General features: G+C 48.2%; 6 protein-coding genes and 1 pseudogene across 6 annotated transcripts in view; 6 read left to right on the top strand and 1 right to left on the bottom strand.

The window, feature by feature from the left end:
• Nucleotides 1–2809: 2809 nt before the first annotated feature.
• LOC127028379 (keratin, type II cytoskeletal 75-like) lies at nt 2810–7297 on the top strand. Its single transcript, XM_050914087.1, has 9 exons — nt 2810–3313; nt 4344–4558; nt 5105–5165; nt 5362–5457; nt 5702–5866; nt 6085–6210; nt 6458–6678; nt 6961–6992; nt 7101–7297. The coding sequence occupies exons 1-9, from the start codon at nt 2810–2812 to the stop codon at nt 7295–7297; spliced, it is 1617 nt and encodes a 538-aa protein (XP_050770044.1).
• A 3945-nt stretch (nt 7298–11242) lies between these two features.
• On the top strand, nt 11243–15039 carry LOC127028381 (keratin, type II cytoskeletal 5-like). Its single transcript, XM_050914089.1, has 9 exons — nt 11243–11740; nt 12169–12383; nt 12703–12763; nt 12884–12979; nt 13252–13416; nt 13673–13798; nt 14197–14417; nt 14688–14722; nt 14828–15039. The coding sequence occupies exons 1-9, from the start codon at nt 11246–11248 to the stop codon at nt 15037–15039; spliced, it is 1626 nt and encodes a 541-aa protein (XP_050770046.1). The 5' UTR covers nt 11243–11245.
• A 2069-nt stretch (nt 15040–17108) lies between these two features.
• Nucleotides 17109–26194, top strand: LOC127028364 (keratin, type II cytoskeletal cochleal-like). Its single transcript, XM_050914069.1, is given in 11 exon segments — nt 17109–17256; nt 17326–17465; nt 17859–18067; nt 20756–20816; nt 21232–21327; nt 21519–21683; nt 22061–22112; nt 22115–22173; nt 22288–22508; nt 22767–22801; nt 26094–26194. Coding segments are annotated over 11 exon segments (1287 nt in total).
• Nucleotides 26195–27047: 853 nt separating this feature from the next.
• LOC127028366 (keratin, type II cytoskeletal cochleal-like) lies at nt 27048–31198 on the top strand (annotated as a pseudogene).
• A 3088-nt stretch (nt 31199–34286) lies between these two features.
• Nucleotides 34287–38235, top strand: LOC127028367 (keratin, type II cuticular Hb4-like). Its single transcript, XM_050914070.1, has 9 exons — nt 34287–34616; nt 35114–35322; nt 35830–35890; nt 36157–36252; nt 36525–36689; nt 36846–36971; nt 37363–37583; nt 37889–37923; nt 38000–38235. Exons 1-9 carry the CDS (start codon nt 34287–34289, stop codon nt 38233–38235), a joined length of 1479 nt encoding a protein of 492 aa, XP_050770027.1.
• A 5091-nt stretch (nt 38236–43326) lies between these two features.
• Nucleotides 43327–53508, bottom strand: LOC127028378 (keratin, type II cytoskeletal cochleal). Its single transcript, XM_050914086.1, has 9 exons — nt 52891–53508; nt 51910–52118; nt 49286–49346; nt 48676–48771; nt 47721–47885; nt 47454–47579; nt 46010–46230; nt 45443–45477; nt 43327–44632 (listed from the first exon to the last, which is right to left on the bottom strand). The coding sequence occupies exons 1-9, from the start codon at nt 53287–53289 to the stop codon at nt 44445–44447; spliced, it is 1500 nt and encodes a 499-aa protein (XP_050770043.1). The 5' UTR covers nt 53290–53508; the 3' UTR covers nt 43327–44444.
• A 13879-nt stretch (nt 53509–67387) lies between these two features.
• Nucleotides 67388–69040, top strand: part of LOC127028380 (keratin, type II cytoskeletal 80-like) — a 15630-nt gene continuing 13977 nt past the window's right edge. Inside the window, exon 1 of the mRNA XM_050914088.1 lies at nt 67388–67714. Coding sequence (XP_050770045.1) covers nt 67388–67714 — 327 coding nt within the window. The remainder of the gene's footprint in view (nt 67715–69040) is intronic.

The following is a 69040-nucleotide window of genomic DNA, read 5'->3' on the forward strand; positions in this document are numbered from 1 at the left end:
GGAGCCTGCTCAACCTCGCAGACGGCCTCTGCCACGTCAGGGGGGCTCTCACCCGGCGGGACCTGCCCAAACACAGCTCCCTTTGTTTGATTAGGAGGAAAAACTACAGAGCAGCTTGAGTAAGCACAAGCATTATCCTCTGGTGGAGGAGAAAAAGTCCGTATCAGAGCAAGCTATCTGCATCAGAGCAGCAAATTCATTACGTGCCTGGAGCTGCAGGGTGCACGGGAGACACTCCCCCAGGAGCTACCTGGAAACCCTGTGTTTCATCAACAGAGCAGGGTGGGGGCCCCCCTTGCCATCACCCCATACCCCAAACCTGTAGCTACAGCTCCTTGTGCTCACAGTTCTGCCTTTTGTAATTACCTCTCAAATTCCTTCCAGATGAGTGACAACCGCATCACCTCCACCCTAGTGCAAATGTGAAATGGAAAGAAATTAATTTCTTTTTACTTGGTTGGAGGAGCTGTATTATTACTATTATTAACAATGGACTCCAACGCAGTTGGCGTATTCTTTAGCCAAAAAAGACAAGTTTCATATGTAAAAGGAGCCTGAGGGGAAAAAGGAAAGTACTGACGCATCACGCTGTTAGTAACCAAGGGTGGGTTTCAGCCTGGCTAACCCTGCACACTCTGAGTCAGCCATCTGGTCTACCCATGTAGTGTTGGTGAAGGTGGAAAGCCATCTTCAGGGGCCTCTCCATCCATCTGCCTTAGGACGGGAGAGTCTGCCATTTGGCGGTGATCCCCACTGAACACACAAGAATACAGAACAGCTTTCAGACAGTCAGAGTTATGTGAGATGGATAGCACCCGAGAGAGCAATTCCCAAAGGAGCCATAGGCATTTAAGAAGGCTGGCAACTTGCATCTGCCTTTGAATATCTCGCTCTCTGGGACTTGCATCTAAATAACCCAAGCACGCTGTGTGTGGGGGAAATCAATCTCATGCATTCACGTCATGACATCTGTCAAATGGTGGGCAAAACCCTAAGGCTGATCAATAATCCACTGCCTTTCAGATGCAGACTTGTTCGTTTAAATCCATTTACTTCCAGTTCCCATGGGTGCAAACGTGCAGACAGTCAGACCAATGAGACAGCCCCGCTGGGCAAAAATTGCAGGATTAAGCCCTTCCTTGCAATAAAAGCTCAGTCTTGTAATAGACACCAAAATAAACTGACAACTGCTATTTATTCCCCCCTTCATTTAAAAACTCAATTACAAACGCAATCCATCTGAAAGAAAGCAGCTGGGGAAACAACGGGGACACAAAGTATTTCTGGGAGTTTCCTTTACCGAGCTACCTTGCAAGACAGGGGCAGATCGAAGCACAACACCCCTCCACCGTGGTGATTCCTCAATATGACGTTATTCCTGTACTGCAGCCAGCAGCTGCTCAGACTCGCAGACGACACGAGGGGAAGCTGTTCGGGGGGGATGCGTTTGCAAGTTCACCCTCTTGTATAAATAAATTATGTATGAATCATCTTTTCCTGAACAACCCGAAACGCAATGAGGGCCAGAAACACTTGCCGTCTCTCAAGATGAATTATTTTTCACATTTTTCTATTCGACTTGTTACTCAAACTGCCTGCCATGCTAAATGCAAAGCAAAGGGCTGCGTTGGTACCTGTGGCTGAGAAAGGAAAGATCTGGGATGTCTTACTGTGTCCAGATTGCTGTGGATCTGGGCAGAGGGAATCCTGTAGAGCACTTTCCTAGTGGATTCAAGCAGGCAGGATCACACTTTCAGATATGCAGTGCTGAAAGAGCTGATTAAATCTTTGGGAAACTACGTCGTGTTTATAAACTGTGAGTTGGGAACAGCCCCAGAGCACTCCATTTCCATAGAGCCAGTGGATTCAAAGCAGCTCCCATTCCCACAATCTTTCCTCCTCTTTTTTTTTTTTTGGTTTGTTTGTTTGCTTCCATCCTGCTAACATACCGAAGTCCAAATCTTCAAAGCCGAGGTACTAGCACAACTATTTGTGACAGAGCTCAATGGCAGCTGTCAAAATCCACACATGAACAAAAGACTGTGTCAAAACGTTTCATTTTCATTCCTGTATTTTTTTTAGTGACAGAAGAGCAAGTCTGCAGAAGCAGGATTTTCAGAAGAGATCAGCTCAGGGAGCTGAGCCTTTATAGGGATGGAAGCAAAACTATTTCTGCAGATATATTGTGGTGGCATAGAGGGGACCACGCGGTACATATCACAAAAACCCAGGACAGAACAATTTACTGCAGGGCTTGCTGTAAAACACTGCTCTGCCCGACACAGATCCCTTTCCTAAAACAGAAATGACTGTAACTTTTCAAAGCCCTGCTTGTGAATAGAAAAGGGGTGAAAGCAATCCCGAGGGATGAAGTTTTCAAATGAGAGAGGTGTTGAGTGACAAGCATTTTGAACGGTGTTTTCCTCCCTGTGCCCAACGTGACTCACTGCAACTTTCAAACGCTTTGATATGGCAAAGAGTCTGGCCGTCTACAAAGACGGCAGAAGGCGACAGTTATTCCCAAACAATACCACTGTTGCTCAGAACCTGGCTATATTATTTCAGAAGGGCGTGTGTGCGGAGTGAGTTCACTCTCCAGAATGCTGTTGGACATGCCAAGCCTAATTAATCAGAAAGATGATCCACCTCATCAAACCCATCCCAGTCTCATACATGCATAAAAGGGCTCTCCTGAGCCCGTGGAGAGCACAGGTTCATCTTTCTCCTTTCCCTCCTACTCCTTGCTCCAGGCCAGCACCTTTGCTCCTTTATTCTTGCTGTAGCATCCATCCCAATCCAAAAGCCAGCAATGTCTCGCCAGTCCACCGTGAGGATTCAGAGGGGAAGAAGTGGCTTCAGCGCTGCTTCGGCCATCGTCCCAAACACCTGCCGCACCAGCTTCAGTTCATGCTCCGTCACCCGGGTCGGAAACTGCAATGCTGGCAGTGGGTTTGCTAGGGTTGGTGGTGGCTTTGGAAGCAAAAGCCTCTACAATGTTGGTGGATGCAAGAGGATCTCTGTGGCTGGAAGGGGTGGTAGCTTCTATGGATCTGCAGGTTTTGGTGGTGGCGCTGGTAGCGTGTACGGTGGTGGCTTTGGCATGCCAGCTAACCTTGGCTATGGATATGGTGCATTTGGTGGTGGCATGGGTGGCCCTGGATTCCCAGCTGGGGGCATCCACGAAGTCTCCATCAACCAGAGCCTTCTGAAACCTCTCAACTTGGAGATTGACCCCAGCATCCAAAGGATCCGAAAGGAGGAGAAGGAACAAATCAAAACCCTCAACAACAAATTTGCCTCCTTCATTGACAAGGTGAGACATGAGCTTCCCTAAATATCTTGTCCTGATTTTTTTTGATGGGGACTCTTTTCTTAGCTGTTTTATGAGCACATAAGCTGATCAAAAAGGAACAGAAGTGAGGAATGAGACTGGAAGATGCCCAGTCCCCGGAAACTCCAGGGAATGGTACCTGCTACACAGTGGTTGCTATGAATTAATCATCCAGTATTCAAGGTCCTCCTCATTTGCTGCTTGACATCTCATAGGCAGTGGAGAAAGAAAGCTCTAGAAGACAACCTCATCCTTCTGGAGATGTTGGGCTCTCTCCATTGAGCATTATAGGAGCCTTGATAACAGTTTTTTAGATGGTTCAAGTGAGATGCAAGCAACCCATCTAAAATGACCAAGAAAGGAATCACATGAATTGGCACTAGGGAGAAGTAAGCTTCTCATTGCTTGTATTTCCTCAAAGGCGTTTAAAGCTATCACTGCAACAGTACCAGCATGTTTGGACTGTTAGTTCAAAATAGTAAAATCTGATCTGACAGTGTCTGTCCACTTCATTTCCTTGTTAACTGTATTAGATGCACAAGAGCATCTGCTTGATTACTGCTCTGGTTGAGCAGCTCCTCTTTGGTTTCAAGGAAAATGCTACATTATTTTGGAGCTTTTGTGGGGCAGGAGAGCTATACTGAGGGGAAGGAGAAATGGCACTTTACTACTGTTTTCTTAATAAGAGTGCAAACCCTGTTTTGCTCCTTATCTGATTTTGCATGCACTCTTCACACAAAATGCAGGCACCTTGTCTCGATTTAGCAAAGCAATGAAGGGGAAGCATGGTGCAAGAAAAACGTAGTCATTCCGGAGTTTGTGTGCAATACCGAGCAGGGTCCCTGCAGTCAAACAGCAAATTCCTTCTTCTACCAGATGAGAATTTGGCTATGAAAACCAGCTGGAAAGAATACTTCACCACCTCAGCTAGTACTGAGGTCCCACATTTGCAAGGAAAGCTCTCCATAATCTCTGCTCTTTCAAAACATCTTCAGGATATTTCTGCTTGCAGGTCCGATTCCTCGAGCAACAAAATAAAGTGCTGGAAACCAAGTGGAACCTGCTTCAGGAGCAGGGGATGAAAACAGTTAGGAACAACTTGGAGCCGCTTTTTGAGACTTACATCAACAACCTCAGGATGCAGCTGAACGGTTTGCTGAGCGACAAGGGAAGGCTGGAGGGAGAGCTCATCAACACACAGTACCTGGTTGAGGATTTCAAGAAGAAGTAAGTCTATTGAGCTAGTGGTCTACTTACCAGGGCAGGTACAGCCTTTCTCCATTCAACATCCTTAAGCCAACTGGGGGATCCAGGAGAGTCCGGGGCACAGGAATTCCCGACAGCGAAGGTTGTGACATTTTCTCAAGATAAACGGTAACAGAGTAACAGATCCAAATACACAAACATTTAGGGAATAACTCAGAATATGATCAAAGACTTATTAACTAAATTACCTACTGAGAAAAAAAAAAAAATTACATGGTAGGTCTGAGAGTTTCAGGACAGCATGCTTAATTTGCTTAAGACAGGCAGAAGGAGTATGACTAATGGCCAGAAATAGGAAAAAAAGAACAGATTCTTTAAAATTTTTTTGATGTACTTGTTTTAACTAGTTTAGCCTAGGAACATGCTCATGGTCTCTTATTCAGATGCTCTGTAGGAGGAAAGAACATTATATGCAAAATGCTCTTAAGGAAGTTCATTCCAGCAAACCGAAATCACCTCCGTCTGTTACTTGCCTAAACAAATGCTCCTTCTGCTTCCCTCCATTAGGTATGAAGATGAAATCAACAGGCGTACAGTTGCAGAGAATGAATTTGTGACACTCAAGAAGGTGAGAGCAAATTACAGAATACCATCTGATGACTATTAGTAGAGCTCTAATCACCTATTCATTCACAAATCCATCCATTCATATTCCAAGAGCTTTTTTTACGGTTTCTTCCCTGGACTGTTATTGCCGAGATATGCGTGTTCCTGACTTGCTAGTAAGAGTTTAAAACGCATTACCTAAATCTCTCGTCCTCCAGGATGTAGATGCTGCCTATATGAACAAGGTGGAACTACAAGCCAAGGTAGATGCGCTGACTGAAGAAATTAATTTCCTGAGAGCCCTCTACGAAGCAGTGAGTACACCTCCCAAGACATTTCAACCCTCTGTTCAGAGCTTCCCTCCCTCCTTTCCTCTGAAAGCCTGTAATTTCTTCCCGTAGGAGATGCTAAATCCTTTACCTCTTTAGAGTTATACCAACCGTCTTAGCTGTTTAGATAACAATCTGTAGCCTCTCCCAGGTCTGCACGCTCATCTGAAAGGATGAAAAGGCATCTCTCACGTGAATTAGCTCACCTAATCCCCTGTGCACTTTGCAGGAGCTGTCTCAGATGCAGACACAGATCTCCGACACCTCTGTCGTTCTCACCATGGACAACAACCGAAACCTGGACCTGGACAGCATCATCTCGGAGGTCAAAGCGCAGTACGAGGACATCGCCAACAGAAGCCGGGCTGAAGCAGAGTCCTGGTACCAAACCAAGGTGAAGAAACTGGGGGTTTCCGTGCTGTTATCTTCATGTCTTGTCTTGAACAGATAAAGACCGACTCTTCCAAGAAAACCTTCTCAAATGCTGCATCTTGCACAGCAGCACTCCAGCTGCTAGTCTGGGCTCGAGGAGGGACCCATGCTTTCAGGCACCTGGGTTACTCCAAAAACAATGGATTTTACCTTGACTGGTTGTTCCTCTCTCTGTGACAGTACGAAGAGCTGCAGGCTACGGCAGGCAGGCACGGGGACGACCTCCGTAACACCAAGCAGGAGATCTCTGAGCTCAACCGCCACGTCCAGCGGCTGCGGTCTGAAATCGACAGCGTGAAGAAACAGGTAAAGGGCAGCAAACCCCACACTTTTAACCAATTTACCCCCTGACTTGCAAGGGAGAGGAAGGAAAACGTCAGCGGCAAGCTAGGCAAGTTCTGCTCAGTTTGATCCTTTTTCTCTCAAAAAAGAGAACTGTCACTAAAAATGGTTAAGCTGATGGTGCTGGAATAAGACCTTGTGATTTCAGAGCAGATAAAGAACAAGTCTAGGTCTTGTATGGGGAATTTGACTGGGGGATTCTCTTCTGTAGTGCGCAAATCTGAAAGCAGCCATCGCGGACGCGGAGGAGCGTGGGGAGCTGGCCCTCAAAGATGCCAAAGCCAAACTGGCCGAGCTGGAAGATGCTCTGCAACAGGCCAAGGCAGACCTGGCCCGGCAGCTGCGCGAGTACCAGGAGCTCATGAACGTCAAGCTGGCCCTGGACATCGAGATCGCGACCTACAGGAAGCTGCTGGAGGGCGAGGAGTGCAGGTGGGTGGGAAACAAAAGCCTCCTAGTCCTGATGTTGGAGGAGCAAAGCAATGCGAGCACTGGAGGTGCTCAGCATTTCTGAAATGCTAAACAGGGCGTTAGGGGGTGGGGAGGGGGGAACATCGTCCTAGCTAATGGAAATAATATTGCGGGAAGCATCCCCGAATTATGCCAAGTTTTATTTTTCTCCCCAAAGGTCTCTAGGAAATGTACCCTATGTTTTGCCCCCACTATCAACAGACTTCTTATCCTCTTACCTCTTTGTGTTCTGTCCCCTAACAGGCTGGCTGGAGATGGCGTCCCGGTGAATATCTGTAAGTCTCTCAAACATATGCAATTACCTTATCTAAGCATTAGTGTGTTTCTGCACCAAGAAGCCAATGCCCAGAGAAACTGAAAGCTTTTCCTTCTCCTTCTTGCAGCCGTGACCAGAACAACTGTGGGAACGGGGTACGGAGGAGGAAGCAACCTCAGCATGGGAGGGGGAATCTGCAATATGGGGAGCAGCTTCAGCTGTGGAAGCGGTCCTGGGGTTAGCAGCACTACCATCGGAGGTGGCAGCAGCTCCAGCGTGAAGTTCGTCTCAACCTCCTCCACCAGAAGAAGTTACAGAAGCTAAAAGTTTCCTTTCAGATGCTTTCACTCGCCAGAAAACACCTTAACACTGGTCCTTTACTAAAGCATAGTTGGGGTCAACAGAATGAGGGCCACCTAAACCCTATGTCTTGTCACACAGGAGCCTCACTTTAGGAACTCTCTCTCAGCTGTGTCGTCTAGCACGCGTCGTGTAGGGCTCTGCTATTGAACATGAGTCCAACTGTTTTAAATTTGCAACTTGCTTGTTACAGCTCAGCATTTTTTGGCCGGATTTTGTATATAAAATGTGTCCCATGACTGTTTGTCTCTCTTCACTTTCTGGTGTTTGTCTAATAAAAATGCATATGTAATTTATTCTATTTTGTGGACCTTTTAATTAAAGACATGGAACAGCAAATGCAAATGCAGATAACAAGCACTTTTCCTAGGGCCCTGCCCAGTTAAAGGCTCAGATTTTTGCTCCTCGTTCACATTTCCTGAATCCCTCCATTAGCAGCCGAAACACACAGGCACAGCGTAGCACCAAAGGGAGGTTTGCCGTTGATTTCAATGTTCTCCCCACCGTGCAAGTAAAACACCTGGAAGCTAAACACAGGGCACGCCAAGGCAAGAGTCGGGCACAGGGGAAAAGGTCTAAGATTCATTTACTATGCAGCTTCCAGCCAATACAACATCCAACAGCCTGGCTCCCAGGGGGTATGAAGGGCAGTGCCAAGTGTGTGATGTACCTGCATAAACTTCTAACAATAGGGAACTAATTACCAGGGGAGTCAGAGCAACCACCTGACTCGTTCAAGCATATCAGTTCATCTCAAAACCCCTTTTACTGTGAGCTGTCTCACCTAAGCGTAGGTGCCAGCAGTGCAAACATCACCTGAGCAGGTTGAAAGCACTCCCTTTCTGTTCAGAGCACTGGCCACAGCGTTTTAAGTGTTTATCTTGGGTCTTGATGCCGATGTTCCCTCTCCTTTGACTATAAGCAGGTGGAGAATCTGGTCCGTATGCATTCACGTGCTACGCTGAATTAGATGTCGCTCATCCAACAGCTATAAAAAATATCCAAGAATGGGATACCTGTTGGAAAGTGAAAGTCTTCAAGATCCAACGTTTCTTCACATTCCTAGAATACACTGGAGACAAGATCTTGTTTTGAGAAGGTGGTGAAAAACCAGAGGAGGTGTAGCAATTTTAGATGTGGTTCTGACTAATCGGGAGAAATTAATTGAGAAGTAAAAGCAGAGCATCATCTGGCTGAAAGCTACAGAGTGACAGATCTCATTGCTGGAAGATCAGCTGAACAAATAGATGCAATTAGGAAAAAAGTCCCAACCCTCGTCCCATGTATCTTAATAAGTTCAAGTAATGGGTAGAGAAGCACTCTTAGGAAAATACCCAAAGAGATGGGCAAATAGAGGGGAATTGGCAGTGCCTGGATGATAGACTGTATTTGGGTTTTCCTTCGAGACCAGCAGTTTCCCATAATTTTCTAGGATGCTCTGAACTCTGCATGTTCCTCTCTGTATCCCTCAGGAAATCTCCTTCCCAAAAACCTGCAGGCTTGGTTATGGGTCTGCTGCGGCTCTGCACTCCTGCTCCACCACCTCTCCCTGCTGAATACTCACAGCAGCTTCCTGGGAAGGAGCAATATCCTCACTCTGCACAGCAGCCTGGGCAAGGTTAAGTAATGGTCTTCCTCATTGCTGCCCAAACACACTCTCTAACCAAAGAGGATATAATGTATATAGCCAAGAGGCATGTCAGACAGATGCCATCCGTTGCATCAATACCTGGGTCATAACAGAGATTACGAAGCCCTTCATCTAGCATGGGAAGGGCTGGGGCAGAATATTTGTTCTCCCAGGGCACCCCTTTTTAAGCAAGATACAAAAAACCACCCTGGCAAAGGTTCACATTTCTGGATACATGACCAACGTACAGCTGTCCTTGCTCCAGAGCAGGGCTCTGGTCACCACGTACGTAACCTTCTGCATCCAGTCCTGCTGGACAAGTTAAACAGATGTAGCAATGACCTGCGGCTTATATTTCAGCGGGAGAAGACAGCCCTCGTTAATTCTAGCACAGCCCAGATTAAAACCTTAGTCATAATGAAAGGTGCTTGCACTCAGGGGCTTGAATTTGCAATGCATGGAGGGAAGTGATTGCTAATTGCTACCCATAACATTTTTACAGAGTTCTTTAGGACAGACAGTCGGTAGCTTAGTCACAGAAGCTCCTCTGTCTTAAAAACTGCTGCTTGTTGTAATGCACAGTAGCTGAGACACTCTCAGAACAGTTATTTTAGCTTCGTTCCAGGGTGTGTAATGGAAACATTAGAAGAATAGAGAGGAAAATACGAAAAAAAAAAAAAAAAGCATGGCTGAAAGGCAAAAAGAGATGACGGGCAACTGCAAATTATCCTCCTGGGACCTTCTGGTCAAACTCACTTGACTGCCCAGCCTCCACGTGTGAAATGGCAAGCACAAGCGCGCACTTGAAAGATGCATCTGCGAACGCCTGCTCCATACCCCGGCGCCTGCACGTGTCTTTTTAATGGCTGGGGAAAGCTACGACTTCCCAGCAATGCTCTGCAGGCGCGCTGCTACCTCCTCTGATGAGTAGGTGTTCAGCTTGGGCATGGGCACCCACAAGAGAGACATACCTTGGCAAACCCAAAGGGCTGCAGGGGCCAAGAGAAGCATGTCCATCCCCGGGCATCCAGACAAGACACTGGGAGTGACTTTCAAGCATCTTGCCTGCTCTAGGATAAGTGCCCATGCCTACAGTGCTACCACACAGCAAGCACAGGGCGAGTCAAGACACCATGTGTCTTGCACCAGAGAAATGCACTGTTTGACTTTTCCTGGGTGCTATGCAGAATAAGAGTAAAGGGAGTTGTTTGTGAACAATGTCGTAAGTCCAGCACTGAATTTCCTTGTGAGTAAGAGATATCAGAGGGGGAAGACAACAGACGAGGGGAGGGCAGCCTGGGAACAGGCTTCACATTGTGTAGAGACAAGGTCACCCCATGAGTCAGGAAACAGCCCAAAAATCTGTGAGAGTGAAGCCCTGAGAAATCGCCAACTCAGGTTTTGTGTCGTCACAGACGACGGCAACTCCCTCCCAGGTCATATTCTGATATTTCATCATTTGTTGTCAGTCTGAATCAGGACGAAACGTCGACACTTTTCGCAAAAAGGAAAGGTCTGAAAATACCATTCATAAAATTACCTTCCATGTCCTTCCCACTCCCCAGCTGGTTTTTGACAGCTGATGGTCCAAGACTTCCACTAACGCCCCATCACCACCCTGGCTTTCCCTCCATCACCTCTTTCTCCCTTCTGTATGAGTTCTGGTTTAAATGACTCTTGTTTGGGCATGAGAACAAGAGTCCAGAATTTCTGACAAGTCAGGGCCTGAGGTGCTGATGCCCCGCTGGGGTTTACTCAAAACCACAGCAGCAGGAAAACACAGACCCACAACAACAGATTTCTCAGACCCCGGACCACTGGACCGTGAAATAATGTGCCTTTACGCAACAGAGGGATTGATTCATCCATGAAATAGAGATGAGCGAGCGCTTGCCCAACATGGGGAACCATCTACTGCAGAGGTGAAAGGAGGGAGTGGGAAAGGGATGGCTGTGAACAAGAGTTGAGCAGGCAGTAGTTAGTGTTTTCTCAGATATTTCGACAGCCAGATCATGACCGTCACAAAAAAATGCAACTCCTGCACTTTGTGAGTGCTTCACAGGTGCTTGTGCTCACGGTGAACTCACTGTCCTCTCTGCTGCTGGGTGTGCCGAGTCCAGTTAATCAGTAAGATGAGCACCATGCCAGACCCATCCCCAGCTAGCAAGGGTATAAAAGGGCCAGTCCCAGCCTGGGGGAGCACAACTTCACCTTCCTGCCTTCATCCACTTCCTTCCTGCTTTATTCTTTCCACCGCTCTCACCCTGCTCACATCAGCTGCTATGTCTCGCCAGTGCGCTGCAAGGAACCAGAGCAAAACCGGCTTCAGTGCTGCTTCTGCCTTCACCCCCAATGCCAGCAGCACCAGCTTCTGCTTACGTTCTGCATCCCAAGGTGGAAGCTGCAGTACCGCTGCTGGGCATGGAAGATTTACTGGAGGTTTTGGAAGCAGGAGCCTCTACAGTCTTGGTGGATGCAATAGGATCTCTGTAGCTGGAAGAGGTGGTGGCTTCTACGGACCTGCAGTTTTTGGTGCTGGCACTGGGATCTCCTGTGGTTTTGGTGGTGCAGTTGGTGGTGCTTTCGGGTTTGGTGGTGGCATGGGTGGCCCTGGATTCCCTGCTGTCCCAGCTGGGGGCATCCATGAAGTCTCAGTCAACCAGAGCCTTCTGAAACCTCTCAACCTGGAGATTGACCCCAACATCCAGAGTATCCGTAAGGATGAGAAGGATCAGCTTCAAACCCTCAACAATAAATTTGCCTCCTTCATTGACAAGGTGAGACATAAGATTTCTTGGTTATGTTGTGTTGATTCTTCAGTGGGGAAGCACAAACAAGGGCAAGTTATATCTTTATCAGCAATTTTGCTGCTCTTGTACTGCCATTTCTAACATCAGCAGCCTGGGAATAAAACCCAAGGGGTTTCAGCTTTGAGACCATTCATCCCTTGCATTAATGCTGAGATGAGACCAGCCAACGGGGAAAATGGTGATATAGGATGTAAGGAAGCAGAGCTCGCAGAGAGAGCAGGAATGTTAACATCAGATGTGCAATGCTTGCTTGCTTGCATAAATTGTCAGCTGTTCCCCAAGGGCTGAGAGCTCCCACCTTTCAGCAAGCGAATCCTTGCAGGATTGTACCTTGCCTCTCTAAGGAAAACCACCCTAAAATCACTGTTTCTGAAACGTCTCCTTTCTCTACCCAGGTCCGATTCCTTGAACAACAAAACAAGGTCCTGGAGACCAAGTGGGCTCTTCTGCAGGAACAGGGGAACAAAACAGTCAGAAACAACATTGAGCCCCTCTTCGAGACCTACATCAACAACCTCAGGAGACAGCTGAACAGCTTGCTGACAGACAAGGAGAACTTGGGAGGGGAGCTGAGCAAGGTGCAAAGCCTTGCTGAGGACTTCAAGAACAAGTAAGTCTATCCATTTGTGGTCTGCCTGGAGAGCAGGGTGGGCTGCGACAGATGCCAGCCCTCTGTTGCATCCGTGCAAGCAAATAAGGAAAGAAGGCCTTTTTGCTGATACAATCTTCTGAGTAAGGCCCAGGTTAAGTTTAATATGAGACATACTCAGCCCCACTTCCCCACGGCTGAAAGTCACAGGCAAAAAATTATAGGGCTAAGAGACCAAGGTACAAAATTCTACATACAAAAAAAAAATAAGAGGCTGGTCCTGAAAATATGAAATAACTTTTGTGCAAGCCTAGACCAACCCTCCGTTTCCATCCCGCAGATACGAAGAGGAGATCAACAAGCACACAGCTGTCGAGAATGAATTTGTGATCCTGAAGAAGGTGGGTGCACGCACGCTGTGCCTCCCAGCCCTGCACAAGCATAGCAAGAAACACGTTCTCCAGCTTTTCCTCTGCTTCTCTGAAAGACACTTCATTTTTGTGATGTGTTTCCTCTTCTAGGAGGTGGATGCTGCCTACATGAACAAGACAGAGCTGCAAGCCAGGCTGGACTCCCTTATGGAGGAGATAGATTTCCTCAGAGCCCTCTATGAAGCCGTAAGCACCAGCATTTACATCTTTCTCTCAGTTTCCAATGTCCTTGCCTTCCTTTCCCACTTCAGAGGCTCAGGACTGATTATTTTCCACTCTGTTGCACTAAATAATTCCGTGCTTCTTCCATTTCACCTGCTGTCTTAACCCTGCCTGAAACTGTCTTGGAAAATCGCTTTGTCCACCCAGGTCTACCCTCTAACTTGGGGGGTTCCTCCCTCTGAGCAACATTCGTGTCTCACGCCTGTGACTCACTGAAATACCCGCTGCTTTTGCAGGAACTGTCTCAGATGCAGACCCAGATCTCCGACACCTCTGTCATCCTGACCATGGACAACAACCGCAGCCTGGACATGGACAGCATCATTGCAGAGGTCAAAGCACAGTACGAGGACATTGCCAACCGGAGCCGGGCGGAGGCCGAGTCTTGGTACCAGTCCAGGGTGAGTGCCTAGGAAGGCTTCTGCAATGGGAAAACCACACTCCCTCCCCCAAATCCCCACGGGGAGGTGGGTCCCACTGTGATTTTTATAACACAGGATGTCTTCACATTTAATAATCCTATAAAGTTTGGAAGTGCTAATCTGGGATTGAGAACATACGCATACTTCTGAGTGCAAACACCCACATACCCACATTCTGCTTGGCTCTAAACCCAATATATTTTACCTTGACTGGTTGTTCCTCTCTCTGTGACAGTACGAAGAGCTGCAGGCTACGGCAGGCAGGCACGGGGACGACCTCCGTAACACCAAGCAGGAGATCTCTGAGCTCAACCGCCACGTCCAGCGGCTGCGGTCTGAAATCGACAGCGTGAAGAAACAGGTAAAGGGCAGCATAAATGCGTAAGACTTAACTCTTGCTGTGGGCTGACCTCTTGGTTGTCCAGCCAGCTCTGGGGAATAAAAATAAATGCATCTCAGTGAGTTCTGCTGGATCAGCAATGAATATGACAGCATCTATCTCAGTGCAGTAACGTCACTAAGAGTAACTTCATGTTAGTATTATTAGTAAACCTAAGGAGATGTTAAGAGGTGTGGAGTTAGAATAAATCCAGGTTGTAACCTGGCTCAGAACATGGATCAATTCAATGATCATTAAGATCACACCTGTAGAAGTTAACCCAAAGTCTTCCGCATCTAGACCAGGCATCACGACCTCAGGGTACAGAGAACTGGTCTATGCTCTAGATAAGGAATGCAACCACTGTTTTTCCTCCACAGTGTGCCAGTTTGCAGACAGCCATTGCGGATGCCGAGCAGCGCGGGGAGATAGCCCTCAAGGATGCCAGGACAAAACTGGCCGAGCTGGAGACAGCCCTGCAGAAGGCCAAGACAGACCTTGCCCGGCAGCTCCGCGAGTACCAGGAGCTCATGAACGTCAAGCTGGCCCTGGACATCGAGATCGCGACCTACAGGAAGCTGCTGGAGGGCGAGGAGTGCAGGTGGGTGCAATTTTATACCCCAATTTCCAGAGGTGCAATGGAGTCGCAGACCCTTGTCAGGTTTAGACTTCCCACATTCAGAAGACCTGAAGCCTGTTTAAAGGCAAGCAATTGCCCATGAAGATGAACTGTTTGGGAAGATGGTAGCCTTTCACGCAAACTTTCCAACTTCCACCAAAAATATTCCAAGGAAATTCTCCTGCCTTTTCAACCAGCTCCCATTCATGGGTTCCCCTTGAATTCTTACTGGCTCATTTTGCTCCCTAACAGGCTCTCTGGAGAAGGTGCCAGCGCAGTGAATATCTGTAAGTAACTTTTAAAGGTAGTTTGGCAACTTTTACATTTGTCTCCCTGCCACTCAGAGCCCACTGTTTGTGGATGCCTTTAAAGAAGGTGTTTTCCTCTTGCAGCTGTGACCAGAACCGCTGTAGGAACGGGATATGGAAGTGGAAACTGTCTCAGCTTCGGAGGCAGCAGTGGTGTTGGAGGTGGGGTCTGTGCTGGAGGAATGGGCTTCAGCTCTGGAAGCGGACAAGGCACAGCCGGGTCATGCGTGGTTGGTGGAAGCGGCTCCAGCATGAAGTATGTCTCCACCACCTCTTCAACCAAGAGATGCTATTAAAGTCAGACAGCAGCACTGTTAGCAAGTGTGTGCCAAGTTTCCCCTCATATTGTGTGCAATCCTTACCCTGTTACTTGCAAAAGATTTGGAAGTCAAAGTTGTCTGTCCTTATTTATATAAAACATGCCATGCTCCTGTTTGTTCTTTCACTCTCTGAAATCCTCATCTCCCAGTGTTTGTCTAATAAAAGGCACATGGAATTAATTCTGTCGCATCCTCCTTTTAATTCCAATTACTTTATAGGACCTTGGGGAAAGGAGTGGTTGACATAGCAGAGTAGAGCTGAAGGTAAACAAAAGTCATACACACAAGAATTGAGACCTTTCCTTCCTCTGCGCTCACTGCAACTCCATGGACACCTCTTATACCCAACAGGAATAGAGCAGTTGGATGCTCCATTCCCATTTGTGTGAGCAAAGTTTTTTAGTATCAATATCTTCCACAGGATGGGAAAATATCTACTCTTCCTAGTAGGCACTAGAGAAAACATCCTTCTATATTAATTTCTACATTACAGCATCTCAGCATTTTCATGCCACCTTGATCACGCCCAAACCCCTGTAATCTCTCAAGGTTTTATGTGATGAGTCATGTAGGGATATAAATCTAGTTTTTCCCAAGAAAGCAAGTACTTCAGCTCACGCTGTTCTGTACATGCACTACCTGCAGGGGCTAATAAAATGCCGTCACTGCCATTGCCATAATTAGAAAAGGAAAAGACCCATTAAATCCCCAAACTCACCCTCTTTGGGAAGGATAATGTCCCCAGACATAGGCTGTGAGACAGTTAAAGACCCTGAGGGTAAGGAAGGTTTAATTCCCCTTCTCTGATCTCCTGAACAGCAGTAGCAAGGGACAAACTACAAAAGCACCAAAGCTCATATTAAGGAAAAAAAAAAAAGTGCTGAGATTACCACAGCAGATTGTGCTGGTTCAGTCTCTGACACAACCCTGCCGAGTGACTAAAGCACTAGAGGTAAACGTGATGCACATTAAGTGCATGCTGACTCCTAGCCTAAAGAGAAGGCGATATAATAAACCCCAGCTTTTCATTAATCCTCTAGATCTAAGCACAATGACACACTACTGGAAAGGAAATGGTTTGTCCTCTTCAACACCTGCCCATCTTTCTCTGGCATCTCTGGATCATATTTCCACTGACCCCAGCAGAACTGGTATTTGGTTTGTTATTTAAACACTGTCTAGCATCAAATAGCCATCTGATGACCTGGACTTTCACAAGTCAGGCTGTTTTCTCGCTGGGGGACCATGTACTTTTAGCTATCTCATCACTCAGCATTTTGGCTAAGCAAAGCATCCAGGCTCCCTTTGTAACCAACAGAAAGGCACAGGTGCCTCCCAAATTACCGTCTTTACCAGCAGTACCTCTGTGCAGACGAAGTGTTGCCTGCAAAGATGAGGAGTGCACACCAAGACATCTAACTTCTTGCCTAGATCAGCCAGGTTGCTGCTACCCCAAGACGGCTGGCAATCGGGGAGCAAAGTCAGTTTTCTCCTCAGCAAAGCATGTCAAACAGGCATTTTCAACATCTCTAGCTTCCTTCTTGTGGTAACTTCAGTCCCATCAGCTTTAAACTAAATGGGCACTGACACCATTAACCAAGTTAAAAGCAAGCCCAAAAGGAACTTGGGGACGTAAATATTTTTTCTTTCCCCACCAGTAATCCACACTCTGAAAAATACAGGTTAGAAAATTTGGTTAGTTTTATGAGCCTGAAGGTTGCCAGCCCATTGCATTAGCGAGTCTAGTGATTAACGGGTTGGGAAAGGTGGCCACGTGCCAGCATAGCAAACCGATTAGCTCAGTCAACTGAGCTGCGGTCCTCTGCGGACAAGCCCAGCTCTCCAAAAGGATAAAAGGCAGAGGGGACTCCTGATCCAAACTCCCAAAGATTTCTACTCATCTGCCATCTCACCTCATTGTCCTCTGCTCTCGCCACCGGCAAACGATTGCACAGAAGTCCGTTGGCATTAGGTCAGGAGGACTCCCTAAGAGTTTCAGTACTGCTTCTGCCACTATGCCTGTTAACTGAAGCAGCTTCAGCTCCATGTCCATGTCCCGCAGCAGGGGTGGAGGCGTGGGACAGATCAGCGGTGGTTTTGGCAGCAGGAGCCTTCACAATCTAGGGGCAAGCAAGAGGATTTCCATGAGTGGAAGGTATTGTTCTGCTAGACCAGGATACAGTTATGGGTCAGGTCATGGCGGGTTGGCATATACAACTGGTGGAGCCGGGTTTGGGTTCAGATGAGGATGTGGCCCTGGAGGTATTCGAGAGGTCATGGTCAACCAACACCTCTTGGTACCTCTTAACTTGGAGATTGACCCCAACATGCAGAGAGTGCGGCAGGAGGAGAAGGACCAGATCAAATCCCTCAACAACAAATTTGCCTCCTTCATCGACAAGGTAAGACACGTTCCACTTCATCCAGCCTGGCATGTTTGTCATTGCCTGTAGACTAGGGTCAGGATTGCTCTCAACGTTATAAATTTACTTCTAAATCCTTAAGGATTTTGTTCAGCTTGTTACCTCCATATCCAGACTGTCTATACAGCTTATTTTGTCAGTCTGGATATGGTGCAAATTACTTTTCCAGGTTTCTTTGCAGTTGAATATTGCTCCTGGTTTCCAGATCTTTCTACCAATGACCTTTTGATGACATGCCCATCTAAAGCCCACTTTAAATTACACAAAAGAAAAACAAAAACTCCCTCACATCAAAGCCCCCATCTCATGAAAAGTGAGGCAGGTTTTGAGTTGATGACCCCAAATGATTTAAATTGTTCTGGTGGGTTTCAGGTGCGGTTCCTGGAGCAACAAAATAAAGTGCTGGAGACCAAACGGAGCCTCTTGAAAGACCAAAAAATTGTGAAAAATAACCTTGAACCTATGTTTGACACGTACATCAGTAACATGAGGAGACAGCTCGAGGCTCTAGGAGGGGACAGGCTGCAGCTCAGCTCACAGCTGAAGGCTATGCAGGATGCTGTTGAAGACTTCAAGATCAAGTAAGCAACACACACAGAGAAAGAAACCTGTCCAGTTTTTCTTCACTCTATCTTCTTCCTGGATGAGTTAAAAGACCCAAGGCAACCCCAAAACTGTGAGACCTCAGAAAGGACTAAAGTGACTCAGTTCCCCTCACCTTAGCTACTGTATAAATGTCAGCAGCAGCACTCTACCCATTGCAAGACATGCATTTTTTTTGCAGGGACAGGTGAACTTTTGAAATGTTGCAAAAGGCTCAGATGGTCAGACATCCACAGGAGTTCAGGAGCAGCTTCGCAAAAGCTTAGTCTGTCCAGAGCTTAAGCTTTCCAAATGGTTTCATTCAGCTCCCGTGTAGTCATTTTAATACAGACCAGGATGAAACCTGAATCTTAACAAGACTATTGAGCACTCTGAACACTCACATTTCTTACTGACGTGGGTTCCTTTCCAGGAGAGAAATCTAAAAAGAAAGATTAATTTTAAGTGTGTGCTTAAGTGTTTTTCTTTTTTTTTCTTTTTTTTTTTTAATTATTATAATGTCCCTTAATATCAATGTATTGGATAGTTTTAGCACTTCTGAAAGTCAGGAGTTAGCTTCCCCCCCATGGAAAGTCACTGAAATCTTGGGCGAGGGTTTCAGCTCAGCTCATTAACTCTTTAGGCTGTTAGGAGAAGGTGTTCCCTCTCTCATCCACTCCTTGCACTTTGGAAAAACATCTATCAAGCGTTAGTGTCTGCTACCATGCCCACGAGGGATACACTGCTTAATGGATGTGAATAAGTAAGGAGCTTAAATTGTCAATCTGGAACCAGAAAAACGAGAGATGAGAGCTAGGCGCAGGCTGCAATTCAAAACAAGGACACGCACATTCTGCCAAAAACCCTCTGCTCTCCCTTTCTTGGGAGATCATGTGTCTGACACTTTCTGCCACCTTTACCAACAGAGCCTCTAGCCCAAAAGTAGCATCAGAACAGAAGCGACTGCCTTGGGGAAGAGAAATCATCATCCATGGTCTACTTTGAGACTTCTTTTTCATGGTTCTCTGTGCCTTCAGAAAAGAAACATTTAACAGAGGAAAAAAAATCTGTCCTGTGTCAGTTTGGCCATGTAAGACATGAGGGTCTGCTACAAATCAGCCATCCAGATTTCCTTAATTCATTTTAGGATGGGACAAATGACATTCCGGAGATAAATATCTTTCTCCATCAGCTACAGAAGAAACCCCAAAGAACAGAGCTTAGCCAAAATAGCCAAGTTCCAGGTAGCTGACCTGAGATGAATCCCAGCTGTAAGCACAATACTGCTATTGATTAACTGGGTCAGCGAGTGTCCTTCTTCTGCTGTCGTCACAGGTCCATGGTGAAAGCAATGTTAAATTTTGAAAAGGAATGTCTAATATCAGCACAGTCTGGAGCAGCAAAGCAGCAACAGAGATTGCTCAGCTGAGGAAAGACCCTTGGGTGTGCCATGACTTCAGACAAGAAATCCTTTGACAACCAAAGGTCACATCATAGAAGGTGTTCAGGCTTTAATACTCTGCCTGCATCTGACAAAGTGGCAAACATTCCTTCCAGCTCGAGATCAGGGAATCTTTGGGCAAACGCTCAATTACATCATACACATTGCTGGGCAGGGTTACCATCATCTTGCATTGTGGCAACAATGCCTACATCTACCAAAAGGACGTCACTGCTTCTGTCCCCATTTCCTAGGAATTTGTTCTTCTCACCTTTATTTATTTTAAACTTTGTGGATCCCAAAGTATTCTTCCTAATGCTTTGCTCTTCTTAGTCAAATACTAATCCGTACAGCAATTAGAAATTAGACGTATGCCAAATTAGTTTTCCTCTTCTATGTGGCTAAGAGCTTAGAGACCCACAAATCTATATGCAGGCTAGAACTTTGCTTAATGGAAATGATTTTAAGGGTTGGATATTCCTGATGTGAAGAAATCTTCCCCCATGAAAGGGTCGTGAAAGGCTAACGTCTTATTAGCTGCACAGACTCCTTCCTTTGAACTCCTCTCTTTCATCTCCCCCATTTAATCATGTCATCTGAGCTGGGCATCAGTCCATGGCTGTTGCTGGTTTTTACCCCTTCCCAAGAGTGGGACTGCGCACTGCTGCTGATCTAGATCTTGGCTTTCCTTGCCCAGGCCATCACCCTCCCTCCTCCGCGGCCATCCCCAGCCCTCCTGAAGCCACTGTGGGAGATGGCGTCAGAGATCCCGGCTCTTCTGACTAACCCAGGTGTGGCGGCAATGAGCTCAGCTACGGCTCCACCCAGCCCTCCCGGCCTGAGAAAATTTAGAGAGTACAAGGCTCCCATTCACAGCAAAAACTTCTGGGAGGATAAAACGTGCCTTTAATGAAGGCCTGCAGCTTTTCTAGATGGCCTCCTCCCACCACCTAGCCCAAGGGTGCTGTCTTTCTATCATAATCAGTGAGATATCTATATCTAATAATGCTACGTATAATATATGCACTGACATAGCAAGGACACAGCATTGTTAGGTAGCTATTTTTGTTGTTTCCTCCAAAGATCTATGCATCGGTGGTAGATGCCCCTGGGAGCAGACTCTTTAGTCTCTCCACAAGCACCCTGCAACGAATGCGTGGAGGAGGGATTTGCATGTGCCCATGGTGGACGGGGTGGGTTGCAGTATGGAAGCTGTAAAGGGATGCTCAACTCCCCTTCCCAACAGGTACGAAGAGGAGATCAACAAGCGCACGACTGCAGAGAATGACTTTGTTTTGCTCAAGAAAGTGAGGCACAAACAACAAAGAAGGGACACACTTTTTAAAGGCAAAAGGCATTTGAATGCAAATAATCCTTTTTATCCGGCAGTGCCAAGCTGGGCAAAGCACTTAGCAAACATGTAGTCATCCCTCCTTGAAGCAGAAACACCCAGTTGTGCCAGTGTGTCAGTCCTTGGCAATAGCTCGTTCTTGTTTCAGGCCCCTCATCCAAAATTCAGGTGAGTCCTGGTCCCCCAGGTACCAGATCAGATCTGGGTCATCCATACCTTGTAGTCACTCCACTAGATACTCTGCCACTCCTGCAGCCTTTCTGTATCCAATCCCACCCTCCACAGCCCCCCTGGTCCCACCTGCAGGAGACACAATAAGAAACTTCCACTATTTCAAGCATTGTCCAAAATATCTGTCGTCGCGGTTCCAGGATGCGGATGCTGCCTACATGAACAAGGTGGACCTGCGGACCAAGGTGGATGCACTGACAGATGAGATAAACTTCCTGCGAGCCCTCTACGAAGCAGTAAGAATCTCCCAAATTTCCCAGTTCTGCTGTTTCCCCATTTTCCTGGTACCAACAGGATCGAACCAGCCTGAGAGCGCTGTTCAGAGCTGCAGTTCCTCCCCATTCCTACCCCTCTACCACACATCATCTCTGGGACAAGCACAACAGTGAAACATTTGGAACTGAGAACGAATTTGTTTGACTTACAGGAGCTGTCTCAGATGCAGACCCAGATCTCCGACACCTCTGTGGTCCTATCCATGGACAACAACCGAAACCTGGACCTGAACAGCATCATTGCAGAGGTCAAAGCGCAGTACGAGGACATCGCTAACCGGAGCCGGGCAGAGGCCGAGTCCTGGTACCAGAGCAAGGTGAGGATGTGAAAATTAACCAAGTGAGCTAGGAAAACTTTTGTTTAGCATTTCCCAAAGGTTATTTTGTAGTGGAGAGTGCAAGCAGAGAGGACAGGGGAGTAGGGTGTAAAATCAAGTCCGTTTGGACAGGATTTCATTTAGTTTCTTGGACATGTGAAAGTGCCATTTTAACAACGAGAGATAGAGGAGCATAAGGAGATAGAGGGAAGAAGAAAATATGCTAAAGCTCATGAGGAAGAGCTTGGATTGAGTACAGAAAGAGACAGAAGACCCGGTCAAGAGAGGATCAGAGCAGGATCAATCTCTACCAATGAGTTCAAGCTCCTGCCCAGATCTGACTGTGCCCTGGTGTCTCATCTCCCTGCCCATCTCAGTATGAGGAGCTGCAGCTCACAGCTGGCCGGCACGGGGACGACCTCCACAACTCCAAGAGGTGAACCGCATGATCCAGCGGCTCCACTCGGAAATTGATAGCGTAAAGAAACAGGTATGGCACACAGGACCCCTCCAAACATGGGGGCACCTCCATCTCCACTACCTTACTGTACCCTTGCAAGGACGCCTGGAAATCAGGGTCCAAACCCATTTCCACTTCTTGCAGTGCGCCAGTTTGCAGACGGCCATCGCAGATGCTGAGCAGTGCGGGGAGATGGCCATCAAGGATGCCAGGGCAAAACTGGCTGCCCTGGAAGATGCCCTGCAGAAAGCCAAGGCAGACCTGGCCCGGCAGCTCCGCGAGTACCAGGAGCTCATGAACGTCAAGCTGGCCCTGGACATTGAGATTGCGACCTACAGGAAGCTGCTGGAGGGAGAGGAGAGCAGGTGGGTGGCTCCCCCTGCAAACTAAATAATGTCCAAACCCATAGATGTTTTCACATTTGCCTTGCAACAAGAGAGGGAAGGGCCACAAAAACTTGCAGAGAAAACACACTCCTATCCTACGCAGTTACAGGTGTTATTTCAATTCCTATCGGACGCTCATCATCAGACCATTCTGTTATCCAGTGTCCCTGGTGCCAAACTGTTGCTTGAAATTGTCCTAAATAACAAGCCCTTACTTCTCTGTCCTCTTTCTTCCAGGCTGGCTGGAGAAGGCTTTGATGCAGTGAATATTTGTAAGTAATATCTGGCTTGTAAGCAATAGATTGAGTATCCATTGAGTTATTCCTTAAATGTACCTGGAACTGAGGATAAGACAACGAAAATGAGCTATGCAGCTAATAGTTACCAGCACAAAAATGGAGTATACTTAGGGTTTTGCAGTGCTCTGCGGGACTGGGGAGGCCAAAGAGCCCAATACATCTTTTCTTTGACCAGCTCTGAACTTGAAAGGTTTCATACATTGAGATTGTCCCTAGGAGACTCAGATGTCTAAGGCCAGCTCTCCTACAGGACAGGAAGAAAAGCCAGAGAATAAGATGTGTGAAATACAGGCAGTGGTAGACTGTCCAAGAAAAACCATGAATGTGTGAAACTAAAGGTTGAAATTCCTTCTTACTATTCCAAACAAACTAACCCTCTGCCCATGGTTTCCCATCACAGCTGCGGTCTCATCCAGGAGCAGCTACGGAGGTGGGAACACGCTGGGGCTGGAGTCAGGCTTCAGCAACAGGCTCAGCATGGGGGGAAGCGGTGCCAGCTCCAGCAGCGGGAGCTGCCTGGCAGGGGGATTCAGCTCTGGCGCCGGACGCAGCTCAAGCATGAGGTTTGTATCCAAAAGCACCACCAAGAAGAGCTCTCGGAGTTAAGCCGCGGCGGCACCCAGCTCACTCGGAGCAGAAGAGGTTGAGCACCACCTCCTGCTGCCAGCACAAGGCCTATGAACGCCACCCAAAGAGCGACGCTTATCACTTTCCCATTAGGGGAAAACACATTCCCAGTGCTGCTTATTGGCTGGGGAAAGATGCCTCTCCAAGTCCAATTAATTCCTCTGCATAAAGCCTCACCCAGCTGACCAGAAGCCCAACGCTGCTTGTCAATGAGTAATCAGCCTTCCCATTAATGGGTGCCATCGTTAGAGCTCAGCTTGCAGCTTCCCAGGGCTCCCTTTTGCTCCAGTGCCCTGGTGCAAATCCAGAGTAGATGCAGGACTTAGATTTACACCAGTGTACATGAAAGTAGAACATGTCCCTTCACCCACTTATGACAGAAACCAGGAGGTGTGTTGGGACCAGTCTCTTGTGCTCCCTCCTAATCAACCCTGCTCCCCACTGCTGGGCTTGCTCTCCCCAAAGGCTTGAAGAATTGAAAACGAAGCATCTTTCAGTACAGAGGCAGTTGCTCTGTTTCCCAATTCCTCTTGCATTGCTGTCATTTCACTCCAGGGCTCTCTAGCTCTACCTACATCCAAAAACGCAGCCTTCATTTTCCATAGGTGAAAGGGGTTGGCTCTTTATAATGTCTAATACCTGACCCACCCAGTACGTATAATTTAAGCCAAAAGACCACATAACCTACAGGTTGCTAGACCTTGTCTCAGCAGCAAACCATTCTCCTTTCCACCAGCCAGAGTCAGCTTAAAGTAGAGACAGGGGTTAAAAATACAAGAAAAACAAAAAGGAGGAACAGCAGGCTTTGGTAACATAAATTTTACATAACCTGGAAAAACATCTCTGGTTTAGTGCCTTTGTTCTCAGCTTTTTTTCTCTTCTTCTCTTTTTATAGAAGGGGGAGGGAGGCAAAGAAGACGGTCGGAGAATTATGTGCCTAAATGTAACTAGCGCATTTCCTCTCATCTTCTGCTCCTGTTGAACTGTATGAGTTTTATGAAATTTCTTCAATAAACTGCAATCAAACTTACCATGAGCAATGTGGGTTTTCTGTGCCATTACGAAATTCACCTAAGTGTAATTTTAGAATAAGGTTTAGAAGATTTGCCATAGGCACTTGCTGTCACTCAGAGCCTTCCCATCTCCTCCTCATCTCAGTCCCAGAGAGGAGGGGAACATTAAGTGTGTTGGAGACAAGGGTCACAGAGCGGCAATACCCAAGCATTTTGGGAGGTTTTCCAAGTTGCACAGCCAACAGTGCAAGACCAGAAGGTGGGGCTGGTTTCACCTGGCCGTAAACGCCTACATCCGAGCCAGTCAATGGACCGAAACAGACAATTTTGGGTCAGACGATTTGTTCCCCAGTTACACCTCCCTCCCTCTGCGGGACTGAAAGCGCTCTAGGCAGTTGGCTGAAGATGTCTGCATTGCAGGAGCACTCCGAAAGGTGTTTTAAAGTCAGGAAAGATGGATCCCACACATCAGAGCTAAACTTCTGGAAAGGCTTGTTCCAGACCTGCAGCTTGTGCAGGGAAAACAGGAGGGATTTATCTCCATCCCCCCTCCGGAGCGACCAACAGAGCCACCAGACCAAGTGCTAAACAAGGATGCGATCCCAGGGCAGTGAGATGCTCCCGAGCTGAGGTTTCTCTTGGGTCAGCAGATCGAAGCCGGGCTGGCTCAGACAAGCTGGCGGTACTGAGCTCTGCTCAGGTCTGTAATTAAAAACCCAAGAGAGAGAAAGTGAGAAAAGAAGCCAACATGACTTCTTCCATTTCACGGAAGATGCCAACTATCACATGTAGCAGCTGTTCTCCAGCATCCAGGGCCCAATCATGAAAGATGCTGAGCTCTCTGAACTCCTTTTAGGCTGAGTCCCAAAAAGTGCTTAGCACATACAACTCCCACACAGCTTTACCCTAAAATGTTGCGCGGCTAAATGAGGCAGGCCAGCTTTCAGGCTTGCGTGCATGAACTTCTCTCTGATCCTCTCCATGGAGCAGAACATGTTCTCAGGCCATGGTGAATGCCAAGAAAATCACATAAAAGCAAATGCACCTTTAGAAAAGGCTGAGATTTTCAGAGCTAAGCCCTCAGTGTTATCCCACTGGAGGCAAAAGAATTAAGAGGGTTCCCACCCACGGCACACAGCCCTTTTGATATTTCAGCAGCAAAGATGGGACTGAAAATCACCTATTTCATTTTCTAGGAAAGACTTATCTGCCTTTCCTGCATCTTTGTCACTCTGAACCCACCTCCTCTCCTGAAAAATAAATAAATAAATATATATAGTCCAAACTTACATTCACAGGGATTTGCCAAACAATTTCACCAGAAAAGAATGACCAAGCCCAGTTCTCCTGAAAGCTATTCCCCATGGAGCACACTTCTGCAAGCAATAAGACGAGAGGTGTCAATATATCTGCCCGGTGTCAGTCACGCTCCCCCCAAAACTAGGGAAAACAACAGACTCCCTCTTCAGGGCATTCAGTGGAGGTAGCTTGAGAGATCACCTCGATCTATTCAACTTTTGCTTTTGGTATTTTCCTGGCTGGTGCAAAGGTCTGAGCTGGAAAATCTTTCACCGCTTTCTCCTGCTCTCACACTCCCCTTTGCTGTACCTGTTTTCTCCTTGTAGTTACAGACCAGCAGAGCCCTAGCACCAAGAAGTATGCTTGCACAGGTCCACCTCCAGGCCCGAGGGAATTAAAAGATTGTTCTCGAGGCCAACAAAATTAGAGGTGAAACGAAAGAAAGAAAGGAGTAAATTATAGAATTAGGCTAACAAAACGAGCAACTCTGGGTAAAGGCTAATGTAATACCAAACCAAATCAGCCCCAGTGTTTAGATCCCTAGAGTACTCCCAAGGGTTTAACTCAGATTCTTCTTTTCCCACATGTAAAACAAAGCAACGCTTCTTCCCTTGCTCCCAGTGCCCTGCAAACATCAAAAGATTGGTTCTGCTTCTCTCTTTCATGCTTACTATAAAAAAAGGGAGGTTTGCTAATGCAGTTTTTATGGGACCAGGGATTCCCTTCTATTCAAATTAGAAATGCAGCCTATAACTCAATGATAGGTGTGCGCTTAAAAGCAGCTCAGGTCACTATCCAGCAAAAGAGACGAGTGGGATATTACCAAACAACCTAAGCTCATAAACATCTTTAAAAATGGTCTTTGGGGGCTGGTTGTGCAGCCAAAGCCTGTTTTCCTGGGACATAAAAAGGTAAAAGCTCTGCTTCTCATTGCAGAGGGTTTCCAGCCAGGTTAACTCATGTGCCTTGCCTCCTGCTCCTGCATTCAGCTTCTCCCTCTGCCTTCATTCCCCTTTGAGCTGGTCTCAACATCTTGCCAATCCTACTATGTCTGCTCTGGAGTTGGGGGCATGAGGAGTTTCAGCTCTTGCTCTGCTGTGATCCCGAGAAGTGTGAAGAGATAAACTGTCAGCACCGTCTCGTGCCGGGGAGGTGGTGGTGTGGGGTACCCCAGGCTGGGATGCTTTGGCAGCAGAAGCCTTGGTGGCAATGCAGGCTGCAAGCCCAAGCTAGCGATCAGTGGCTGTCACCTACTGCGATATGGCTACAGCCCCTCACGCATGGGGTCGGGCTATGGAGGTGCTGGCTTTGGTTGCAGGGTCGGTGGAGCCCTGGGGGTCTGCACACCCATTGCCAAGGTCACGGTCAATGAGCATCTGCTCCGGCTGCTCAAGCTGGAGATGGACCCAAACCTTCAGTCTGTGAAGTACCAGGAAAAGGAGCAGATCAAGACCCTCAATAACAAATTTGCATTTTTCATTGACAAGGCAAGAGAAGAGATGTCTGGCTCAACGGGCACTGCAGCTGCAGAGCTGTAACAAGTTGCCAGACGGCACATCTGAGACAAGGAAAGCATTTGCCAAACTGCTTACTAGCAACAGCAGCCAAGACTCACAGCCTGACTTTGCAGTAAGGACCTGTTTGGGTTTTATGAGGAGGACATTTCGCACCACCGTAGAGTAAAAAGGAGCCTTCAGTGGGGGCAAGAAGGTATTTTCATGCTCCAAGAGTGGTGTAAAGCAGTCTTATTGCAAAGGACAATCAAGCTTTGCTATTACATGCAGAGAAGCTGATTCTCTAATGCCCCATTTTTCTATCACTTGAACCCTAACTTCAGCAGAATTACCTCTGACTTACCCCACTCTACTTTGGTGCTGAGTCTAACTCGGTGCTTTTTGCATAATAACAACCAAGACATTTTTCTGAAGAACCTTCTTACGAGAAGACGCTGTTTGACAGATTTTAAATGCATGCCTTCTCCACTCACCTGATACTATCCTGAATAACTCACAGATTTTGTCTCTCAATTTGCCGATTCTGGGACTGTAATTGTTCACTTCTGTGTCACCAGTATACCAAATCACTATACTTTGAATGCTTTACTTCTGGGTTTCAAGTTGAGTTCCTGGAGCAACAGAACAAGGTGCTGGAGACCAAACACGGATTTCTACAGGAACCAAAGTGTTACAGGAGCAACGTCGAGCCAATGTTTGAAACCTATATTGGCAACTTGAAGAGGCAGCTGCATGTTCTGGGAAGCGACAGAGCCAAGCTGGAAACAGAACTGAGCACCATGCAGGGTATCATGGAAGATTACAAGAAAAAGTAAGTTTAAAAAAAGATAAAAGCTCCAAAACTAGGGCTAGAACTGATCTCATCTAATTTTTGGATGTCAAAGGCTGCACAAGATGCAAGATCTCCTCCAGATGTACATGTGTATGACTTGTATCAGCAGTTGGTTTCCATGCTGAGGTTGAGCATTTGGAGGTGGTAGAGGACGATTAGATTCATATTCTTGCTTAAGCTGAATAAAGAGGAGCAGAGTGATCTTTTTTCTTCTCCTTGCAGGTATGAAGACGAAACCCACTGGCAAACATGTGCAGAGAATGAGTTTGCTATGCCCAAAAAGGTAAGAGCATTTCAAACCAACTCAAATACTTATTCCGGGCTTTTAGTATGAACAGCAGCCAATATTGCCGGAAAGAGAGGGTGAGACTGCCTCTCACTCTCCAGAGACTCTAGAGGGACCTAAAGGCCAACTTTTGGGAAGATTTAATTAAAAGGAGTTGAATCCCACCTTAAGTGGGTCAGTTTTTGCTGAGCTTGTTCATTTGGGATGTTTGTATACCCCAGCTGGTCAAAATGTTTCCTTCTCATCTTTGTGTCTAGTGATTTTTTGTCTTCTGCCTAAGAGGATAAGAGAGCAAAACAATTTAATAGCATGGTAAAATTTGTGTCCTTGAAAAAAGCAGCCCTAAGAGTTTGTAATCTCATCACTTGCTGACATTAAGCAGTTAGCGCTTTCATTTCATAAACCCTTGACGCACTTCAGGACGCGAATTGTGCCTATGTGAACAAAGCTGAGCTGGAAGCGAAGGTGGAGTCCCTCATCCAAGAGATCAACTGCCTGAGGAGCCTGTATAAAGTGGTAACGGCTTTTCCCTTTCCGCTCCCTTTTCCTCCACCCCATGCCTCTTTAGGGGGTCTGTGGAGTTAGGCTCCCACAACCCATCACTACAGATCACAGAGATTTTTGGTGTTTCATGTGCACATCAATTGATTGCTCCGGATTTCAAAGGTGTTATTCTTGCACTGCACGGGCAAGATCCTAAGGCATCTGTTTCAACTTGATGGTGAAAGTAGAAGCCAGAGAGATTAAACCAGAAAATCCCTCTTTGGGTTTTTCGCAGTGAGCCTGAAGTCCTGGTACGTGGATCTCCAGGCCATGGAGATCCGCAGGGAAAACGCCTCCAGAGCAGACAGCTGATAATCCTGCTGCTGCCCCTAGGAAATCACTCAGCTCCAAGCATCCATTTCAGACATCTCTGTTATTGTGCAAATGGACAACAGCTGAAGCCTGGACATGGATGACATCACTGCTGATGTCAAAGCTCAGTATGACGACATTGCCAAAAGAAGCCGGGCTGATGCAGAGTCCTGGTACTACAGCAAGGTGAGTCATGATGGACACTCACAAAAGTAGTTATGCCCCACTTCTGCTACGGGCTCTGCTCCTTCAGATTTCCTCATTTGGGTTGAACAGGCTTTTTAAAGGTCTGCTTTTTTAGCCACCTGCTGTGTTCTCCCTATGTGTGATACATCCTCTGTTAATGTCTTCACACACAGAGCCGCTGCTGTGTAAATGAGTCATTCGTGTCCCTCAGTGACAAAGGTTTTTGCCTTAAAGCTCAAGATCTGGGACTGCGGCCCCAGAATCACATAGTAGGTTTAATTACTGACTCATCTCCTCACTCTGGTATTTATTTTCATCGTGTTTTCTCTCTCCTCAGTAAGAGGAACCGAGAGAAACCACTGGCAAACATGACAGCTTGCGTAACACAAAGAATGAAACTGTGGAGCTGAATCGGGTGATTCAGAGACTGACTGGGGAACGTGAAAACACCAAAGCCCAGGTAAGGATGACTCAGGGGCAATAATGTGTCAATCGCAATTCCCAGGTTGTGGCTTTCCAAAACTCCTCTGCTAGAGCAAGGAAGCAATAAAGCCAGTTTTGATGAAATACGTGTCAGCTGCTCAACTCCAAGACTTGCCTGTAGTCCAGAGTAAAATGGTCTATTACAACTAATAACTGAACTACCATCACTAGAGACCTGCAGTGAGAAGACAACACGTACACCAAAGTCTCAGCTAGGCAGAGAGAACTGTCCTAGAGTTAGAGGTTTACCTATAGAGTCCGAAAATATAGCAAAGTGCAGGTGGATGAATACACAGACAGGCAGATTCAAGAGCTCTGAACTACTCCAAGCACGTGCAAATAAGAAAGTCTCCTACCTGCAGAGATGCAAACTGGAAGGAGCCATTGCTGAAGCTGAGGAGCACGGGGAAGTGGTTGTCAAGGATGCAAAGTGCAAACTCTCCGAGCTGGAGGTATCCCTGCAGAAGGCGAGACAGGACATAGCCCGTGAGTACCAGGAGTTCATGAACGTCAAGCTGGCCCTGGACATCGAGACCGTGACCTACAGGAAGCTGCTGGATGGAGGGGAGAGCAGGTGGGCGCTGGTACAACCCTGCAGGATGCTTGCAAGGAAGAAATAGTAACACATCTAACCCCACAACCACCTTTCACAGTCTGCCTGATGAGCCATCACCTCTGTAATTGCAGTAAATCCCACTGAGACCCAATGTCCTAGGGAGTGACACTTCCAAAGCACTCTCCAGCATTTATGGACCCAAATGCCTTACAAAGTCAAAAGCTCCTAATGCACTCAGGCACGTAGGTTTTCCCCCAAATAGAAGACTGTGCGTGAATAAAGATGATGTCCTGTGTAGCCTCAGGTCTTATCAAGCCAAAGGCTCAGCCACAGTCGTGCCTGGCCACCTTTGCCACCCCAGCCAAAATGACTGGGTACCTATTCACATGCAAGCTAATTGAGGGGACAGAGGGAAAGCCCTTGGCCAGAACTTGTTCACACACAGAGCCAAAGCAAAACCCCTTCCCTGCTCGGGCATGACACCAGGCTCAGGAAAACTTCCTCACAGGCATGAGCTGAGCAGTCGAGTCATGGTAGGTCCAAAGCACTTGCCTGGCCTGCCGGCAGCTTCCCAAATCCCCAAACCTCCCAATTATTGGCCAGTTACAGGGACTTTGGTTTTTCATATCTCCATTTTCCCCATCCCCCTAAGGTTGTGCGTAGATGGTGGAGGCCCTGTGAATATTTGTAAGTACCAGACAAATCCCTATTCCTACTAGTCCCCCTGGATCTACTCTGTAGGATGGAAATCCCGAGCTGAAATATTTTCTTGGCAGCTGTGTGCCGATCCCCAGGAAGAATCACATGCAATACTGACCCATGCTTTGGTGGCAGCTACTCTTCCAGCAGCAGATCCCTATTCAGAAGCAGAGGTCTAGTGACCGGAGGAGGCGTCTGTGGCAAAAGCATCACCGGCTCTGGAGACATCTGTGCTCCTTGTACCACCACGGGAGGATACAGTGCTGTGAGTGGGAAGAGCTCCAATGTCAAACTCGTGTCCTCTACAACCTCCTACAGGTCAAAACGTTAAAAAACCAACAAGCATTTGAAAGGAGGGTCCTCACGGCACCAGTTCACGTCAGCAGCAGCCTGCTAGCAGCACGCACAGAAAACACGGGGGGGATTTTAAAGCTTTCAGTCCAGTCTGCATTGCTTATTCCCTGCAACATTCCCTACTGTTACGAAACTTGCTCTTTTCATCACCTTATGCTGTAGGTTTACAAATTGGCTCTTCCCAAAGTTTGCCTGTTCCTCCTGGATCACGTAGGTCTAGCAAAGCCTGGACAGCAATGCTATTTTAACAAGGCAGTGCACAGTTAGCACAGCATATGTATTAAGGAACCACTTGCCTGGGAAGATAACTGGGCTAAAAATACTGAGTGATAGAAGTTTCTGCTCCTCCAGCATATGGACATGATTGCAACGAAAAGTTAAAAATCAAAGGGAGCAAAGGAGTCTTACCTAGATCATCCAGTTCCCCTATGACGCTTGTTGTTTGCCTTTATCTTGTTTTTTCTCTATTTCTCCCCAATAAACTGACACAGCAAATCTGAGATCACATGATATGGCTCCTCTTTTCAGAGTTACAAAACACACATTAATGAGACAATTAAAAAAAAATCAAACCCAAATTCAAATCAAGGCTGAAGCCATCTCTCATTAGAGTCCCCAAGAGATCATTGGCTTTTGGAAAGCGTGAGGTGCAGAGCTGGTCCGTGGGAACAGGGAGGGGGGTGAGGAGATCAGGTCACAACACATCTCATCCACCACGCTCCTCCCACGTCCATCACTCAGTGAACATCATACCCCTGGACCTAATCCCCTAAAACCAGGATGAAAGAGGAGGGGGCTGAAAATCACTGTGGTATGACAGACCTGCTAAAAGTGGGTACAGCCAGACTGCGCGAATGCAGCTGGGATGCGAGAGGTCACGAGAACAGGAACAAAACCAGGGGATATTGTCCTGCTCTGAAGCCTGTGGTAGGCTGGAAGAGAAGGAATTCTTCCATCAAAAAGTTTTTCCGAAACAAAACTTTTTTTTTTTTTAATTGAGATTTTTCCATTAAAAAAAAAAATGTAGCACCAAAACTTCTCACTCCTAACATGTTCAACCCGATTTGAACTATTCGGCTTAGTTGAGCTAGCTCAAAACATTTTGGGGTTTTCTGGAGTCAGTTCAACAACATATTCAACTGCCTTTCCCTGTTGCATTGGAGAACCTGCAGCTTTATCCACTGTCCCTCTCTCCTTTTGGGTCAGGCTCCCTGCAAGCCCAGCCTCCTGCAACCCCTGTCCTCAGGTTTCTGTCCAAAAGCGCTGTACAGCTGCATTTGGTGCCAGTTGTCTCATCAAAAGCAGAAAGCGTTTCCTAGGACGAGAATGCGGAGAGAAGAGATGCAGCCAGAGAGCCATAAAACACAACTACAGTCTGGAGTAACATGGTCTGACACATGAGGATTGAGGACAATCACAAGATTAACTCTAGATCTTCTCATGCCCCATTCCGCTAAGGATGCCTGTGAGCCCTGGAGCCGAAGCGTCCAAGAGCTCCCAGATCCCTACAGCAAAGCTGGCAAATTCGGCTTGCAGTTGTAACCAACCACTGAATAGGGGAGGGGAAAGAAATGCAGTAAACAAAACAAAATCATTACTTTGAAACTACCACCCTGCCTCTACAAAACACGCCGCCCTCCCACACAGTGACGCTGGCACCAACGCGATCCCTGTCCTTCCAAGGACCCAGACACACACACGTGTGAACAGCAAAGCCAGGAAGAGTCCGAGCCCTGACGCCGCAATGAGGGCATTTCCCCAACGTAGGAGGCGAAGGACCAAGCCTGGCCCTGCCCCAAACTAGGTGGGAACCCAACCTTCAAGCTGAGGGATGAGGAGACGCCAGTTTTCAAAGGATTTGGCCAATCTGCAAAAGCTCCGTGTTCCAAGTATCGGTTTCAATTTCAACTGATCAGCAATTCCCTCCAAATAAATTACCATGTTGGAAAACACTCATATCAGCAATCTGCAGAAAAATTCACCTTAAGAAATAGATTTGGCCCCACAGATGCTTCCCTGGCATTAAAACACGTTGCCTTTTTATAGGCAGAACCAACAAAACATGGTCATTTACCACTAACCTGCCTGCAAGACTTTGTTGATTAATTCTCAGTAAATTCACATTTATTACCAATAGTTTTTATTAAACAGCAGGTTGAATCACGTTCTCCTTCAAAGCTCTTACTTCAAGCTGAGATACCAGCAAAACATAAAGATCTCCTTTCACAGAGAAGCATTTTACATTTTCAAGGTCTCAGTTCCACTTCATCCAACCCATAAAAAGGGGAACATGCAATTTTTACCACATCTCCTGAAACAATTCACCCAGCCCAAGTCCCCTAATTTTTGTTGCTATTACACAAGACCTAACTGTGACCCCTCTGACTTAACAGCATTCTTCAAACCTTTATGGGGCAAATATGCTGCTGCTTTCTCTGTTGGTAAGTACAATATATGCTAAGTAGTTCACATTCTTTGCATCATAAACATTTTGTGGAAGTTTCATGCAGCCTCGCCCCATTTTCCACGCATATAAAAGGAAGAAGGTGCTTCACTGTGGTCAGAGGGAACTGCACCCTGGAATCTGCTCCCAGCACGTCGTCTGCACCAATCCCTCTCCCACCAGCAACCATGTCCTGCTGCTCCTACAGCATCAGCTCCGGCCATGCCATCAGGAATTTTGGCTCTTCCTCTGTAGCTCTTCCCAGGAATCAATGTAGTTTCAGCACTGCCTTGTGTCACTGGGGTGGTGGCATGGGCTACCGTGGTTTGGGTTACTTCAGCAGCAGAACTCTTGGCGGTATGGCATGCTCCAGGCCCAGAAGAGCTGTTGGAAGATGTCCTCCTCCGAGACGTGGATATGGCTTTGGTGCAGCTGGCACGGGGTTCGGCTACAGAGGTGCTGGCTTTGGCTACAGGGTTGGTGGAGTGTCCACGCCATGCCGCATCACACCCATCACCATCAACGAGCAACTGCTCCAACCGCTCAGACCGGAACTCGATCCCAACATGCAAACGGTGAAGTACCAAGAGAAGGAGCAGATCAAGACCCTCAACAACAAATTTGCTTCTTTCATTGACAAGGTGAGCTGAGAACCCCTCCCCAGCTCCAGTTTGCAGGCACTAGAGTCCAAGTGAGGTGCCTAGCATGGAAAGGGCATGGAATCCTTGTAAGACAACTCATTTTAGACATTGAGGGCAACTTGCATAACGGTGCCAGTTGAGCACCAAGGTGTTTATGAGCCACTGGGGAAGCTTCAGTGTACAGGCACTATTGCTCTGATCTCTAGGCCTGACTACAAGGAGGGAACAAGCTAAGACCAGTTTCCTCAGCCTTCCAGTTCCTTCCCATTCCTCTTCGCACATCCCCACTTTATTGCAAATCCCTCCTTTCTAGGAGTGCTTAGGGGTTTTTTGTGCATTTCCACATGGGTGGCCCAGAACAAAAGCACACTGGATTGGGAAACGCTGCATTCACGTGTACCAAGAGCAGGAACACATTTCACTGCTGTTGCATGGACACTGGCTCTCACGAGCTCTTAATCCTCATCTCGTTTCCTATTTTGCTTTCTGGGATTCAGGTTCGATTCCTGGAACAGCAGAACAAGGTGCTGGACACCAAGTGGAGCTTTCTGCAGGGTCAAAAACACTGCAAGAATACCATCATGCCCATGTTACAGGCTTATATTGGTAACTTGAAGAAGCAGCTGGAAGCACTGGGGTGCAACAGAGCCCAGTTAGAAACAGACCTGAAAGCAGCACAGCAGGTTTTGGAAACCAACAAGAAAATGTAAGTAAAAAACAGAGAAATGTGAGTGCAGGGCTCAGAATGTTGTTTGAGATTTGTAAACAGGCAGAGACCATGAACTTTTCATGGTAGTAAATGGTTCCCAGAGAACTAGTAGGTAGATGGAGAGATCTACCAGGATCTCAGTATATAAAACAAGGTCCCAATTTACAGAGAGATGGAGGAAACAGAGGATGTCCCTCTTCCAGGTTCTCTTTCTCTCCTTCCTAATTCAAGGAATTAACATTTAGAAATGTTCAGCAGCTATTTGCTGTTGCAGAGGTCAAATGAAAACAGTTCTGCTGCAACTTTGTAAAAATGCAGAAACCTCTCCGAAAACATGTTTGCTTTCCCATGGGCTACAAAACAAGACGAAAGCATCCCAAAACACTGTTTGGGGAGAAAGAAAAAAAAATTAGGAGTTTCACTTCTTGAAAGAAGGCCTGCAGAAACCCAAACAAAGATGTTATTGCGCTGAACTCAAACAAAATCTCCCATTTTCCCACACAGGTACAAGGACGAATGCAGCCAGCGGACATGCACCGAGAGTGAGCTTATTGCCCTGAAGAAGGTGAGCAGGGGGCTGCGTGAACTCTCCTCTCCGGGTTCAGGTCTTTGGGGTGCACGCGGTGATTTATTTCCCAAAAGCAGCACACAAAACAAGTACAAGCAGGAGCTGGTGCTTGGGTTTGCTTGAACTCAAATCAGCAGCAACTGGGTAAATTGGGAGCTGGCACACGGTCACAGTACCAGCACTGAAAGTCCCTCACCCCAAGGGTAGCCCCGAGTCTGCTTTTGCTAACAAACTTCCTTCTTCTATCCCCACCGCGTCTCCAGGATGTGGGCTGTTTTTTCTTAAACAAAGCAGAGCTGGAAGCCAAGGTAGAAAGCCTGAAAGAAGAGGCTGAATTCCTGAGAATGTTCTACAAAGAGGTAAGAAGCCTCCCTATTGCTCCAGCCATTGTTTGCATTTCCCAGCTGGATTTTGAAGCTGCTTATCCCAAAGGACAGGGGAAGAGGGGGTAACGCAGGGCAGCGGTCATCCCTTGCGGTGAATGGCGAGAACAGGCAATTCATCTCTGCATGGTCACCACAAAGGGAGACCAAGCTGCACACAGTGTGGGTGACACACCAGCTTGGGGCTGGACTGGGAGCCCAGCAGGACCAGCATCTCTCTGACCAGCTCAACCCCATGTCACCAGCAGGAAATCCACCAGCTGCGGGCCCACATCTCAGATACTTCGGTGATCGTGCAGATGGACAACAGCCAAGATCTCGACTTGGATGGCATCATTGCGGACATCAAGGCTCGGTACGAGGACATTGCCCGCAGGAGCCGGGCAGAAGCGCAGGCCTGGTATGAAAGCAAGGTGAGAAAACCTGGTAGAGGGAGGGTTTGGGGGCAGTTTCTCTCTTCAGACTAACTTCAAACCCAGAGAAACACCCCCCACTCTCCTGATTTGCTCCTATTTAACTCGGAGCATTTGTTTTTGGGATATGCAACAATGTCCTTTGGGCTTTTTTAGTTTAAAGAGCTGCGAATTACTGCAGGCAGAAACGCTGACAGCCTGCGAGAGACAAAAAACAAGATAGCTGAGCTGACACGGATGGTCCAGAAACTGAACAGAGAAGTCAGGAGTGCCAGGGACCAGGTGAGCACAGCCAGGTCTGGGTGTTTCAGCAGGGCAGAGAGTGAATTGCTGCTCCTGCAAGCTCCCACAACTAAATTAAATGGTGCTGTAGCACCTTGCAAAGGGTGTACATGAGCTGGGACTCTGCTGCTCCAACTAGGGCTGCATTAAAGCCCAACTCATGCAGTACCCGAAGGCAGACGCAGTTACAGCGTCCCACCCCCTGTGAGCAATACGACGGAGCACTGAAACTGCGTGTCCAGCTCCCTCAAACCCCTGCCAGAGGGGACATGCAGTCCATCTTACTGCTGGGCTGAATGCGCAACCAGACTTTAAACCCATCTCTTGATAATGCACTACATTTGAAGATAGCAAGAGACAGCTAAGACTGACCGTGTCTTGCTCCTTGCAGTGCGGCAAGCTGGAAGCTGCCGTGGCTGACGCTGAGCAGCGTGGGGAAACGACCGTCAAGGATGCGAAGCACAAACTCTCTGAGCTGGAGACAGCCCTGCAGCAGACCAAGGCAGACCTGACCGAGCAGCTCCGCGAGTACCAGGAGCTCATGAATGTCAAGCTGGCCCTGGACATCGAGATCATCACCTATAGGAAGCTGCTGGAAGGAGAGGAGAGCAGGTGAGTGACAGAGCCTAGCAGGGCTGCACAAGCTACTTCAGATGCATGTGTTGAAAGGAAGAACAACTGGACAGTGCTACTTCAGAGCTGCCATGCTGCAAATCAACCACACAGTCCTGATGCAGATCAGTTCTTCCCATCAGTCCTAACAGACCTCCACCAGTGCAAACCCACCCAAACAGCCAGTCCTACTACCTCCAAACAGCAAGAGACAGGCTAGAGAGGGTCAGGCTCACATTTGAGGCTAAAGGGCTTTGCATTTGAAGACAGATTGATAATGTGCAGCCTTTTCTCATTCTCTACAGGCTCTGTGCAGAAGGCGGCTTCCCCATCAACATCTGTAAGTTGGAGTGTTCACCTTCTACCAAACTCAGGCATCTTCTGCCTTTTCCCCAGAGAATTCCCCAAGCTGAAAGTCAGCTTTGCTCTGCCTTTTGCAGCTGCTTGCCGTTCGCAGGGAGGGCTCACCTATGGCTCAGAGCCTGGTTTTGCAAGTGCCCATGCGTCAGCGAACAGAAACTCGTGCTGGACCAGTAGCGTGGGGGTAGGCAGCACAGCAGTGAGCTGCGGTGATGGTGTTAGCAGCAGGAGCATGAAGAGCTCCCACGTGAAGGTGGCGTCCATGACCAAGGCAGCCAGGAGCAATATGTAAAGAGCTGTAGATAAATGGCAAGGCTGGAAACAAAGCAACATGCATAGCTTTCTGCCAAGACACAGCAACAGCCAAGCCAGAGCCGATGTGCACCCAGCTCCCCCAGACTGCATGCCCATTTTCCATTACATGGGGATACAAAAGGCAAAGAGGTCTTTTCTATGCTCAAGAGTTCTGCTATTTCTGCTAGGGAACCTAGGAGCAAGAAGGGCTAAAATCCCCCTCATCACTCCTATTACGCAGCTAAAACAAGATGCCTTTGGTGTAGTTCCCTGGTCTTTCCACTCCTACAGATTCAAGGATTAAAATGAAGCGGGAGAGAGGGCACCTTCTACCTGAGAGCATTTGCATTAGAGCTTTATCCAGCCCAGTTGTCTTAGCAGCTCCCACCCTGGATCAACCTAGTTTTATCAGTCAGCCTTTTAGATTACACATGCACCCCTGGCATGAGCAGAACTCACCTAAAATTACCTAGCTTACAGTTTCCCTACACATTGCATTGATTTCATTGATTAGTTGCCCCAAAGGATAGATTTCAAGGGCCGTTGCTGTTTGAAGGCGGTTTGCTTATGTACTTGTGTTACCCGTTTTGAAACTGATCCTCAACTTTCCTTTGTCTTCTGGGTTTTGAATGGTCTGGCTCACCTGTTGCCGTAAATGCCGTCATAACTGAAGGGTGTGGGGGCCGGAGTTCGCTGTCAGGTATGAAAGGGGCTGATCCATCAACATGTCTGGCCCTAAGACACAAAGCTCCTCTGTGACCTTGTTCAAGGGATCCAAACTCAGCCTTAAACACATGGGACCAGCATCAATTGCCTTCCCAGTCATCCAGTACCTAGCACACTGAACTGCTAGTTAAGTACATTAACCCTATTTGAAGGCAAAGAGGAAGTACGGATTTATTTCTAGTGACCGTGTATTTTGTCAGTGGCTTTTATTTTAGTTTTAGTCTTGCATCCCCAATAAATTGACATATTAACTCAGTTACCTTCATTCGACACCTTCATTTGGGGAAAGGAGGGTTAATTCTTGTCTCTGCTCCAGGATCTCAAATGCCAAAGCTTACAGGGGTCTAAAACAGGCACAGGCACAGCACCACTGAGGCGAAGGCACAACTCTTTTCTTCCTCACACCTGCACACAAGGAGCAGGATCCATTCCACCCGGCGCTGAGTGTTTACGACATAGCTGGCTGCCAGCAAGGCACGAGAAACAGGTGCTTCCCAGGTTAGATGTCTTCATTAGGACAGGGTGGAGCCCCAAATGATTTTTCCCCCAGGAAAAACAAACAAACAGAAACATTTAGAAGGCACTGACTAAGCAAAGATGCTCTAGCCATTTGCATAAAGCTAACTGAAACTTTTTATTACTATCATTGATTGCTAAATCCCCTTAAAACCATCACCGGTTGCCTTGAGTTGCCTGGCAACTCCTCAAAGCCACATACCAGGAGCTACTGGATGGTTTTACACCCCCTTGTCCTTCCTCTCATCCCTGCACCAGACCAGGTCCCCCTCAGCTCACTGCAGCGACCCCCCCCAGGCAAAGCAGACCCAACTCCCAGCCCATGCTACATACCTCTTCCCAGGCTGCGGCTGCTCCAGTGCAAGAGCACAAAGTCCCACCATCTCCAGCATGAGGCTGGAGGACCTCTTTTCATCTCTACTAGATGGGGTGTTGCCCTTTATAACCTCATCAAGCCAATTAGGCTTCCCATCAAGCTAATTAGGTTTCCCAGGTGGAAGCCTTCCCAGGATAGGAGTTGTCTCCCCCCCACTTTACTCCTCCCTGCCCAGTGGAGCTGGGGACTCAGCCCAGCCCATACTGGTTTCATGCCATTTAATTCCTTTTAAACATAAGATGAAAATCTCAATCAACCTCAGAGCAGGGTTTTGGCCTTAGTAGTTACTGAAAAACTGATGGAAACTGAAGCAAATGCAGCTTAAACACTGGGGAACCGAAGAAAGCTCCCCACCATCTGCAGCCTTCTTCCCAGGCCTAGTTTCGGCCAAGTTCTCACCCCTCCTCTGCCTCAGTTTCTCTAGAGAGAACAACAGAACTTACCTCCTTTGTAAAATCCTCTGACATCTGTGGACAGAACCACGTTGCCAATGACCTCAGTCCTGTTATTACAATAACACATGTCCAACCTCGCATCCCAGTGTTTGCAGCTGGTGGTACAGCAGTGCCGCAGGGGCAGGTGGATGGAGCAAAGCGACCGCATCCTGCAACGCAGCCCAGAAGGAAACACCAGGGATGGTCCAGCAGGAACACAGCATTCAGCTGGGGCACTTAACTGGAGAGAGAAAATCAGGACAGCTCACTAGGAGGGGAGAGCAAGCAGCTCACAGAGGCCAAGAGCAAGCAGAGATGGCAGAAACACTCAAATAAGTATTGCTTAAAGTATTAGATAAAAACTTACAAAGTATACTTAAAGTATACCCTGCAGAGAGCAAGAGGCAGAAGCTGAAGTGCTCTGAGCCTTGGCAGGGATAGCTGGGCTTTACACCTGCATGGAAACCAGCAACACTGTACGAAGGAAAAAAAAGCAATTTCATTGCTTTTATGAGCTCAGGAAGCAGCAAGGTTTCCTTGTAGAGTTGGCTTGGAAAGAGGAAATACTACTGACCACCCAAATGAAATCAACTGGGCATCTTTAATGCCTGTGAGTAAAGTGCATGCATGGAGCAACCTCCCCAGCGATTAACATGCTCTCACCAGGGCAGAGCTATTAAGATGTTTAACTGACATGATAAGAACTAAGGGCTTTGAGATGTTTCAGTGATGAAGGCAACACTTACCGTTATGGAGCTGTACTGTGGAAGGCTGAAACTACACAGCTGAGTATAGAAAGGTGGATGTGCTCCTGACTGTGTAGTATTACCTGCTTAAATCATAACAGGAGGGAAAATGGGGCTGGGATGTCTTGGCCTTACCCTGCCCCAAAGCATGAACAGAACAGTGTCCCTGAGATGGCACCAGATGGGTCAAAGGACTTGCCCATTCGAGGAGGAATCACCCTCCACAATTGTCTTTTGCTCTCTGCTGGGCTCCATCTTTCCCTCAACTCTCATTTGCAAAGCTAAATGACCTCCAGCTTTCCCTAAATTCTTTGAGCCCAAATTCACAGGTCCTCCATGAACCACAGCAGCTTGCTGGGTCACTCTGATGTCCAGACCAGGCACGTTTCTGGCCCTGCACCAACACGAACATCCTTTGTCTGTGTATGATTTTATGCACATTTCAGATGCTTGTTATTCTTCTTAGTCACTGCTGCAAAACAGGGAGGCCAAAAAATACTCCTTTGTGAGTTGTTTAATGGCTTTTTCTACCTTTTAATACCTCTGAGGCCTGCGTGCTCCCATCATCGTTCTTTTTTGCCTGTTCTCTCCAGCAGTGACGTCCTGCCCACCAGCACAGGAAGCTCAGCTGCTGTTCAGACAAGCAGTGGGAGGCAAAGTCTGGCACCCAGCAGACTCAGCCCAAGCGACGAGAGCAGGGTGATGGCTCTGCCTGCTGAAAAGTGGACGTCAGCACCGAAAGCAGCTCACACGCCGCTCAGTCTGGCAGCGGTAGTGCTCCATGGTGGAGGGCTCTGGAGTGGGTGGGTGCTGGGTTTCTCTGGGTCATATCTTGTCTCCTTCCTCTGGAAGTGCAAAAATCTCCTCTGTTGCAAAGCTGCTTCTGAAGCTGAATTATTTCTCCTGAATCCAACTTGCAGAAATTGCACTCAACAGGAGGCTTTCAATACACCTGCTTTTACACTAATTCAGGGCACTTTGCCTTCGTAAGATCAGCATCCCCTCTGAAGCAGAGAGATTAAATTCTGACCAGCTCCACTTATGACACCAGACTGAGCTGCGACCAGATCCAAAGAACGAGCAGCAAGCACAAAGAGCGTCCATCTCCATGGACTCACAAAGATATTTCACGGCATTTCCTGGAGCGTGCAGATCCCCTTTTCTGCATCATCACTGTGCAGTGTATGTGGTTCTGCTAACGTAGACAAGCTGCAGCCACACAGACCGCAAGTGCCCCTTCCCAGGTCAGTGCTGCACGCCTCACACCTGAAAATTCAAGAAGCAGCAATGGAGCCCTGCTGATCTCTTGTAATGCTAAGAGAGACCCACAATTCATCGTGATGGCAAACAGCGGCACCTCCTGCCAGAAACATCTGGGCAACATCTATCTTTGAGCTTTTCGTTTCAATTAACCTCAGGGGATTTTTTTCATTTTACTTTTTGGCTATGACATAAAAGCCGTGAGCTGGGTGTGCCGGGCCGCTGATAACACAGCTCTGCTGGGCACCGTGGCTTCCTCCCCTCCCTGCCATTAGTGCCGTGAGTGTAGTCAAGCCACACACAGGCTCAGCACTGCGCTTGCTCAGGCGCGAGGTGCTGGGCCGTGTTGGGCACAGGCGGGTAAAGCATCCTTCAAGGCCCTGGCAGTCTCATCGCCATCCTCACCCTGGAGGAAACAGCTTTTCTCAGTGACTACAAAATCTCTGCCTGGTCCCATCCCCACTGGGGTGATGCGTTCTGCAACAGCAGCTCCAGCAAGCGCTCGCAATGCATCTGCACCGCGGCCCTACAAGAAGAATGGGAGCAAGCACAAACCACCCTGCGGTGAGCCCTTCTCACCCCACGCTGCCCCAAAAGGAGCAGGAATGAGTTGTCCTCATGCAGCAAGGCCCAGATTCACTTCTCCAAGCTTTGGTCATCTGCAAGAGAGGTGTCTCCTCCAATGTTTAGCTCCTCTCGGCTCAGCGGAGGAAGATGGTGCTTGGGGACGGATTGGTCTCAGGCAGTTTCAGCCCTGATCAGGGGCTGGGCTGAAACCAAGTGCTTGAATAAAACCGGTCCCATCACCCCACTGCCCAGACTCGGTGCAAAGCAGGCGGGTAAAATGCACCCAGGAATGAAAGACTGTGCAGGCAGCAAACCCTAAATCCTGACCCTCACCACAGTGTGGCACTGCTCCAGGGGACACAGCCAGGAGCCGGCTCTGGAGACAGGAGGAAGGTGATAACACTGGATGTTTTCCAGAGCTCCTGAGCATCCAGGGCAGCAGAGACAAGGAACTCAGCTGGGACTGAAGAAGCATGCAATAGAGGAACTTTATTAATGGCCTCGTGACAAGGTCTCAGACCACAAAGGCATAAAACGTCAACCAAAGATACACTGCTAGGACATGGCTGAGCATGCAATACAACAATTCTGTGCCGTTTCTTCAAGTTATTTATCTAACAATTCTTCCTACTGCAGTAACGACCTAACTATTTTCCCTGGCATGTTTAAGTTGAAGACACATTTTGGCAGGAACAAGTATTTTTGTAATGATGCGTCAACAAAACACGCTTTTTCCCTAGCTGTAGTAAAGACACCAGATATCACTAGATACACTTCGAAATACAGGGTAGTAAACAGAGATATTCAAGGATGGGGAATGTTATCTCCCGTTTTAGTGTGCTACTTATAATTTTAAGCAACTTCATATCCCTTAAGCTTTGGGCTTCTTTGAAGGAGAGGGAATGGGTGGGGGAGCTTGTCTATGAGTTACTTCGCTATAAAGAACCCGAACGTAAATCTGTCTGCATTGCCTTCGGTAAGAAATCAGCTTCATTCAGAGGAGAATTGTTGAATTCCATTTCTGAGCCCATTTCCAAAGAAAACAAGGAGAAACCCAGAACAGTTTCACTGTTTTCTTCTTGGTATACTTTAAGAAAACAAACCCAGGCTGAAATCTTAACAAGGGTTGGCATTTTCTGAGGAGCCTAAGGGAATAAAGTCTTCCAAATCATATTAAGAGGGAGATAATCTTCTGGTCTCTTTTGCAAAACCACAGCAGAAATGTGGAATAACTTGCCACTCTAATGATTGCTTTGCCCTTCAAAGGGCGAAATCCAGCCGTGAGCAGGGGGTACCAAGCACACAAGTAACAAAAGCATTATCCCACCTGCTTCACTGGATAAATTTCACCCTACAGGCTTGAACCTGCTCTCAGTGGAATGGTTCCCACTAAGTTCAACAGTGCAGGATCAAGCCTCAGGCGTGATGTGGCAGGGTCAGGTACTCTGGTATGTCTTATTCCAATTCATTCATCACTGCAGAAATTTTGCAGCCAATTTGTCCTATAAAAGGTAACAAGACTTTTCTTTCTATGGTTTCCCTCCTCCCATGTAATGAGTACCGCTGATCTCCGTTCCTGGAGTTACTTCCTGAAGCTTCTCCTGCTGGATGAGGTTGTGGTGATGGTGTAGGATTTGGAGCCACCCCCAGAGGAGAAGCCGAGCGCCCCGCTGCCCATGCCTGCTCCCAGGCTAAGGCCTCCTCCGATTCCTCCTCCCAGAAATCCACTGGAACTGGCATAGCCACCTCCACCGCTGGAGCTGACCACAGCTGTGGCACAGAGAGAAGCAAACCAAACGTGAGCGCCAGGGAACTTCAAACCAGTTTGGCACCCTCACGAAAAGGGCAGTTTTAAATTGCAGCAACCAGATGAAAACTCTCTACGATCTCCTGCAAAACATAGGGCCTGGGAGACTAATCTCTTGTTACTTTTTAGCCCAGACTGTTTATGCTCTGTGCTAAGCCAGATGCATGTGAGGGCTGAACAGTTCATCCCGTTCACCATCATGCTGTCTGGCTCAGGACCCCCTGCAGCATAGAGAACCCTGTATCATAAACACATTCAGGTCATCTCTTGGTGCACCAAAGAGGCTGTGGGCATGTGGTTCACCAGCTATCAGTGGCAATTAAGTGGATGAAAAGTAGAGCCACTGGTTTAGAGCTGTAGACAGCGTCTCCGAAACACCAGCATCTGTCCAATGTCCAGGCAAGGTGAGTACGCAATGCTTCCCAAGCTGGAAAGACACCCTCTAACATCACCTTCACACTAACTTCCAATCCAGGCAACGCATTTTCTCATTAGTATGTTTTTCTCCATACAAAACTGGGAGGAAAGAAAGATCAATATTCCCCCAAGTTAAATTTCATACAGATGACTTAGAGCTGACGTCTGCCATGGACCCAACAGCACTATCAACTTCTGTCTCGGGGGGCTCCCATTTAAGAAGGGGGCTAACTGGGTTGCAGAAGCTAAGGCAGGGCACTATGAGGCTCCTGCACGCAGACCCAGCTGGTCCCCACCTGCATTTTCTATAGGCACATGGCTATGTGTAACTATCATAAATTAGAAAATCAACTCACAGATGTTGACGTTGCCAACTCCATCACCAGCCAACCTGTTGGAGAAGAAAAACACAAAGGCAAAAAGGAAGAGGATGGGTTAGACTCTGCATTACTCAGTGTTCCCCCAGGGCCTCAGCGCTGAGGATGAAGACAATGGCAGTGAGCTATTACTGCTGTTGTAAATAATTCAGACAAGATAAGTGTGCCATCCAGCGCTTTGTTCTGGCCCTACATTTACAAGCTCTGCTATCACCTGGGCGTGGCTGAAAGAGCACAGCACCTCTGTCCTAATTCCGTGGGGATTTAAGCCACTTGGAAATTTTCTGCTACAGCATCAAATGTATGATGGAAAACAACTTCTTTCTTCTTGGCATATTTTCACCAAAAGTATCAAATTTTCCCCAGAAACTTGCCAGCTTGGCTCTTCAGCCAAAGCATTTTCAGGACCAAAAATCAGTTTAAAATGCAAAGTTTTCTCTTCTGCATTTCCTTGCAGAAATTGGAATTGGGCCCTCACAATGTCCTCAAGCAAAGGGAACAAAGGGCTGGACCCTTCCTCACGTAAAACCCACAGGCTGCACCCACCTGCTCTCCTCGCCCTCCAGCAGCTTCCTGTAGGTCGCAATCTCGATGTCCAGGGCCAGCTTGACGTTCATGAGCTCCTGGTACTCGCGGAGCTGCCGGGCCATGTCCTGCTTCGCCTTCTGCAGAGCTGCCTCCAGCTCCTCCAGCTTTGCCTTGGCGTCTTTGACAGCCAACTCGCCACGTTCCTCAGCTTCAGCAATGGCTGCCTCCAGCTTGGCACGCTTCAGGGACAGAGCAGGGTACGTCAGCGGGCATCTCACCTCCTTGGTGGAGGACACTACTGCCCATTGACTTCTGACATCTACTGGCCGGACCATCTCTGTATCTGCAGAGCCCTGGAGCCATCTGCTCAACTTAGATCCCTAGAAGTTCATGCCTACACATTTTTTTGGGCACTGGATGGAGATCAGCCTGCAAAGGAAGCTCATCTCATCCCAAGATACGTTCTTCCGAAAGGCAGACCCTATCTCTCTCCACTGGCTACATTTTCGGAAGACTTTCTTCAGGTGATTCTCAGCCCACCCACACCGCACACAACAGCACAACACTTAGGGTTAATGCAAGCTCAGGTTTTCTCTCCTATTATGCCCCAGAGCTTGTTCAGAGCCTGTTGGTCTCCAGCAACCTTTGATGTCAGGCAAGCGTGGACTTGAGCAGACCTGCAGTTAACAATGCAGACCTACCCCAAAAGCATCCCTGTGGGGCCACATCAAGCTGGCAGTCTAATGCACCCTCAGCTGTGCCCCCTGCACCTCCAAAAAAGCCCCACGTTTGGCAGGAAGGGCTCACAGTGAACACATGTGCTTTATACTCTCATTCATTATTCAAGGGAGCTGCCCTGGGTCAGCTCTTTGCTTGTAAGTGTGTATTGAAGCCTCCCTGCCCTGAAACCAAATAAACACAAACGGATGAATCACAATGGCTTATCTCCAGCTTTGTGCACCCTGGTTATTCACAGCCAGTTTTCAGCCCAGAACATGGTCTGAACCACTCACTGGTCTAGCTTTCACCAGCCGTTTGATAAAGCGATAACAGCCCCTGGAGAAAGCAAACAGAACTCCCATACAGCTGAAAAATTCTTTTATGTGCCCAACCATGGTGTTCCCTTCTGCAAAAAGGGAGTGGACAAAGATCCCAGAAGCAAGAGGGTACACGGAATGTGTGTGGCTGGGAGGGAGGCCACACGCAGCCTTGCCCTTTGGAAACGGCTCTGCATCACTCCCCTTCTGTGCTCCCTGGTCGCTGGCAGACTTGTTCTCACCTATAGTTCAGCTGCCTCTCAGCACTACATTTCTCCCTCCAGCAGAACTGACATCTTTTGAGGTGAGCATTGCAGCCACCCCCAAACTGCTTCTACAGATGTTGTGTTACACCCAGATCCCCGGCACGCTTGTTGCTGCTAAATCCACTGCTCTGCAGCAGGAGAACAAGGGCAGCTCCTCACCTGGCCCTTCACATTTTCGATTTCACCCTGCAGCCTCTGGATCACGCGGTTTATCTCTGAGATCTCATTCTTCGTGTTGCGCAGGTCATCTCCATGTTTTCCAGCAGTGACCTGCAGTGCCTCGTACTGTGACATGAAACAGAATAAGAGAAAAGGATGGAGTCAGGCTGGCAGTCAATTAGCTGGCTAAAACCTCTCCCACTCACGACACACAGGATACGTGTACTAATAGAAGCTGTAACTGCCTTTATCTCTCCCATAACTCACCTTGCTTTGGTACCAGGACTCGGCCTCTGCCCGGCTCCTGTTGGCAATCTCCTCATACTGTGCTTTGACCTCTGCGATGATGCTGTCCAGGTCCAGGTTTCGACTGTTATCCATAGACAGCACCACAGACGTGTCAGAGATCTGGGCCTGCAGCTCATGAAGTTCCTGCCAGTTGCATTAAAAACAATACCATTAATCACTGACTTTTAAGGGCCTCTCTTTTGCAAGCCAATTAAAGAGAGAATCGGAGAAGAACAGGGAAAGGGATGCAGATAAGAAGAATTCAACCAAAACATTCATTAATTAGAAGGAAACCAACTGAATCACATCAACCTTGCAAAGCACAAAGTAACAAACAACACCAGAAATGGAGCTACTTCTTATCACCCACGGTTTGTCAGCAAGGTTAGTTTACCCCACTCCTGAGATAAGAACCCAACATGAAATGCTAGTCCAAGAAGCTTGAGCATCATCTTCACAACAAAGCGAGGGCCAAATTCCACCACCTTACGCAAGTATGCAAGTTTCCAGTTCAACCAAACTCTTATCTTGCAAATAATGGGTAAGATAAAGGCATCTGCAACAAGGAGTTTTCCTTTCTTTCTCTCACACAGCACACAAACACACAAGCACACACCAGCACTACAGCACTGGCTATAATACACTGGTTTTCCTTGTTTTCACACTAACAGCATCAAAAAACTAATGCATGTCCTGGCTACGTTTGCAGTAAAGCCATCTCACCTCCCAGACAGGGAGAAATCACTGTGACAATTCACAGGATGTGCACTTTACTTGCAGGCTTATTTCTGCTTATGCAAGGGAAGACTCCATGTCTCTGTCACCTTTCTTGTCTCTGGAAACAGCACATTAATTTTCTCAGTCGCCATTTGCTGTTCTTCACCCACTGGTGGTGCTACACTGCAGCAGCCACAAGAAGCAGAAAGGACCTTACCGCTTCATAGAGAGACCTCAGGAAGTTAATCTCATCCGTCAGCGCATCCACCTTGGCCTCCAGCTCCACTTTGTTCATGTAGGCGGCATCCACATCCTAAAAAAGAGTGATAATCCGTTGAGATTGCCATGTCTTTGATGACTAAGTCCACCCAGCCTTTGATGGCTTCAAAAGCAGCCATGAGCCCATCAAGTTCCCCTAGCTGTCTGCTCTCCATGTCCATCTGCCCAATGACCCACCATGTCCTAAAAATTATCTACCAGTGTACTAAATATTGCTGGTGTGCAAGATCCCATATGTTCTGTAGGGTCCCCTGGACCTGTGTCTGCAAGTCCACTGTCAGTTTGGACAGTCAGGGGAGGCCTTAGGAAATGTCCCAAAGAAAGACATAGCCATAATCTATGATATCCATGGGATCTGGCACTCCTTCCCAGCATCCTATAGAGACTTCAGTGCCTGCACCGGGGCAGCCTTTAGCCAGAAATGAGAGCTGTAATTCTTCACCTGCAGGTCTCTAGGCACAGCTCTAGCAAAGAGAGTGTAGGGACAAAAGGGGGAGAAGGGCTGCAAACATCTATGATCAGTCCCAGCTAATATCCATGGCACGCACCTTCTTGAGCACCACAAACTCGTTCTCTGCTGCCGTGCGCTTGTTGATTTCGTCTTCATATCTGCCAGAAAAAAAGGGATTGGTGTGAAGTTAGAGCCTGGGTAAAAGGAAAAAATGTCACCGTGAAGAGTTACCCCGATTCCCTTCTCTCTCCCTCCATTTCCCTCTTTGTGAACCACCTCAGCAAGGCCTATGACTTCCCCAAGCAAGCCAGCCGCAGGCAGAAGTTTACTGTACCACTGCGGCATGTATATTATTTGCACAAGAGTACCAGCTGTATGCCACAGTTCCAGGGTACCGTTTGGATGAGCTGATGCCTGAAAGCTGTTCTGGTCCACACCTCCATGACCACGAACCTGGAAAGCATTTATCACCCATGCTTTCCCACATTCATCAGAATTCACTGCACTTAAGAAGATTTCTGCTCCTTATCCTCAGTCATGGACAGCTGCAGGATGGCAGTCTATGTCCAGAGGCTCTCAAGCTTTTTCACCTGCCCCTTGAGAGAGCAAATACAAATGCGGAAGAGACGCAAGCAGATTCAGCAAATTCCTCTATGCTGATCAAAGCACCTGCTAATGCTGCTTTCACTGTGCACTTCCTTATTACAGACATTTGAGAACATTTTGCAGGTGTCAATCACCTGCCACTGTCCTGGTAAGAGCTGATTATAATTATTCTCATTCCGCACAAAGTGGCTACGCTTCAAAGTCACATCAGTTTCTAATATTGGCTACATCCCTTCCTTAGGTGTTCACCTTTAGATGTAATGAGCTAGATCCTCAACAGATAAAAATCATGCTCCGTTGACTTTACGGGAGTTCACTGATTTGTACCACTTGCAAGCCTGGATCTCAGAGCCTGCCGTACATCATTCTATGTAAGCCAACCTGCTGAAACAAACAGCAAGAATCTCCTATACAAATCCTGAAAGTCATCCAAGGAACAGAGCAGGAACCACTTTCTCTGGCTGTTTTGGAATTGCTGTTGCTGACGTTAGGACACTGCTCTGTTTATTTACACAGTCCCTGCATGGCTAGCACTGTAATTTGCCTTCCAAAGTGTGAGATACTTCACTTTCAACAGCCTTCATGTACCTCCCCTTCTGCTCCGCACTGGAAGTTTGCCCATCCACACTGGCATAAATGGACGTTGTCCCTTTCGAGGTCAATGAACTACATCCGTTGCTATTGCAGAGTAATATATGAACTGGAAACTACATGATCGTGCTGCATACGCACAGCCTGCAGCGCAGAATGGATAATCAGAGACAGGTAAAAAGTCTGAATTATTCTAGAACGGTTTGTCAGATTCCTCATTTCCTGAGGAAAGCTCCACCAAGCTGATCAACAACTGACAAATCATTCAATATTCTCCATTAACTCCCGAGGTGCCTCGGGAAGCCCAGTGCACTATCACACCTTGGCACGCCCTGCACCAAGCCACGTGGACAGCATGAACACAGTCTGCTCCTACCCTTCCTTACTTTGAACCACACCCTTAGTCAATGCAGTTACTGAGTAAGGGACTGAATCTCATCCCCTGGAGCCTCGTGCATACAAATCTCCTCCCCTACCCCAGATGTAAACTGAAAATTACTGTGCAAATTGGCCATATGAAAAAGAGGCAACAGACACATAAAGAGCTAGTCATGTTTTAGGTATTCTACTTCGAAGATGAGATTTTCTTCATATAAATGGGGAGAAGCAGGTTCTGAACTCCAGATACTACATCCTCACTCCCTCTGCTGCACTAGCATCTTAGGCTCCTAATTCCTGCTTCCCTTCTCTTAGCACATATAGGGTTTGGTTCTACATGGACCCGTAAGCTGGAAGAATAAATATGCGCCTGTGCACCTTGTATTCATGTGACATGCAACTAAAATTAGGGCTATAATTCCTCTGGGTGCAAACCAGCTCCTTGTCGCTGCCTTGCAGAGACGCAAAGTACAACTGTGGATGAGCACAGAGTAGAAATAACTGAGCAGGGTTGAGGGAAACATCATTCCCATGCACCTCCTTGGGAATCACTGGCTATTGACTTTCCCTAAACACACCCTGCGGATTATCAGATCTGTTTGTTTTCAGTTCCTGCTTGATCCAGTTTGCCAGCTCCCTCTTTCCTTTCTTTTTTTTTTTATTAAAGGCATCCCCCTGTACAGCTGGGTTGGGCACAGGCTGGGACAAAGGCTACTTTCTTCATGGGACTCCTCCCAGGTGACACGATTTGGACTGAAAAGTCACTTAAAAATTGCAGTCACCTGCTCCATTACCTACCCACAAAACAAGCAGCAGTTCACCCACCGCCTGCCAACCCGCTGCGCTCCCATGGGGTTTCTACGCACCCGAACTGGCACGTCCAACCCCAAGTACAAAGCCATCCCTGAGGAGGCCCAAAAGCAAAGCCAAGAGGACGGAGCCACTGAAGACCATGTGGGAACAAGGTGCCAGGAACAACAAGCAATCCAGGCAAGAAGAATCCAGGCAGCTTCCCTGGACTAGACATCTAACTCATGGCTGGAAAAAAGTCTCCCTCGCTAGCAGAAAAGCTGGGGACATCTCCGCCAAGCTACTGACCAACGTGCCAGCTCAACTACACCGTTATATGGGAAGATTATACATTACTTGGTCTTGAAATCCTCAACAAGATCCTGCATGTTCTTCAGTTCGCCCTCCAAACGCCCTTTGTCATTCAACAACCCATCCAGCTGACAACGCAGGTTGTTGATGTATGTCTCAAACATGGGAGCAATGTTACTCCGGGCGGTCTTCTGGTCCTGGAGGAGGCTCCATTTGGTCTCCAGCATTTTGTTTTGCTGCTCCAGGAACCGGACCTGGAAAGCAACCAAGGGGTCATTTGTGAAAGCAGGAGGAAGGGGGAGCTGACACTACAGAGTTTGGATTCTGGGGGAAGGACGGGCTGCGGATGGTATCTGAAGAATTTAGATTGCTCCTAGGAAGCACCTAAACTCTGGAGAGTGATAAAGACCATGAGGGAGCCCTGCTACTCTGGGGCTTGGCTTATGACTTTAAGGCTTTGTATGAATTAAAGATAAGCAGATTCTGCTTGCCTGACACTTGACAGAAGCCATCGACAGACCTCAGAATCAGCCAATTACTCAAACTGGATTCCTTGCATTTTGAGGATGCCAGAGCTGAACTTTACACAGGACATAGGATCAAGTAGTGCAAGACAGTAAAACCACAGAGGTACAGGGCAGTGCAAACAAACACAGCAAGCTCTGACTTACGTCAAGATCTGTTCTACTGGGATGATTCCTCTCCAAGAGGCCCCCTCCTCCCTGAATTTGGTAGTGGTGTGCTTGGGTGCAGATTTGATCTTTAAAGCCTGCACCCACATTATTTACCCCCCCAGCTAAATAAAGGGGGTACAAAGCTGGCCTAAGCAGGGCAAAACCCTTTGCTGACAACAATGCAAGCAGGGCTTTAATAAGAGTTATTGGATTGCAGTAGGCAAATCACACCATGCTCTTGAGGACCTGATCCTGAGCCCATTTGTGAATCCCTCGCTCGGTTAAGCGAGCTTTGGGTCAGACCTGCTTTTAAGCAGTGTCCACAGAGCTATCGGTCTTTCCCACACCTCACCTTGTCAATGAAGGAGGCGAATCTGTTGTTGAGTGTCTTGATTTGCTCCTTCTCCTCCTTGCGCACCCGCTGGATATTGGGGTCAATCTCCAGATTCAGGGGCGTCAGGAGATTCTGGTTGATGGTGACCTCCTGAATGCCCCCCGGGCTGAGTGCCCCACCGAATCCCATGCCTCCATAGCTGTATCCAGAGCGAAGGCTGTAGGAGCTGCCACCTCCAAGGGAGATCCGCTTGTTGGCAGAGCCGAGGTTGTAGAGGCTGGAGCTGCCAAAGCCACCTGCCCTGCCTAAGCCGGCACCCCCTCCTAGTCCACGGGTCGAGGAGACGGTGCTGACCCGCACTTGGCTGATCCCTGGGACAGCCACAGAGCGAGAGCTGAAACTCACAGACCGGGACATGGCTGCTCCGAGGGTGTTTTCAGTATCCCCTACCCTTCAAAAGCTCAGGGAACCTGTGCTGGAGACCAGGGAAGTGAGCGAGTTCTCCTGACTGCTTCTCCTTTTATCCGTTAGAAAAGCTGGGCTTGGCCGAAGGGCAAAAGAGGGATCATTTTACTGCCTCGGAGAGCTGGGTGTGCCTGGCTGACTTCCCACCCTCTGTCAACCTGCTGAATTCGGGCAGGCGAGGGAAGGGACAGGACACACCTGGCGCTGTGTCCCCGCACTCAGACCTGGCTTTGTTCTGCACCTCCCTTCACCTCTGCCACATGCGCAGCCAAGGGACGTGAAGCATGGGCTCTTCTGGGCTCTCTTGGCAGAGAGTTAGAAGAGGACAGGTCTGCTCCCCATTTCCTCAAGGCTTCTCCATTCCTCTGTGCTTGCCTAAATGGATGTTGAAGTGAGAAGAGGGGGAATACGCATTGATTTGCAACTCTATTGCAGAGCAGGTAGCTCCCCTGTGCAACTGCAGAGAGGAGATGAGGGGCCTCAGCTTAGCGCCAGGTCCAGCCTAGTTTAATATAAACCAAAGCCAGCTGCAGCCTTGGACGCACACGCTGTACTCTGCCAGCAGCACCCAGCGAGTCTGCGCCATGCAGGGGAATGAGGGCGGCAGATGAGAGATGCCGCAGCTATCCCTAGACACCATGGTTTTGCCTTCTCTCTCCTGTTAGCGCTAAAATAAAGGTGGTTTAGGTGGGTTGCACGCTGCACATGGAAATACCACCACGCTAGTCCACAGTCAAACGGTGACAGGACAGGTTTCTGCTTAAATTTCTGGGTTCCTATGCAGAAGCGGCAGAGACAAAAACTAGTTTTATGGGCTTTCTGCATTTTCAAATAGCCTTGAAGGGACAGATCTCTTTACTATCAGGTTGTAAATTCTCCCTGAGATTTCAAACTCTGGCCTGAATGCGTCACCCTTCAGCTCTTCCCCTCATCAGGACAGCAAGATAGCGCTGGCTACATATTCTGGCCACAACCTATTCAAAATATGTACTTCCTTCTTTGCGGGAAGAATACAAGGTGGCTGGAGATCCCAGCAACTAAAAGGAAATTCTCTTTTTGAAGGAGGGAAAGGAGGAGATTGAGCCAGACAGAGACATATGAGGCAAGATTCCTCCCTGCCCTGCAAGCTGGCTCAGCTTTCACCAGCAAAAAAAAATAATCCATTGAGTGTAAAGCAAACTCGTGTGTTACACACACCCAGCTATACTTGACCCGATGGCTGATGTAGACAGGCTAGGGTTCATTTCATCCTCACACAGCTAGCAACAAGGCAGAAGCCTTCAGCTGCTTTACATAACTCCAGGTCCTTCCGAGTTCAGACAGAGACCGGCTGCTCTCTTGCAACTCCTCTGGGTTGTCTTGAGAAGACAGGAATTGAATCTGAAAGTGTGATTTAGAGTCCTACAGTCAGGCAAGAATAACTCCCACCAAAGTAAGCCCTGGCTGCTGGATTTTATCAGGCTGCATTCCAGCCTCAACCCCCCTTTGTATCAGCAGACGGGGATTTTTTGCACAACGCAACACACAAACCAGAAAGCGATCCAGCCAGGTAAAATACAAGCCTGCTGTCAGATAAACTATCATAAAGGCAAAGCTGTTCTCAGCAGCCTCAGCAGAAACACCAGTTCAGCAGTAAGAGAACTGAACTTCACCCTGGTTTGCACTATCAAGGGCCAGATCAATGAAAAGCCATTTTCTAATCTTAATTACTGCCATGCAGCACCACCGATTTTAGGTAAGGATGAGTCTGTCTTCCATTCAAAGTTCAAGCTTTCTTTTCTGTAGCATTAGCAACCCAGCCAACGCAGGAGAGACTCAGGAAAGCCTCATTTACCTTGCTGCTATATGCTTTCCAGCTCCCAGTGTCACAGCTAGCCAGTTTAGGTCCCTTGCACCCATCCTGCACAGTGAACATTCCCCATTTAAATCCGGTTTCAAGTCAGGTTAAGTCAGAGCAGGATCCAGCGATCCAGAGGCCTCACGAGCAGAGTTTGCTTGTGTTGTTGGGATGCCATGGTAACACTGCATAGTTTCACAACCGCAGGGGACTGGTAAATACTTCCAAGCCCATGCGAATGACCCCCAGGGATTCAGGTTTGGTAATACAGAAGACACTGTATCGACGGGTTAAACACCCTCTCGGGGAAGTGAATGCTTTGACATTGCGACTGTTGTGCTTGGTGTCACAACAAGCCAGCCCAGTCCCTGCACAGCCAGGAACAGCCCGCTGCTGTGCACTGACACTCACAAAGCCAACGGAAGAGTCACAAATGATAAATCCCTCCATAAACCCTTGGGAAAACGAACCAAGCTCTCAATTCAGGCCCAGAAAGTGGGGGGGGGGGGGGGGGGGGGGGGGGGGGGAGTTGTGCGGGTGGGGTGGGTGTCAAATTTGGTCATGGCCTAATGGAAGAGGAAGAAATCTTTGCAGGCGAGCAAAATTGTGTGTTAAGAACATGTTATTATGCTGATCAATGTTGGCCTGTTGTTTCCACATGTTCCGTCGCTATCCCATGGGTTATCTCTTGCTGTGTGTTTACATTGCAATGTTTGGATTGAGAGCTTTCTGGAGTAGGGAGCGCCCTTAGGTTTTGTGTTTGCACAGTGCAGTCCTAGTTTGTGATTACTGCTCCAAAGTGCTTCAGCAGTGAGTCATAAATTAATCAGTGTCCTAAAGACAAGCAGTGTTTTGGTGGTCTCATGATTGGGGTATCACAAGAGCACGATGGGGCACTCATGGGGCTGTCAGAACGACACTGTCAAGCTGTAATTCTTGCTAACAACACCCAAAAGCAACGCCAACACAGGGGCACTTCCACTGACGCCTGCAGCCGTAAAACTGCCGTGCTGAAGATTCCCCCCATGCTGCAATCACAGCTCCCCCTTTCAGGATCTAAGTAGCCTCATTAATAAAAATTCCCAGCTCATCAATAATTCCTGCGAACATAGAGAGATTGCTCCAGACAGAACTTGTTCTCTTACTGTCCCAAATGCAGGCGCCTATGTCAACCATCTGATGCACAAATGAGCCATGTCAGGATGAGGTGGCTATCTATCATGAAGTTTTATTGATTTGTTCAGTCCTACTTCCTGTGTCACTCAGGCTATAAAGCTCAATATAATGACGCAGCTCTTGAGCCTAGTATATCAATGACAGGAAAGCGGCTTTTCCAGAAAGGAGACGGCTGCCTGATTTGAAGGATTCATTTGTTCCAAAGGTTGGTACCTCGGTACAGTTCGTTGCCCTGCAACAGAAACCCTCCTGCTATAACTCGGGGCCTCAAGTCTAATTTGAAGTTGTTTAATTGGTGTCTTTAGTTTTCTAAAGTGGGCCACTGCCCACTTCCGAAGCACTTAAATGGCTCTCTTGAACCTGGTATGATTCCCACATTAATGTTAAGTCACCACCCTCTTAGTCTTACACTGGATAAAACTGAATGGGCTGAAATCCTCACATATTTCATAAACAAGTGGCTTTTCTGAGGACTTGAAATCACTTCTGTGGCCTCTCTCTGCTCCAGTGCCCTTGGCACATGCATCGGTATTGTTCGCGCTGCAACTTCATGCAGTTTTACACATGGAAATCGTATTTTGCTCTCCACTCTTACAGCCCCGCAGCTGTAACAGTCTCAGGTCTCAATCAGTGCTAGAGGCTGGTATGACGGGTCTCACCTAAACTACACTGTGTCTTCCAGCTACACCTCTCCTTTTTGCAACAAAGCAGAACAGCCTTAGTATTAAGGGGGGCATCACAGGGACCAGTAGGAATAGCCGGACGCAGCTTGCCCCGGGGTGACAGAGCCAGCTGCTGTAGATGAGAGCCAGCTCCACGTTAACAAGGCTTCCAGCAAGCTCCTGTCCCTCCAGGAGCTGCATCTCACCTTTCCTCCTCCCTCTGCCCGCTCCGCTGAGGCTGGGAAGCTCTCAGCTCGGCTCCTTGCTGCCTGGCTGCTCCTGGGAAGCTGCCTGCTGCTGGTTGTGTAATCCACCACTGAGAAACACCTCCTCGGGCTCAGAATTGGCCACGCTTGTTCTGTTAGCTGAACCCCAAAAAGAGCACCGGTCTAAACCCCAAGGTGTTTAGAAAACAGCACAAAACCACTTGCCACCACCTCCAGGAACAACTTGGACCCCCAAAGGAGTTGCCGCCGCTGGAGTCTCCCCCACTCCAGCACTTTCCAGCTGCTCAGCACAGCGATGTAGCTCCCCTGCCCCACGGATGGAGCCCCGCATGCCTCCTGTCCTGTTTGCAGAAGGAGCGTTTACACCCCACGCTGCAGCTGCAGCAATGGGAACCTCTGCATGTTGCCATGAGCTTCTGGACAAACAAGCAAACCCAGCCCACGCAGATGGGCTGCAGGGATCCTTCCCAGGGACACAGCACGTGGCAGGGCACCAGCTCATCAGAAAACCTCTCTGTGCCTGACACACGGTGGAGGCATTCAAGCTATGGACTTTCCCCCGCTCCAGCCTATTTTACATGCACCTAAAGCTGGTTTTTTCCCCTCTCCCCCAAATTACAAGATCTTATGATTACAAGAAATCATGAAAGAATAACTATAAATACAGTTATAATTATGTATAATCATAATTACATGGACAATTTTTACATGAAAGTTGAGAGTCACTCCCACAGCTAGAGCCCTAAGGAAAAACAAACAAACAAACAAATTAAAACACTACAATTCTCAAAGCCGAGGTGAAATTACCAGCCCTGGTAATGCTGGGCTCAGTTCTTCTGGAAACGGCACATCTCAGAAGAGAATGGAAAATCTGTGTTCTGTCCCCACAAAATCACACGCGACTTTTGAGTCCTGCCCATCGAATCTGTTAGTCTGTTCAAGTTCCTAACAGCTGATTTGATCTAACCTCTGTGGATACTCACACAGTACAGAGCAGGCAAGCCGAGCCAGATCAGAGTTCATCTATCTCGAGCCAGTAATACACGCTGGCCAGGCCCAAAATACAGGGCAATTATAAAGTGATCCTTCCTCTGGCCATATTTCTCCAGCCTCCAGCCATCAGCTGTTTAACCCTTCCCAAGTTGGAGGCTGCATCTTGACCAGCATGTTTAACTGCTGCTGCTGGTCCTCTCTCCCCATTACTGGTCCACTCCTTGGTTAAACTCATCCCTGCTCGCTACAGCCTGTGGCAATGAGATTGCACATGGCATGAGAAGATCTTCCCATGCTCCTCTTTTAATTAACTCAATTGCAAACTAATGATGTCCCCCCTTCAGAGCAGATGGAAACCATGAGGTCATTTCACTGCAGTCAAGGGAACACCACCAGTTTATAGGAGCTGAAATAAAACTAGTGGAACAGTACTCAGCATTACTACAAGAGTTTGTGGGCCTAGGTTAAAGGCTAATGCCGCAAAGTGAATGGAGCAAGGAAGGAGAGAAACGATGTAGCACAGTCATCAACGAGAAATGCTCTTATCAAAATTTTGTCTCATCTGACACAGCTTGGGCTGAGTCAATGGCACGATGCCACTTTACACCGACTACTCCCGCATCTCCAAGTCCAGGAAGGGTTAAGATCTTACTTCCCCCAAAATACTAAGCATCCAACATGGCAGCCATCCTAATTCACCCATGTTTGTACAGCCCCTGGCACAACATAATTGTGGACAACGACTGGGTTTCTTAGTAGCTACCATAACACAAATAACCATCTTCACCCTGGTGACTACATGGGAACAAAGTTGCTCTGCAACCTCTGGCCCCAATTACAAATTCCAAGATCTTTTGCAAAATCAAAGCTGTCCAAACAGATCTGTTGCCCAATAAATGCTCCTAAGGAAGAAAAACAACAAAGAAAAACACAGAACTGTATGTGGTGTTTTAGAGATAAACTGTCCTGCAGGCAGGAAGTACGTGGGAGAGGCAGGAGCAAAACCCGTATCACCTCCCTCCACTCCCTACGCACAGAGTGACACGTTACCAAACATGTGGCTGCGAATATTCAGTTGAATCTTGAGGCCACTGGATTCCAAAAACTCCATCAGATTCAGTGTAAACTGTCCTCCTGCTACAGCGGGTGGTTTGTACCAGCCAGGGTTTCCAGAGACCTTTTCTCCTGGACAAGCACCAGGGACGTCCACAGCAGGGATGTTTTCCGTGTGCAACTGCAGGAATTTAACACATTCAACTTGTAAAAATGGGAGTTTGTAGGACCCACCCAAAACAGCTCGACCTGTGAACACACGAACAATTTTGTGAAAGGCAGAGAAGCAGAAAAGCAGAGGGGCTAAACCAAAGAGGTGTAGGTCTTCCTAGCAGATGAGTCACTGTCAGAAGAAAAGGGCAAAAAAATTCAAACAATGAATTTGTTCCAAGTGTTTTATTACGGCTATAATCACCAAGCTGAGATGGTTTTCTCTGCTTAGAGAGGGGCCAATTCATCTCTCGGGGAGACAAGGGGTTTTTCCCTACAGTTGCGAACACAGGAAATACAGAAAGAAGGAGAATCGTGCTCCCAAGATCTGGGCTTCAGTACTTCCCACCTGTCTGCTGTTGCACCAACCAGGTATTTTATCTCAGTGTTTATATCTCAGCCAGCAAGACACACTGCTCCAGCACCCAGCTTTTAACCCAAATATGACAGAGTTGGAAGCTTCCAAATGAAAGCCAAAAAGAAAGCGCAACGCCCCCTTTCCTGTGGTCTTCTCCCAGTTTGGGACTTGGTATCAGGTTTTACAGTACAAGCAAAGGGCAAGATTGCAGCCTTGGACCTGATGGGGAGCCAAGCCCTGGGTGCTGATGGCAGCAGAAGGTGTGGTAGGTCTGTGTCAGGCACCATCATAATCAATACATTCAACGATGACAATAATAATTATAATTATAATAATCTTGCACCTGCCCACATTGCCTATGACATGAACGACTCTTTCCAGGTCTGTGGGAGGGGAGGGAAGATCAGGTCCAGCATTGCATGGAGCAAGGGCTACCCATGGCTATGCCGGCTGCTCAGAGAAACCTCCTCCAGCCCCAGCACCCAACCGCCTCCTCCCGACACCCGCCAGCACCCCAAAGCCACCTCCAGCCATCAGCTCCACTTGAGGCAGGTTTCCACGTTACACGAGGATGGCGTGGGAGGAGAGAGGCTTGGCAGGAAAAGGAGAAAAGGAAAAATAGTGCCAAGAGTGAAAACAGCTCTCCATGATGCTGAGGATGCTTCCTTCCCGCATACCGTGGGCTGCACAGCTCCTCAGCACAGGGGAAGAGCTTTACCCGGCATGAAAAAAAGGCGTAAGGGCCCTTCAAGGCAGGACTGAGCTTCCAGTTTACCGTGTTCACCAGGCATGCACCAGGCATGAATCAGTCGTGCAGAATTTGACCCCAGGAGTTAAAAATCAGGATGAATCAGATCTGGTACCAGATTTAAGAGGGATTACATACTCGCTCCTGGGCTTAGTGCCGGCATGGCCTTGACACACGCACGCACGTGGGGCCGTCGCACGGGCACACGCAGCCTGGCCATGCCACGTCATAACCGTCCTCGCAAAGCCGAGACAGAGCAAAGCAAGTGGGCGATTCCTCCCTCTGCCTCAAGGTGCTGACTCGGGCCCATGCCTGCACCGTGTGCATGCTACGAACCTGTTGAGCTACGCTACAGGGCACACCGTTTGGTGCCAAAGTTTCCCTTGCAGACACGTCGGGACTGCAAGCAGCTCCCGACCGCATGCTGCACTGCTAAGAGGAGGCTCCAGGAGTTAACCAGCCCCCAGGGGTAACTCAGCACCAAAACCACGCACACAGCAACTGCCCCTTTGCAGTAATTCAAGCACTGACCAAGAGCAGAGCAGGCCGTGCCCTGCACCTCTCTGCCGGTACTGCGGAGGGGTTGGGTTGCATCATTTGGGAAGTATGCAGCATGACAAACCGCCCCAGGAAAGCTGTGGTGAGGTGTAGGCATGGCTGAACACCCACTCTGCATTTATTCCGGAAAGGTGTTGGTGGCACAAGGCGAAAAGTGGGAGACTGAGATCCAATTCATGTAAGTGGCCAGGAAAAAAAAAATAAACTCGGACCTTTTGCCTGATGATTTGGGCATGTGGCCTCTGAAAAGCGCAGGCACAAAGCAGCTGCAAGTGAGGGGGCATAGAGGCACTGGTTCTCTAGCACAAGGTGCTCCCACCCTGATCTTTGTGGGATCCCATAGCAAATTGTCCCTCACTTTGTCCTAATGCAGCTGCTGCATCAAGCAGTGACACCTTCCCCTTCTCCCATTCCCACCCTCACCATGCCCCTGCTCCCACCTTGTGGCTCCCACCTCATGACAAACGCAGCGGGAGCCCAAATCCCTGTCCTCACAGAGAAAAAATACACCCAAAGACATCTCACCTCATGTGCCATCCCTTAAATTTCTGGGCTCACTCCCACTATGCTAATTTTAGGAAAGAAGCCGCTGCAGGCTGGGATCGCTCCGATCAGCCACCAATCCCCACCTTGGGGCAAAATGATCTGTTTCTGCAATTCCCAATGCATATGTCCACCTTTTAACTATCACTTTGATGTCTTAGGTCTTTTTTCCCCCAAAAAAAAGATCCCAGTGTATTTTAGCCTCAGAACCTGCATGTTGCAAAACAGGTAGATGGCCTCATAAATATCCGTGCAACCTCATTAAGAGCTAAAGGTTCACAGTACCCACTGAAACACAATACATCATTATTTATGCTGCAAACCATGTGAGAATGACACACAATGCAGAAACAAAATGCCTAATTAAAAGTGACACAAGAGCACAGAGCCAGATTGTAATCAGAGTGGTGGATACTGGGTGCTGTCTAAAAGGAATGAAGTCATTTGCTCAAGTGTGGATTGAGAAACACTGAGCAGTAAATCCTCACATTGTCTGTCTCATTTATGCTCTTTTTATAAGCGGGGACGTTGAGAAAGGAGAAGTCATTTGCCAAAGTAACAGGACAGGTTATTAGAAGGGGAACTGGCAACCTTCAGGCTCCCAGCATAGCTCAACAGAGTGGGCTCAAAGAGTGGTTGACACAAGGACAAGTGGGGATGATAGACAGCTGAGAACACACAGAGATTCATAGACTTTGGGACAGCCTTCAACTGAGAAAATAAAGCAGCGGTTTCTAAGACGAAGCAGAGTCCCTTTATTTGGGAGATGATACTATACGGCTGCCTGGGGGAGATCTAGCGCCCAGCAGCTGCTTCCCCAGCCCTAGGCACGGACAGTATCACCCAGCCTCTTTGTACAGCGGGAAGGGAAGAGCCTGCAGCACCCCAGCAGAAACAAATGATGTCACCACCACTTAATTAGTTCTACGTATTTTTTTCAATACCTGAAATTTCCTGGAAGCTACGTGAGCAAAAGCGCAGCAGATGGGTTGAAAACCTTCCTGAGTGCGAAGCAGATGTGGGCACGTCCCATCCTGCCTTCCAAACCCTTCCATAAATTCTTTGCAAGTGACGACTATTTTGGGGGAAGTGATTTAGACGGCAGAGTTCTAGCTACTCACTGTTTCACCCAGAAATCAAAAAGGAGGAAGGAGAGAAGGGGGCTGGCAGGAGGAAGAGGATGTGCATGGCTCTGGGCAGGCACATAAAGGAATGAAAGGAGGAGGTGAGAATGGAAATGTGACACTAGAAGGGTGGGTGAGCATGCAAAGGAATAAGTGAGAGAGAAGGAAAGAGCAGGGATGGAGTGGAGCTGGGGAAGGCTGCAGAGCTATCCCCAACCATCCCCCAAACCAGGGCCCACAAAGAGCCACTGTCTGGGGTGAAATTCTCCTGTCCCCAGCTACCATCCCAGCATGGGCAGGGTGGCTACAGCGCTTCCCTCGGTGCCCATCCACTGTCCCCCAGGGCTGGGGAGGGTCAGACAAGGAGAGCAATGGCAAACCACATGCGTGCCCAAATTAGCATGCAGCCCTGTGGTCACTGGCATGTCCCTGGCTGTCCTACCACAGCACTGGTCTAGGCATGCCTCCAGCCTAGCCCAGTACCTTCCCTTCTCCTTCGGGCACTGCAGAGACAGGCTGAGAAACAGAGCTGAACTAAGGTGTCTCTGCAGTCAAAGCCCTTCACCACAAACCCACCTCTGGGCAGCACTGCTGGCCTGTGACCCTGTATAATCAACCTATCTCCAGCCTATGCCACAGAGCAGGTAAATGCCTCTCTTGTCACAGGATGAGGGCCAGCAGCCAAATTTAACAAAAGCAAAACAAACATTTAACAAAATAGGCCCTCTTCTTAATTTTTTTTAAACCTGAAGTGAACTCGGTGGACTGAACCTGGCTCTCTCAAACCAGAAACCTGCAGCTGCTCTGTCTTGTCCTACCTGTGGCCACAACATCAGCCATTCCCCTGCAATGACTCATTTGGCTTAATGCACACAGTTCCCACTCCAGACGCTCCTCGCGTGCCTGATGAGGCTTAAATAAGTCCTGTTGACCCACTCATTACCTCCGCAGCTCTCTGCATCCCTCAGCCCTGTCTCTGTCTTGCTTAACCTTAATCATTCGGATTCCTTGGGGCAAATGCTGATTCGTTGTTTATGCTTCATACACTACCCATACTTAATAAACAGCAATTACTTATGAAACCTTGATAAATAAATTATTCTACTATGCATATACATATTGAGCCAATAACCCTAAATGGTGATTTTCCAGATGGCCGCAACAAATCTCCATGTATCAAGGGAAGGGTGACAAGACTCTCTAGGTTTGTCTGCAAAGGTTTAAGCACCCCCAAGCCACCCTGTGCCCATCCCCAAACCTCAACCTACCAAACCACCACACTGCAAACTCAAAGCAACACATTGCCTGGCTCCAGACATATCCAGAATGGGAGATTCTGGGACCACTCAGCATCTTTGGATGGTGACGACTCCATCCAAATGGATCAGGAGACAAGCTAGACCAGGCTGCAAGGACACAGGCAGCAACACCATGGGAGTAGGAGGACACAGCAGTTTAGCTGGAGGTGATGGGACCCTTCATCACATCCTCCAGAGCCTTCTCCATCTTGTTACCACCTTCCTCTTGTCCCCATCCTTTTTTAGCTTGTTTTGCTGTGTAGCCAAGAAGGCTTGCGCGAAATCTTAAAGCCCAGTTTTGCAGACCAGCCCATTCCAAATTGAACCAAATACCTGGCCGAGGAGGAGCATCGAGAACATCAGCAGGAAGGGAAGAAACACCCTGACTCAGCACTGCCTCTCCCATAGGGCAGGGAAGACAGCAAGGGAGAGAAGCATGTAGCAAGGCTTTGGCTGCCACTGTGTAAAGCAGCCCTCCCTTCTCCATCCTTGAAAAGACAGCATGGGGTGACAGGTTTCTGCACTGCTAAGTGCACCTACGATACCAAAGAGCAGTATCATCTCAGCATCAGGCCACTGGGCATCGCCATGGAGCAATGTCGTGGCTAGACTGAAATTAGGGTCCCCCTGGGACCCAGCACCATGAGCAGCAGCGTCCCTCCTTAACAGGGCAAGCTTGGATCCCCACCTCGCCCCTCTGCCTAGCAGCGGGGACAACAGGAGCTTCAGCCTTGGCACCTAGAAAGGAGAGGTTAGAAAGCAGGTTAATCCTCTCTCTGCAAGCTCTTCCCACACATCCTCACATCACCTGCCAGCAGAGATGACCACTTGCAAACACTTTCCTTAGAGGGTTACTGCAAATTATACCCATCCTCCTGGAAGGAGGCAGGACTCTGAAAAGCCTTGCTCACCTCAGAGCAGAGTGGCCCCAATGCTCCCCCTGAAACATGGCTTTCCCCCCTGCCTTTCCCAAGCATTAAAGGCAGCTTTAATCCTAAGCCATCATCCTTCTGCCTCTTTCTGTGGCAGAATGATTTGGCCCTTGCCTCCAGCATCTAATAGACAGGATGTGGGATATAGTACATGATGCTGTGCAGGAACCGGGACTCAAAAGGCATCAAGCAACGGGTTACAATTAGATCGGACCACCTGGAGAGTTTTTTGTGCCATTCTGCGCTGGGAGATGCTATTTCAGTCAAACTGGGTATCCTCACAGGCTGGATCCAGTGTTAGAAATTTCATTTCAAGAAAAAAATAAAAAGGGGAGAGAAAGAATTGATTCTTAGAGGAGAAAGGAGTAGGGACTGATGCTCAGGCAGATGTGGTTGCCGATGCGATGACCAGCAGTGCTTTCTCTGCAGCAGTGCTTCCTGGGATCTTGCAAAACATAATCGTGCAATATCCCACCTAGCTCAGTGCAGAACACTGCTCCCAGCCGCTATTAAATTGAACTAGCCTAATTTCACCTCTGTCTCCTTCCCTCAGAGGGATCATTCCTAGGGAGCCATCACAACTGCCCTCAGCACCAGATGAAGCAAAAAACCTGCCAGGTGACCCCATGACCTGATGCTAATCAGGAACACTGATGTGCCTGCAACCGCAAAGCCACAAGCAAGCAGCCCACGATGAGACAGATAATCTCACCTCACCTTGCGAGGGCCATGAGCTTTGTCATCTCCCAGCCATAAATTTTGTTTTAATCCTTAAAATAAACCATCAGGATTAAACTGAAAAGTCCTGACAAGGATCTGTTGAGTGAGGGACTTGGTATTCAAATGGATCATCGGGGAAACATTTTCCCTGGAAATGCTGTTTTGGTAAGATGGACATGTTATGTGAAAGCACACCATTCTTGGCAAAATATTGAAACTACGCTTAAAGAAAAGGTTAACCCTACTGGAACGGGTCATCTTCCTTCTGAAGTCCTTCTTAAGACAAAAACTACTACATCATCAGACATGTTTCTTGTTGAAGCAGGTCTGTGACAGATCCAAGCTTTCTTTCACTTCACTTAGCAGGGAAATTCCCAGCTTATCTTCCAACGTGGGGCAGAACCAGACCATAAAACAGCAGCTTTCCCACAAAATGGAAATCCCAAATTTTGGCCAGAGAAGACCATCCCCTTTCCTGAGAACAGCACAATGACAATAGACAAAAAGAGGCAGAAAGGGGTGTTCTTCTGTCCTGATTTTTCACATGAGAAACTGAGTTAAAGCAGGAAAATGCTTTCAAGAGAGCCATGTCCAACATTGATTTATACCTAGGTCCAAACAGGTATTTAAGGGCGTGCCACCTTAGCAGCCTAGAATTCATTAAAAGCCAGTGGTTTTTGGTGTCTCCAGCGCCAGCTTTTAAAGGGCTTTCAAGGAGCGGGTGCGCAGCAGTCAAAGATGGACTTGGGCACTTTTGAGATCCAACTTGGTGTCTAGAGGTTTTGAAGGTCTCTGTTGTTGCCAGACCAGATGACTGAATAACCTCAGGACTCTTGGTCCCCATACTCAGGGGTCTCAAAACCAGACCTATCATCCCTAAAACACGCAGAGCACCGGAAGCTTCCACGACGTGCCCGTGTGGTCAAAGGAAGACCATGAGCACCTCTAATCACGATGAGCTTGAGATGCATTTCCAAACTCCTACCCTTAGCCAATTCAGACTCTTTCTTTATGATTTTAAACACTCCTCCCCCCACCCCCAAAAAACCCACAAACCCTCACAATTCCTTCCTGCACATTTTGGCTGGAAACCAGCCAGGGGCTGAACCCAGGCTCCATGCGCCAAGTACTAGCGCAGCAGCCATGCTCAGAGCCATCCTCCCCAAGCCTGCTGCAGCCCAGCACCTTTGACTGCTTTTTTCACCATTTAAGGATGAGGAAAGCAACCACTTGGGGCCCAGCGAATTACCTGTGAGTGATTTGTTTTTGCTGCGAGTGCCTATGCCCTCACCACACAAACAAGCTCCTGAAGAAAGGAGGGTACAGACAGAGGAGGGAAGAAAAGAAAAAAAAAAAAAAAAAGAGCCAACAGGTTGATCTGGATTACATCAACGGTTACACCCTCCTCCGTTTAATGAACATAGGAGAACAGGTGCTTGTAATTCATTAGCCAACCCACGAGCTGAGGAGACAGGAATTAAGCCGACCAAACTCCTCAGCGTGCCACTACTCTCCTTCCCTTTGAGGCAGCAGCAGCAGCAGCAAGAAAACTTCACCTCTTTTTTTTCTCCCCCTTCCCCTCCCCTCGAGCTGCAGGGCCACAAGCCGAGCATGACTAACCCTTGCAAAGCCTTCACCAGTGGCTCCCTCTCCTCTTGGGAGGTGTCAGGGAAGATGAGCAGAGGAAAAGCAGCCAGCACGTCCCCGGATCGCCTGGGCTGCTGCAGTCCCAACGGGTTGGCCAGCAATGGCTACGGCTCTCTCAGCCCCCATGGAGATGGCAGATACCGATGCTCCTCTTACTCCTCCTTCTCCATCGACGGGAGACTCCTGGCCCCCATGCACCTCGATATCGACTCTGACTTCCAAACCATGCGGCAGCAGGAGAAAGAGGACATCAAGTTGCTCAACAACCAGTTCGTGACCCTAATTGAGAAGGTAAGGTGAGCTACTGAGGACCACGGTGCAGCATAGGGACAAGGATGGTGGTGGGGAAGCAGACACTAACCAGTCTCTCAGGAGACTTATCAAGGCCTTCAGCTAACCATTGCCAGGCTCTGAATATTAGGCTAATTACCCAATTAGTTATTCCTTCAGTGCTATCTGTTATAACAAGGGCTAGCATCACCTCTAGGTGAAGCCGGGCTGCATCCGTGGTCAGTGGCATCAGGCAGCCCATGCATCTCCCTTGCTGCGCCTGTCACCCCATGGGTCCCTGGGGAGGACAGGCAGCTCTGCCCTCGGGGACCCAGCCCTGCCTCAGTAGCAAAGGCAGGGCCATGGAGGCACGGTGCCAGACAGAGCAGGCCTTGGCTGCCATAGTGGACAAACAGCCATGGGCGGTGACACTGATTAAGGCGGCAGCTCAAATTCTTCTCCGACTGCTAAAGAGAGCTGGAAATTCACCTCCATAGCAACGTGGTGGGCAACGGAGACACCCCCCCCCACCTCCCTCCTCTGTGGTTTTTATTGCAAGGGGTTGTGTGCTTAGCCAAGAAAGTGTCGCTTTCATCTCTTAAGATCCATGAGAAGGCAGAAGGTTTTCTCAAAGGAAAACAACTCATCCAGCCGAGGCAGGTTTCTGCAAAGCCCTGGTGCTCTGTAAACAGATGGTAATCTCCTAGGAGGATTGCTTCACTGCAGTCTACAATACAGGCACTCAATGCCAAGCTACTATGGCTTGGGATTTTTTTGTTTTGTTTTGTTTTAACTCTACCTCTAAGAGGACCTGAATTCACACTGGGAAGGAGAAGGGCGGGGGAACCATCTCCCATAGCATCTATCCAAACTGAATAGTTGTGAACCAGCCACACCTATACGTGCAAACAGGCGTGCGGCAGTACCGGGGGGCTGACCCTGGATGGAGGGGCATGGCAGCCTCCACGTCTGTGCTTTTCCAAGCACAGATCTTGGCAATGTGAATTTGGAGAACCCCTGGTTTGGAAATCAGCCAGGTGGGTTGTGTTGCACGTGCTGCAGGACTGGTCCTTTGACTACCCAAATCGAGAGGTTGGGGTCTGTGTGGATGTTAGCCCTGCTCAGAAACCAGACCTCAGCAGAAAGGATGGGGCTAGGGGAGATGGGACAAGACCACACAGTGATGATACGTACGTGAGCCAGACCACATGCACTAGCCTGTTCCATGCAAACAGGGATGGAAGAAGTGAGAGAGCCTCCAGGTTTCCTGATAAACCCAACTGGGTGGCCTGCTGATAAGTGTGCATTACAGGGCCTGATGGACAGAAGATACAAACACCCCACCTT

This window comes from Gymnogyps californianus, unplaced genomic scaffold (assembly GCF_018139145.2).
Source record: "Gymnogyps californianus isolate 813 unplaced genomic scaffold, ASM1813914v2 HiC_scaffold_32, whole genome shotgun sequence".
Lineage (NCBI taxonomy): Eukaryota > Metazoa > Chordata > Aves > Accipitriformes > Cathartidae > Gymnogyps > Gymnogyps californianus.

Bases quoted from the DNA above. Each gene is read 5' to 3' on its own strand.
- LOC127028379 (XM_050914087.1), top strand. From the start codon at position 2,810: ATGTCTCGCCAGTCCACCGTGAGGATTCAGAGGGGAAGAAGTGGCTTC. The intron at 5,867-6,084 runs GTGAAGAAACTG...TCTCTGTGACAG, and splicing joins AGTCCTGGTACCAAACCAAG to TACGAAGAGCTGCAGGCTAC. The intron at 6,679-6,960 runs GTGGGTGGGAAA...GTCCCCTAACAG, and splicing joins CTGGAGGGCGAGGAGTGCAG to GCTGGCTGGAGATGGCGTCC.
- LOC127028381 (XM_050914089.1), top strand. From the start codon at position 11,246: ATGTCTCGCCAGTGCGCTGCAAGGAACCAGAGCAAAACCGGCTTCAGT. The intron at 12,384-12,702 runs GTAAGTCTATCC...TCCATCCCGCAG, and splicing joins GCTGAGGACTTCAAGAACAA to ATACGAAGAGGAGATCAACA. The intron at 12,980-13,251 runs GTAAGCACCAGC...CTGCTTTTGCAG, and splicing joins TCAGAGCCCTCTATGAAGCC to GAACTGTCTCAGATGCAGAC.
- LOC127028367 (XM_050914070.1), top strand. From the start codon at position 34,287: ATGGGCTACCGTGGTTTGGGTTACTTCAGCAGCAGAACTCTTGGCGGT. The intron at 36,690-36,845 runs GTGAGAAAACCT...GGGCTTTTTTAG, and splicing joins AGGCCTGGTATGAAAGCAAG to TTTAAAGAGCTGCGAATTAC. The intron at 37,924-37,999 runs GTAAGTTGGAGT...CCAAGCTGAAAG, and splicing joins CGGCTTCCCCATCAACATCT to TCAGCTTTGCTCTGCCTTTT.
- LOC127028378 (XM_050914086.1), bottom strand. From the start codon at position 53,289: ATGTCCCGGTCTGTGAGTTTCAGCTCTCGCTCTGTGGCTGTCCCAGGG. The intron at 48,772-49,285 runs GTGCGTGCCATG...ACTCTTTTTTAG, and splicing joins AGTTTGTGGTGCTCAAGAAG to GATGTGGATGCCGCCTACAT. The intron at 46,231-47,453 runs GTGAGGAGCTGC...CTGTCCCTGAAG, and splicing joins TCGAAAATGTGAAGGGCCAG to CGTGCCAAGCTGGAGGCAGC.